Genomic DNA, 72089 nt, shown 5'->3' on the forward strand with positions numbered 1-72089 from the left:
GATTACTTGGGGCACAGCTATGTGTGACATGGCATTGAACAATTCCCATCCGAGGCAACAGACCAGGAATGCTGCTCAGCCCACCGTGCAACAAAAATGTATGAAATCGCATTAGCAGAAAAACAAGATTTCTGGGTCTTATCACAGAAAGGCTTTTTTTCCTCTCCTAGATGAATGTTCACCTCTAATTGAACAACTGTTACCCTCTTTATTTCTACCTGAAAATGGCTTTTACAACTCATAATTAAGGGCAGGATCTTTATAATCCCATCATGATGAAATGTCTTTTTAGCGCCTGAATGCAGTTCATTAACAGGATATTTAGGGCTGTTTTTTCAGTGCATAATTGGACTACAATTCATTTGCATGTCCTGAACACGCATTTTAAGTCTATACGAGAACTCCATTCAGCGATTCTCCAAAACATGTTCTGGAAGGCTGAAGACCATGATCGTTGTGAAACAAACACTACGTCAGACTCAGTTTGTAGTTGAGAGGGAAATTGCAGCAGGGAAAATAGCTAAAATCCAACCAGGCATTCTCTAAATTAATATCATAAAATCATTTTTAAGAGAGAAATAAATTATTTAGCACAATAATTTCCCAGAGGTGATACCACTGCATTAAAATGACAGTGCTATGTAAGTTCTGTAAGAGTTCAAATTTAGACTTTTTCCCCAGGGAACGGTGCATTTCACAGAAGTAGTGATGGACAATACCCTTTAGTATGCACAGTGGACTTCAGGGGATGTGAGGAAGTGTAAGGGTTAATTTGTTTAAAATTCATGGCTGATTTTATGAGGAAACATTATGCATTCTACTCACAAGCTGTTAGATTTGGAAGACTTTAGATAGAAAAATTAATTTAATGGATCCAAATCCTAACTCTTCAGCATACTAAAACAAGCCCAACCAGGAAGTTATTAAACAATAGAAAGTTGAAATATAAACAGATCTTTCCATCTAAACACACATTCAAGTCCTGTATTCCTTGCTTTGTTAGCTTGGTACCAACTTATCCCACCAGGCTCAGGTCAGCCTTCCAGATGGAATTAGCCTTGTTTTTCCCACAAAGATTCTAAAAGTCTCTTTAATCAGTCCTTGTTCATGTAGACACGAACCAGGGAAATTAGTTCTGAGGCTGAGCTAGCACTGTCAATCCTTCCTTCTCTACCTCTCTTCAAAGTAACTCTCAAACATCTGAAAAACCCTGCAAACCATGGACAATTCCAGGGCTCCAAAATCATTTAGTGAAGAGGTTGATAAACAGCAGGTCTTCCCACTGAAAAATCCATCAAGTCCCTCCTAAGAATGAAAGTGCAGGCCCTCAGCTAAGGGCATGCTCATGAATTGGCCATTTATTTCAAAATTCTCAAGAAAAGACCAAATGATTGTTTTAGCTTAATGTTATGTTTTTGTTCAAGGACAATAAAAGGTCAGTAATTCACATGGAAGCAGAGGCTCAGACAAGTTAAGTGACTGGTCCAAAGTCTCTCAGCCCATCCAGAACTCAGATCTCTGTTCCAAAGGGCTGAGCTCTTTCTACAGTACTACTCTGCACTGAGTGTGTTCCATTTAATTTATTAAAAGACATGTGTTGTTATAAATTGATTGGCAAGTAAAGTTCACTACGTTTCTAATAACCCTTTAGAATAAAAACTGCTCACAAATAAATGAATGAAAACACGATGAAAAAGCAGGCAAACAAAACCTTGTCAGATTCTTTTAAATTCAATATACAAAAATGAAATTTTTATTTTTTTTAAACTCAAATATTTTGAAACTCTTGAGTCATAGGTTAAATTAAGAGCAGATTGTTTTTAAAATAATTTACTTTTACAACTCCATGAACATAACTGACTACAAAAACTTTTCTCAGTAATTGAAACATCTTGAAAATAAATCTTAAACATAGTGACATGTGTTTAAATCGATGGTATTGAATTTAAATGTAATGGGAGTTTTGGTTTTGGTTTCCCCCATAGAATGTACCTTAATTAAAATAAGAACTCTGCCTTTTTCTCTACATAATAAAATCAGAGTTTAGATATTTATATTTTAAGATAAATTTTAACTCAGTATATCTCAATATGTTATTATTATATGTGGTATGTTATATGTAAAATATATATGACCTTGTCGTTGCTATCCAAAATGAAAATCACTTAAAATTACCTACTATATGTTGCTAATGATTGCTAAAGCTATTTAGTATAAAATATAACACCAGTATGGTTTTATCTATGAGATGTACAGTTTTGTGAAGTATCTCCAAACTGAAGTCAAATTAATTGGCTCTGTGTCTTTGTGCAAATAAGCTCATAGCTTTGTTGTATTTAGAGGATGGCAAATGCAGTTTTGTTTTTTAAAAGCATTAACCCTGGTGAATTAGTAGTGATATTAGTGACCAAACCCCGATGGTCAAAAGATTGGAAATCCCTTAAGATACTTTACCAGCAATATTAAAAAATATATTTTGCACCAGACAATACACCAACATAAAAATATTTTCTATTTTGTTTTAAGTGAACAACAATGCATTTTACTGAAACTGTTTAAGATGAAAAATATGATGATAATGTGCATAAAAACATTTTTGCTACATAAAGTTTAAAGATGAAGCAATGAGAAGAATAAGAATCAAGCTTTATCATTTTCACATTGTTGAAGGATACAGACATCTTAATTGTTAAATTATATTCATGAATCAATTTCAATTTATTCTAGCATAAATGTATCTAGGAAAAAATTATTTTTATTATGTTATTAGAGATCTCTGTCTCATGTAGTTCTTCAAGAAATGATATAAAATGACTTCCTAATATATATTCTTTTGCATGGATTTATTTAATAATCTCTCTGAATGTTGTTCATTTTGTAAGAGCTTAGCAAATTTATTCTCAGTCAATGAATTTCATTATTTGTCCTTAAGATAAAATTAATTAAATGCAAAACTCAGCATTTTATAATGTTATAATATCAATTTTGCATAATACTACAAATTCTTTCTAATTATGAACATACATTAAAAGAAAAATTGAAATATAGCTAGTAAATGCTCCATGATTAGACATATCAAACTACTGTTTTTAAAGCAAATTTATTACAAGTCAGAAACATATTTCCTTTCAATTAAATTTACTAGCATGTATTTTCCCCATATACTTCTAAAGTAAACATAACTACACTGTAAGCAGAGGTGATTTGTTTTATTTCAGATAGTGCTTTTTAATTAGAATTTTTTAGTTCAAAACGTAATAGTAACGTCTGTACTGGTGCAGGGTTAAGTTCATGTTAACACTATTAAGAACCTTTCTGCCAAAGTAAAGTATGTGGGCTATGTTCCCAAAGATTTCAAATGAAGAAAAATTGTTTCTTAAAAAATTATCTAGTTAGCAAAGATTTTCTTAACTAAATGCGGAACCAATTTGTATTTTATTTATGGAAGATCATGATAATGCAGAATACAACCATGATTTATTTTATGTGTAATTTCAATGTTATTTTGTTAGATATTCCATTTTATTTCTAGTGCTTTGGGTACTACGACATCAAAAACGTATGTAGGTACATTTTACTGTTTAAAAATTTCAGATTTCTTATTTTACTTATGATATTAAAATAAAAATATTTTATATAAGAATAAAATCATTTTATCAACTCTTAGATCTAACAATAAAATGTAAATTCATAAATAAAAAACTAGTGGCTATTCCTTTTTAGTGAGAAATTTAAATCGTGTTTTGAGTATATTATCAAAATCTACCTTCAACAGGCCTTAATAATTTATATCAGCAATTCTCATTATTTGCATATGGTATTATATATCCCAGAACATCCGCCAAAATTAATTAACAATCTTAGAGTTCATTGGAGTGAATGGATACAAAATAAACATACAAAATCCAATAACCACGGGATTACATACACTACCTAGAAACAACCCTATAAGATAGGAAGCAGGTCCTATTTCTAGAAAACTACACACTTTTAGAGAGGAATAATAAAAGGTAAGTTAAAAATTTCCTGTCTAGAACAATGCATGACTGTAATTCCTCCTAAATTAATTCTTATATGTTAATGAAAAACAAATAAAAATAACAAGGCAATGAGATTTTATCTGAGATGAAGACACTTCCCAAAATGATTCTGGAAGAATTAACAAGCAAGAATAGTTTAATAATACTTGAAACCAAACAAGAAAGGAATGATGAGTTTAAAAATGTTAACTATTACAATATAAATTGTATGGTATTGATGAAAAAAATTAAAAGATAGATTGACAGAACAAAACAGTTTGAAAAAAATCCTAAATATAAGAAACTGGTATATTGTAAAAAAAATCATAAACAAATGCAAAAAAGATTATTTACTTATTCAACAAAACTTTAGAAAATTATCGATTTCAAGAACAATTAAGATAAGCAACTCATACTGTACTAAAGGATTTATTAAAGACTTTACTATAAACAATGAAATTCTAAAACTCTGGATGAAAACAGATGTGCATTTTTAACTGATATGAAGGTTAGAAAGAATTTTCTAAGATAAAGACAATGAAAGAGATTACATGATGTAATAAAATCAAAACTTCTGCACAAAATAATAACATTTAAAAATAAATCTTTAATTGATATAAATAATTTTGACAAAAGGTTGCATTCTTAATTTATAATAAAAAGTTCTAAAATTACTAATATTCTAATAAATAAGAACATAAACAGACAATTCTTAATTGGGAGAATGTTAATTGCTCTCTCTATATATATATACTTTTTTTTTTTTTGACATGAAATCTCGCTCTGTTGCCCAGGCTGGTGTGCAGTGGTGCAATCTTGGCTCACTGCAACATCCACCTCCCTGGTTCAAGCAATTCCCCTGCCTCAGCCTCCCAAGTAGCTGGGATTACAGGCATGCACCATCACACCCGACTAATTTTGTATTTTTAGTAGAGAAGGGGTTTCACCATGTTGGCCAGGATGGTCTCAAACTCCTGACTTCAGGCAATCTGTCTACTTCAGCCTCCCAAAGTGCTGGGATTACAGGGTGAGCCACCATGCCAGGCAGCAATAAATATATTTTTAAATGACCAAACTCACTTATAAAGAAAAATGCAATAAAAACACAATAAGGTATGATTTATAATCTGTATAATTGACAAATGCTTTAAATGTTAATTCTCAACTAAAACAGGCACTTATCCATTATTTGTAAGAATGGAAATTGATCTTAATTTTAGGAAAGGAAATTGACAATTATCTCAAAAATTTCATAGATCTTAATTCTGCTTCTATAGAAATACCATAATTAGACATAGGCTGACAGATGTATATGCAAAGATGCTCACTTCAGTATTATTTATAGTGGTGAAGCATCTGCAATAATCAAAATATCCAATGGTAGGTGAATAGTTAAGTAAATTATTTATAATTTGTATATTTGACAGAATATTACACAGTCACTAAAAAGATGCTTCCAAAGCATATTTAATCACTTGGAAATTTGTCATGATATAATGTCAAATGAAAATTCAAGACTCAAACTTATATTTGTATAATTATGAAAATAAACATTAAACATATGCAAATAACCCAAAGTGCTGATGGGCTTAAATTTAATTTTTATTTTCCAAATGTTCTGAAACAAATATATATTCCTTTCATAATTATAAAATTTCATTTGTAAAAAAGATATGACAACTTCTAAATTATTGAGATAACAAGGGGATATAACTAGATAAAGGATAAATTGATACAGACATTGATAAAGATATTTTGCTATTTTATATATATACATAGGTATAAATATAATATCAAGGAAAACAGTCACATCAAATCAGGTTTAAATAGCATTCTCCCATATGTTTACATTAATTCTTTGTTCTAAGGTAATTTGGTAGTTGAGGCTGCCAAATGAATAGCTATTACTTTTCCTCCTTGTATTAAGAGTTTTCATAAAGCTTAATACTGATGTCATATTTCCCTGTCTATTGACTTCCTTCCTACTGTTCGTTTTTCTTCATCTTTTGATACCTCAAATTCTTTTTTTTTTTTTTTTGGTTAATTAATTAATTTATTTATTTATGAGACGGAGGCTCACTCTGTCCCCAGGCTGGAGTGCAATGGCATGATCTCAGCTCACTGTAACCTCCACCTCCCGGGTTCAAGCGATTCTCCTGCCTCAGCCTCCCAAGTAGCTGGGACTACAGGCGCACGCCACCATATCCGGCTAATTTTTGCATTTTTAGTAGAGACGGGGTTTCACCATGTTGCCCCAGATGGTCTCTATCTCTTGACCTCTTGATTTGCCCGCCTCAGTCTCCCAAAGTGCTGGGATTACAGGCGTGAGCCACCACGCCCAGCCTGATACCTCAAATTCTTTGCAGACAAGTAGGGTATAAATACAAACACCACTGTCATTTTGTGTAGAATTAGCACTAATCCGGGGCTTTATTGTAATTTTCGTTTTAAACAAATTTTTATTAGGTTGCCGCTTGGTTCCTGCACGGAGACCCTGGCGACCCACCCTGGAAAGATCTCTACCCAGCTCCGCCACCCTCTCTCCACTTCCACCCTCTGGAAGGCCTGCCGCTAAGGTGGCTTTCTCCTGCAAACCTCGACGTCGATGATGCTGCAAAGTCTTTCCCCACAGAAGGAATTCACTGCAGAAGGAAATCACTGAAGAATATGTATCTTTCTTTCCTGTATTAGTGCTGGAGGTTGTCAGTATCACACCTTTAGCTTGTTCAAAGTGCATCAAAGATAAACTTAAAAGAAAACCATATAGAGATCACATACTTTTAAGAAAAAGCTTACACCTCTGAATCTTTTTGTGACCTCCTAGAAACCCCATACAAGCTAATTGCCAGAAAATGATGCAAAACTCCCAAGAGTGTTGTGTATTATTTCTTCCATGAGGAAAGATAAAGCGTTCTACAACATTATTGCTAGATAAAAGCCATGTCTATGCACTAAAGTTCAAGCAACACTGCAATTCTAGAGTAGAACGTGTCATTTTGTTAAATTGGCGGCTGTTTTAGCAATGATTTCACAAAGAAAAAATGAAAAATATAGACTTCGATTGGTTGAAGCAGATAGAAACTAATCTTACTGAGTATGGATTACTATTCTGACTTTAATGAAAGTAAATAATTCTACATTAAAAACTTTCTTATCAGCAGTGTACGTTTGAGATTACAACATAAACTCAAATAGTTCAGGTAATTAATGCAAGATGAAACTTTTATTTGAATTATCAACAGTTATCTCAATTTATTTGCCTCACCTTCTATTGCAACCCTGATCATTGCTGTTCTAGGGAACTGAGAAATGACTCCCATTATTCCTTTTACTGTTGTGCATTTCCTAGTTTTCACAGTCCCTGGATAGGAAAAATTACAGGTTGAGAGAGAGAAAGAGAGAGAGAGAGAGAAAGAGAAAGAGAAAATGCCCTTGAAATCCAAACATGCTAAACATATTATTTATAATGGTACATAAGTAAAACATAGAATTTTAAAAAAACTAGACAACCTTGCAACACCAGTAATTTCCTCTCCCTGATACATTTAAAGTTTTAATGAAAAATAAAACACTCTTTGCAATGTTATGATTTAAACATACCATCATTCTGTATTAAAATTTATTTCATCCCTTTTTTCAAGGAGGATAATGTCATTTTTATTTGCAGAATAATTCTGAATTTTTCGTGAGGGACTTAAAAACATGTCAAGAAGATTATTAAATTAATAATTTAATAAATAATTTCACACTAAAGAAACAATTTAGATCTAAACATCATACTGTTTTGGCAACCATCACCATTATCTAGGATTATATTGAACAAATTTCGTTCTTTTCTCCTAAATATACCACATCTTACAATGTTACTTAGTGACTAAACGATTTATTTTCAATTCTGTATTCCACTACTCTTATAGGGAATAGTCTATACATGTTGATTTGAAAACTGAATTTTTAAACTTAAGCACTGGAAAAATGATACCTGTGAAAATATTAATTCTATTGGAGTTGTTTATATTCTTTTAGGTAGAACAGGATTATGTGTTGTCTTTTTTAAGAGAGTATTTTACTTTTAACTTTTAACAAAAATAAATAACAGATCGATAAAATTTTCTAATTTTCTCCTGGTTTTAAACCTAGGATATAGAGACTTAAATGCCCAAAATAGGTTGCTATGTTGCATTGACATCTAGTGGATTACGGCAGCTATTACAAGGGTGAAGACAGCTCTCTTAGAACAATGTTAAAGCTGAAAGACAACTTAAAAGGTCACCTCTTGTCCAATCCAACATTTGGAAACCGAGGCACAGAGAAAGTAAATTTGTCTGAAATAATTCAAGCATTATAAAAACATGTAAAGTAAATACAGTATTGGTTATGGTAAATAGAAACTCAATTTTAGGAGCAGAAAACAAATAGAAATATAGATTACAACACATATTCAAATAGTTCAGGTAATTAATGCAAGATGAATCTTTTGTTTGAATTATCAACAGTTACTTCAATTTATTTGCTTCACCTTCTATTGCAACCCTGATCACTGCTGATTTATGGAACTGAGAAATGACTAGCATTATTCATTTTGGGCATAGAAGATACAGTATTTTCCTCTTTTCTTACATGAAAGTTAGCATTATAGCATGCTACAAAACTTACCTTGCTTTTTCCATTTAAGAATATGCACAAGCACGGCCGGGCGCGGTGGCTCACGCCTGTAATCCCAGCACTTTGGGGGGCCGAGGCTTGCGGATGGCGAGGTCAGGAGATGGAGACCATCCTGGCTTATACGGTGAAACCCTGTCTCTACTAAAAATACAAAGATTAGCCGGGCGTGGTGGCGGGTGCCTGTAGTCCTAGCTACTCAGGAGGCTGAGGCAGAAGAATGGCGTGAACCCGGTAGGCGGAGCTTGCAGTGAACCGAGATCGCACCACTGCACTCCAGCCTGGGCAACAGAGCAAGACTCCGTTTAAAAAAAAGAAGAATTTGCTTAAGCACACACACACATGTTTATATTTTCAAAATGAGATACTGGAGAGCTAAATTAAATGTATTTGAAAGTGATTACATACAGGGGAGAGAGAGAATGGGGGAAGGGTTAGTGACGGAAGCAAGACTTTTCTGAAAGGTGTGTTATATAGGACTTCAGAATCATATAAATCTTTTACATTTGGAATCTTATAAATGCTCTGTATTTTCTTTTTTTAACTTATATTTTGAAGCTCAGGTGTACATGTGCAGGTTTGTTATATAGGTAAACTTTTATTATGGAGTTTGTTGGACAGATTATTTCATCATCCAGGTGTTAAGCCTAGTACCCATTACTTTCCTGATTCTCTCCCTCCTCCCTCCTCCCTCCCGATAGGCCCCAGTGTGTGTTGTTCCCTTCTATGTGCCTGTTTTACGTTTTCAAAAAAATAAAATTAATCTAAAAAGAAAACAATCAATCCCCAACATAAAAATAAACTAAAATTAACACATTAATGGGACATCATCAAGTTGGTAACATGACCTTACAGAAAAAAGAATTATATCTGGTTACTTTTATGTTAGCTATAAAGTCTTAGTAGTATAAATTTTTAACGACAAAAAGAACTGTAACATTGTTTTCACTTAACTGAGTAATTTTTATTTGGATTTTACATTTTTAAAACTAGTTTATACACATTATAGGACAAAGCAAGTAGGTAACTGTATTAATGTTGGCGGGAACCAAGATTTTCCGTGTAAGAGAAAAGGAAGACAAGAAAAAAATTAAAGAAGTAGAAACCTTATATTGTTAATCTGAATTTAAAATATTACTATGTCCAACCCCACTAGAAACAAGAAAAAAATTACTACAAATTCCGGGAAAAAAAATACACACATTTATTTATTTATTTATTTATTTATTTATTTATTTATTTATTGAGACGGAGTCTCGCTCTGCCACCCAGGCTGGAGTGCAGTGACGCGATCTCGGCTCACTGCAAGCTCCGCCTCCCTGGTTCACGCTATTCTCCTGCCTCAGCCTCCCGAGTAGCTGGGACTACAGGCGCCCGCCACAACTCCTGGCTAATTTTTTGTATATTTTTAGTAGAGACGGGGTTTCGCCATGTTAGCCAGGATGATCTCGATCTCCCGACCTCGTGATCTGCCCGCCTCAGCCTCCCAAAGTGCTGGGATTACAGGCGTGAGCCACTGCGTCCAGCCAAAAAGATTTTTTTTTTTTTATTTAAAACAACATATATTTCTTAGTTTTGTTGACTGAAATGTTTAGAAGCACTGAAAGCCCAATATCAATGAGCACCCATATCACCTAGGTTATGTCTCTAAAAATCACTTCTTATTGAAAAGAATTAGGGCTCCCCAGAGAAACAGCTGATTTTAAGTCTAGGGCAAAGTGGATTTTAAGCCTGGGACAGCTTGCAATTGGGCCACTTGAGATTTCAGCACCCCAGCATTTTTTGGTATCTGAAATCATGAGAATTCTGATTAGGCCTTTGCTTGCTTGCACATGTTAACCACTTGCTTTTTGCCCAAGATTCCCTGTTCCCACAATGTAATTATAAACTGTAGATGTACTCTTCCTATGCCAAGCAGCAGGAGATAACTTCAGTGTCACAAAAAAAGTTTGCAGAAAGAATGATTGCCTTGAGGGATGTTGTGACCAGCTGCTGATGCCAAGAAGTCTGGTTGTTCAAGGTGTTATCTCCGACTGAAGAAATAGACTTTTTCCCTGGATTCCCTGAAACTCCCCATCCTTTACTTTCCAAACAAATAAAAACTCCCTGCCTCTTCTTTTTGTTAAGGTGGATTTAAGAGATTTTTGCCCTCCCATCTCATTTTGGGCAAATCAAATAAACCCTTCTCTATCTCCAAGCACCTCTGTGTCAGTGTTTGGCCTTAGCTGCACACTGGGAACACAAGCCTAAATTTGGGGTTCTATGACATGCTTATACCAGAAAGCAAGGAAAATACCAGCAGAACACACAGATCCACTTGAGGGTTTTCCATTGTCAACTGATGTGATATCTGAGGATGTGAAAACAATAATGACTACAACTGGTTGAAAAACATCGAATAAAGGCATATTTTATTTTATTGTACTTTATAATGCTTTGCAGATATTACATTTTGTACAAATTGAGATTTTTGTGGCAACTGTGTGTTAAGCAAGTCTATTGGTGCCAATTTTCCAACAAGTGTTCACTTCATGTCTCTGTGTCACATTTTGGCAATTATCACAATATTTCAAACTTTTTCATAATTTGTCTATTATGGTGATCTGTGATGGATCCTTGATGCTATTATTGTAATTTTTGGGGGGTGCCATGAACTGCATTCATACAAGATGATGATAATAAATGTATGTTTTATCATGACTGCTCTACCAACCAGCCATTCCCCATCTCTCTCCTGTTCCTCAGTTCTCCCTATTCCCTGAGATACAATAATACCGAAATTAGGTCAATTAGTAACTCTATAATGGTCTCTATGTGTTCAAGTGAAAATAGAAGCCACACATCTCTCACTTTAAATCAAATTCTAGAAATGATTAAATTTAGCATGGAAAACGCGTTGAAAACCAAGGTAGCAGAGTAGCACTTTCAATTTCCAAGAACTTTTCTTTTGTACCAAACTTAACTTTTGCAGCAAACAGCCAACTGGTGAATGCAAAGGAAAAGCTCTTGAAGGAAAGTAAAAGTGCTACACAGGTGAACACACAAACGATAAGTCAAACAGCCCTATTGCTGGTATGGAAAAAGTTTGAGTGACCTGAATAGAAGACCAAGCGAGGCACAACATTCCCTTAAGCAAAAGCCTAATCCGGAGGAAGGCCCTAACTTTCTTCAATTCTACAAAGGCTGAGAGAGATGAGGAAGCTGCAGAAGAAAAGTTGAAGCTAACAGGTCAGCTCATGAGGCTTAAGGAAGTAAGCCATCTCCACAAAATAAAAGTACAAGGTGAAGCATCTAGTGCTGACGGAGAAGCTGCAGCGTTATCCAGAAAAGCCAGCTCAGATCATTGATGAAGATGGCTACAAGAAGCATACTGTCTGTGCATAAAAAATTGCCTTATATTAGAAGAAGATGCTCTTCAGAACTTTCATAGCTGGAGAAGAAAAGTCAGTGCCTGACTTCAAAGCTTGAAGCAATAGCTGACTCTCTTGATTAGGGCTATTGCAGCTAGTGACCTAACATTGCAGCGAATGCTCACTTGCCATTTTGAAAACTCTGGGAAGAATTATGCTAAATCTGCTCTGCTTGTGCTCTTTAAGTGGAACAACAAAACCTGGATGACAGCACATCTGTGTACAGCATGGATTGCTGAATATTTTAAGTCCACTATTGAGACGTAATGCTCAGAAAAAAAGATTCCTTTCCAAATATTATTGCTCACTGACAGTGCATCTAGTCACTCAAGAACTCTAACAAAGATGTACAATGAGATGAATGTTGTTCAACACAACATCCATTCTGTAGCCCATGAATCAAGGAGTAATTTCAACTTTCAAATCTTATTACTTAAGAAATACATTTCAGCTAGGCATGGTGGCTCATGCCTGTAATCCCAGCACTTTGGGAGGCTGAGGCGAGCGGATCATGAGGTCACGAGATCGAGACCATCTGGCCAACATGATGAAACCCCATCTCTACTAAAAATACAAAACAAAATTAGTTGGGCATGGTGGTGCACGCCTGTAGTCCCAGCTACTCAGGAGGCTGAGGCAGGAGAATGACTTTAACCCGGGAGTCAGAGGTTGCAGTGAGCCGAGATCATGCCACTGCACTCCAGCCTGGCAACAGAGTGAGATGCCATCTCAAAAAAAAATACATTTCATAAGGCTATAGCTGCCATAGATAGTGACTCCTCTGATGGATCTGGGCAAAGTCCATTGAAAACCTGGAAAGGATTCACCATTTCAGATGCCATTAAAAACATTTATGGTATGTAGGAAAACTCAAAATATCACATTAACAGGAGTTTGGAAGAAGTTGATGTCAACTGTCATGGATGACTTTGAGGAGTTCAAGACTTCAGTGGAAGAAGTAACTGGAGATGTGATGGAAAGAGCAAGAGAACTAGAACTAGAAATAGCTTGTAGATGTGACCCAATTGTTGCAATTTCATGATAAAACTTGAATGGATGAGAAGTTGCTTCTTATGGATGAGCACAGCATTTTCTTGAGATGGAACCTACTCTTGGTGAAGACACTGTGCATATTGTTGAAATGTCAACAAAGAATTTAGAGTATTACATATACTTACTTGAAAAAGCAACAACAGGGTTTGAGAGGATTGACTCCAATTTTGAAAGAAGTGTTACTGATGGTAAAATGCTACCAAACAGCATCGCATGCTGCAGAGAAATCTTTCGCAGAAGGAAGAATCTATTGACGATAGAAAACTTTATTCTGTTTTAAGAAATTGCCACAGCCACCCCAAACTTCAGCAACCACCGCCCTGATCAGTTAGCAGCTGTCAACACTGAGGCAAGATCCTCCATAGCAAAAAGATTACAACTTGCTAAAGCCTCAGATGGTGGGTAGCATTTTTTAGAAATAAAGTATTTTTTTAATGAAGATATGTACACTGCTTGTTTAGACATAACACTATTGCACACTTAATAGGCTCTAGAACAGTGTAGACATAACTTTTACATGCATCAGGAAACCAAAACATGTGTGATTCACTTTATCTCTGTATTTGCTTTATTGTAGTGACCTAGAACTGAACTGGCAATATCTCCAAGGTGTGCCTGTGTATAAAAATCCATAGGTTTATAATGACACTTTAAAAAGTGGAAAAAAATATTTTATTGGTCACTACTGGAGGCAGCTATAGTAGAAACTAATTACTCTGAAAACTGGCAACACAAAAGAGTAAGCATTTATCTCAATTTTCCTATATGAACCACATTTCCAGGTAACCCAGTAGCCATAATTTACAAGGGAAAGGATTTTATAAACTATTATTTACAGAAGAATCCCAGATAATAAATCTAAAAAGAATGATATAATTAGAAAATCACCATTTAGCAACTCCTAGTGAAATAATTGATTCTGACAACAAACCACAAATGCTAAAACCATTAAATGGCAGTTTGATGGGGTTCTAGAAGTTTACAGCATGTTAAAGTGAAAACCATGGTTTATTTTATAGCTCTAAGGGTGGGAAACACTTCTTGCTAATGAAGAGATCAGGCTGTCACCTGAATCCAGCGACCAATTTTAGAATCAATCAGAATAGGGCATCAAGTGGTTCCTGATGTCCCACAGTATGAGTTCACAGAACTTACTTTTGCCAAACACTGACCCTAAATTCAATTAAATAAATTAAGCTGATAAGTTAGCTTTTAGCGCTAACTTACAATTTAGGTACAAGATGCGGGGAAGAGGAGCTAGTTGAATGATACCGTCACCATGAGGAAGTAATCAGGCAAACCTAGGATGTGGAACAATGGATATTCTATGTGCATTGTTCTATGGGACAATTACACCAGGTTTTTTCAGTAAGTCAATGGGAAGGGAAAAGAAGAGGGGAGAGGGGCTTGCTACAGATGTAAAAGACAAGGGGGTGTGACAACTGAATATAACGTGTGAGTCTCATTTGTATCTTTATTTGGGAAAAAAATTATCTTACAAAGATGTTTATTGGCCGGGCACGGTAGCTTACATCTGTAATCCCAGCACTTTGGGAGGCTAGGTGGGCTGATCACCTGAGGTCAGGAGTTCGAGACCAGCCTGACCAATATGACGAAACCCTGTCTTTACTAAAAATACAAAAATTAGATGGGTGTGGTGGCAAGGGCCTATAATCCCAGCTACTTGGGAGGCTGAGAAAGGAGAATCACTTCAACCTGGGAGGCAGAGGTTGCAGTGAGCCGAGATCACGCCATTGCACTCCAGCCTGGGCAGCAAGAGCAAAACTCCGTCTAAAAAAAAAAAAAAAAAAAAAAAAAAGATGTTTATTTTAAAAAAAAAAAAAAGATGTTTATTAAACCGTCAATGAACTTTGAATATGGTCTGGGAATTAGATACTAATAAATCATTGTTATAAATTTAGGTGTGATAGCGGTAACTCGTTATATTTCCCTCTTTTAGAGACACGTTGAAATACTAGATGGCAAGTGCCATTTTGCCTGGAATTTGCTTTAAAACTCTTCAGCAAAAATGGGGGGCAAATAGGTGATTCAAGTGGGCCAAATGTTGATTACTTTTAAATCTGGGTGGTTGCTGCTACGGATTGGACATGACTTGTATGTTCCCCACCGAATATTATGTTGAAATGTGATCCCCAGTGTGGTGATGTTGGGATGTGGGGTGTAGTGGGAGGAGTTTAGGTCATGGAGTAGAGCCCTTATGAATGGTTTGGTGCTGTTCTCAGGGTAGTGAGTAAGTTCCCTTGCTGTCCCGAGACAGGGTTGGTTTTGAGGGAATGGATTAGTTCCCAAGGGAGAGGGTTGTTCCAAAGCCAGGAGGACCCCCAGGTTTGATCCCTCTTTGCACCTGCCTGCCTGCCATTTGACCTTCTGCACCACGTTTTGATGCAGCACAAAAGTCCTCACCAGAAGCAGAGCAGATGCCAGCACTATGCTTCTTGCACAGCCTGCAGAACATGAACTAACTCAACCTCTTTCTTTACAAACCACCCACCACAGGTACACCTTTATAGCAACACAAAACAGACTAAGACAGCAGGAATATGGGGTTTTATCACACTCCTCTCTCCATTTGTGTATATTTGAAATAAAGAGTTTTTAAGGAAAATGTAAAAATTTATGTGAGGTTAAAAAAGAAGTGCTTCTCCTATGATGATGAATTTTGGTTTAATTCACCTGATGTGAAGAGATGAAAAACAGTAAAAACGAAGACTTCACTTTGCTTCTCCTCTGTATTTTTAGCAGTCTTTGGAGACTATTCTTACTAGGGAAGAAACTGCACTGAGTCAAAGGCATTTCCTTCTCAAGTGCTAATATATTACCATACGTTACCTCACATTACCTCTTACATAGTTCCCTCCTCAAAGAAACATAAACATAGCATAACAGAAAGAAATAGCCTTTGCGTGGTTTTTCAGACTTTGGCTCTCCTTGACCCCTGAGGTTTTCTTCTTTCTGAGTGCGCATTCCAGATGGCTGTGCTTTGAAATCCCACACCTGCTCCAACCCTGATCCTCTCCTAGAAACTCCTCTGAGGAGGCATCTCTGGTCTCCCGGCCAGGGTGACCAACCTTCTTCTCTGTCCCTTAGTTTCCTTGCACTCTCCCCGTAGCACTTAACATGTGATATGAAATGCATTTGTGTCTCTTCCCTGGACCATAACCTCCCTTAGGGCAGGGACTCAGCCTTTTAAACATTTCTTTCCAGTATTGAATATCTTCTGGCAAATAGCAGACTCTCAGTAGCTGCCAAATACATGCATGCTCTGGTACTATCTCCTGTAAACCTTGGTAACCTTAACAAGGTTTCCACTATGAAAAATCTCTGTTCTTAATTTCCTTTATGAAGTATTAAGCTTTGGATATTTCTGTCTAGCAAAAAGCCTGTACTCTGAACCAATAATTTAATCCTCTACCGGTTTTGTTGATTAAAAGATAATACTTGTCTCTCAGTAAGGCACCACGCCCAGCCAAGGGTTTTTATTTCTTGGCATATGTCCAGGAAATTCCTAGCTAAGAATAGGCTTATGATCATCTGTTCTAGGATCTAGAAGATTTACAAGTCATAGGAGTTTTAATTTATGGGATTCTGGAAAGTGAACTAGTTGCATAATTTGTATATATATATATATCCACTTTCCTGAACTATTTTAAAAAATATCTTTCTTGAGATATGTCACATACCATAAAATTCAATCATTTAACATATACAATTCAATGTTTTTAAATATATTAATATATTTGTGCAAACATCTCTATAGCTTTAGAACATTTTCATCACCACTCCCCCTCCAAACACCCTGCTGCCATCACTGCCCATTCTCTCTCCCTCCTTGGCCCTAGGTGCCCACTAACGTACTTTCTGTCTCTGTAGATTTGCCTACTCTAGACATTTCTTATAAATAAAATCATACGATATGTGATCTTTTATGACTTGCTTTTTTAATTTAGTATTTACAAGGATCATCCATGATGTAGCCTGTATCAGTACTCCACTCTTTCTTCTGTGGCCAAATCCTATTTCACTGTATAGATATACCTCATTTTGTTGATCCATTCATTAGATGATGGACATTTGGATTGTTTCCAATATTTGGCCATTATAAATGACAATGCCATGAAAATGGCAACTTAAATTTTTGTGTGGAATTAAATTTCCATCTCTCTTGGACATATATAGCTAAGAGTAGAATTGCTGGGTCCTGTGGTACTACCATGTTTAACTTTATGAGGAGCTGTCAAACTGCTTTCCATGGTAGTTGCATCATTTTACATACCCACCAACAATATATGAGGGTTCCAATGTCTCCACATCCTCACCACTCACTATTGTTCCTTCTTTTTATTACTATAGCTATCCTAGTGAACGTGGTTTTGATTTGCATTTGCCTAACGATGAAAAGGTGTTGAGCATCTTTCCACGTGCTCATTGGCCATTTATAAACCTTATTTGGAGAAAGGTCTATTCAAATACTTTGCCCTTTTAAAATTGTGTTGTCTTTTCATTGTTAAGTTAGAATAGTTCTTTATATATTCCAGATTAAAGGCTCTTATCTGATATGTGATTCTCATAGTTAAGAAATCATTGATTAGCCCAAGGTCACAAAGATTTAATCTTGTCTTAGGCTGTTTTCTGCTGCTACAACAGAACACCACAGACTGGGTAATTTATACACAAAAGATTTATTTGGCTCACAGTTTTGGAGGCTGGGAAGTCAAAGGGCATGGTGCCAGCATCTACTTAGCCATCTGGTGAGGGCTTTCTTGTTGCATCATACCATGGCAGAAAGCAGAAAGGCAGGTGACAAATGAGACAGGGAGAAAATGGAGGTCAAACTTATCCTGGAGTCCTCTCCCTCAATAACTAATCCACTACGCTGAAAACAGCATTAATCCATTCAGAAGGGCAGAACCCTCATGATCTATACCTCTTAAAGGTCTTATCTCTTTTTTTTTTCTTTTTTTTTTTTTTTTATTATACTTTAAGTTCTAGGGTACATGTGCATAACGTGCAGGTTTGTTACACATGAGATAATCATGTGGTTCTTGTCTTTGGTTCTGTTTATATGCTGGATTACATTTATTGATTTGCGAATGTTGAACCAGCCTTGCATCCCAGGGATGAAGCCCACTTGATGTATACTTATGCCATGTTGGTGTGCTGCACCCATCAACTCGTCAGCACCCATCAATTCATCATTTATATCATGTATAACTCCCCAATGCAATCCCTCCCTCCTCCCCCCTCCCCATGAGAGGCCCCAGTGTGTGATGTTCCCCTTCCCCAGTCCAAGTGATCTCATTGTTCAGTTCCCACCTATGAGTGAGAACATGCGGTGTTTGGTTTTCTCTTCTTGTGATAGTTTGCTAAGAATGATGGTTTCCAGCTGCATTCATGTCCCTACAAAGGACGCAAACTCATCCTTTTTTATGGCTGCATAGTATTCCATGGTGTATATGTGCCACATTTTCTTAATCCAGTCTGTCACAGATGGACATTTGGGTTGATTCCAAGTCTTTGCTATTGTGAATAGTGCCGCAATAAACATACGTGTGCATGTGTCTTTGTAGTAGAATAATTTATAATCCTTTGGGTATATACCCAGTAGTGGGATGGCTGGGTCATATGGTACATCTAGTTCTAGATCCTTGAGGAATTGCCATACTGTTTTCCATAATGGTTGAACTAGTTTACAATCCCACCAACAGTGTAAAAGTGTTCCTATTTCTCCACATCCTCTCCAACACTTGTTGTTTCCTGACTTCTTAATGATTGCCATTCTAACTGGTGTGAGATGGTATCTCATTGTGGTTTTGATTTGCATTTCTCTGATGGCGAGTGATGATGAGCATTTTTTCATGTGTCTGTTGGCTGTATGAATGTCTTCTTTTGAGAAATGTCTGTTCATATCCTTTCCCCACTTTTTGATGGGGTTGTTTGTTTTTTTCTTGTATTATTTGTTTGAGTTCTTTGTAGATTCTGGATATTAGCCCTTTGTCAGATGAGTAGGTTGCAAAAATTTTCTCCCATTCTGTAGGTTGCCTGTTCACTCTGATGGTAGTTTCTTTTGCTGTGCAAAAGCTCTTTAGTTTAATTAGATCCCATTTGTCAATTTTGGCTTTTGCTGCCGTTGCTTTTGGTGTTTTAGACATGAAGTCCTTGCCCATGCCTATGTCCTGAATGGTACCACCTAGATTTTCTTCTAGGGTTTTTATGGTATTAGGTCTAACATTTAAGTCTCTAATCCATCTTGAATTAATCTTCGTATAAGGGGTAAGGAAAGGATCCAGTTTCAGCTTTCTACTTATGGCTAGCCAATTTTCCCAGCACCATTTATTAAATAGGGAATCCTTTCCCCATTTCTTGTTTCTCTCAGGTTTGTCAAAGATCAGATGGCTGTAGATGTGTGGTATTATTTCTGAGGACTCTGTTCTGTTCCATTGGTCTATAGCTCTGTTTTGGTACCAGTACCATGCTGTTTTGGTTACTGTAGCCTTGTAGTATAGTTTGAAGTCAGGTAGCGTGACGCCTCCAGCTTTGTCCTTTTGACATAGGATTGTCTTGGCAATGCGGGCTCTTTTTTGGTTCCATATGAACTTTAAAGCAGTTTTTTTCCAATTCTGTGAAGAAACTCATTGGTAGCTTGATGGGGATGGCATTGAATCTATAAATAACCTTGGGCAGTATGGCCATTTTCACGATATTGATTCTTCCTATCCATGAGCATGGTATGTTCTTCCATTTGTTTGTGTCCTCTTTGATTTCACTGAGCAGTGGTTTGTAGTTCTCCTTGAAGAGGTCCTTTACATCCCTTGTAAGCTGGATTCCTAGGTATTTTATTCTCTTGGAAGCAATTGTGAATGGAAGTTCATTCCTGATTTGGCTCTCTGCTTGTCTGTTACTGGTGTATAAGAATGCTTGTGATTTTTGCACATTAATTTTGTATCCTGAGACTTTGCTGAAGTTGCTTATCAGCTTAAGGAGATTTTGGGCTGAGATGATGGGGTTTTCTAAATATGCAATCATGTCATCTGCAAACAGGGACAATTTGACTTCTTCTTTTCCTAACTGGATACCCTTGATTTCTTTCTCTTGCCTGATTGCCCTAGCCAGAACTTCCAAGACTATGTTGAATAGGAGTGGTGAGAGAGGGCATCCCTGTCTTGTGCCAGTTTTCAAAGGGAATTTTTCCAGTTTTTGCCCATTCAGTATGATATTAGCTGTGGGTTTGTCATAAATAGCTCTTATTATTTTGAGGTACGTTCCATCAATACCGAATTTATTGAGCGTTTTTAACATGAAGGGCTGTTGAATTTTGTCAAAAGCCTTTTCTGCATCTATTGAGATAATCATGTGGTTCTTGTCTTTGGTTCTGTTTATATGCTGGATTATGTTTATTGATTTGTGAATGTTGAACCAGCCTTGCATCCCAGGGATGAAGCCCACTTGATCATGGTGGATAAGCTTTTTGATGTGCTGCTGAATCTGGTTTGCCAGTATTTTATTGAGAATTTTTGCATCGATGTTCATCAGGGATATTGGTCTAAAATTCTCTTTTTTTGTTGTGTCTCTGTCAGGCTTTGGTATCAGGATGATGTTGGCCTCATAAAATGAGTTAGGGAGGATTCCCTCTTTTTCTATTGATTGGAATAGTTTCAGAAGGAATGGTACCAGCTCCTCCTTGTACCTCTGGTAGAATTCAGCTGTGAACCCATCTGGTCCTGGACTTTTTTTGGTGGGTAGGCTATTAATTGTTGCCTCAATTTCAGAGCCTGCTATTGGTCTATTCAGGGATTCCACTTCTTCCTGGTTTAGTCTTGGGAGAGTGTAAGTGTCCAGGAAATTATCCATTTCTTCTAGATTTTCTAGTTGATTTGAGTAGAGGCATTTATAGTATTCTCTGATGGTTGTTTGTATTTCTGTGGGGTCAGTGGTGAAATCCCCTTTATCATTTTTTATTGCGTCTATTTGATTCCTCTCTCTTTTCTTCTTTATTAGCCTTGCTAGCGGTCTGTCAATTTTGTTGATCTTTTCAAAAAACCAACTCCTGGAATTATTGATTTTTTGGAGGGTTTTTTGTGTCTCTATCTCCTTCAGTTCTGCTCCGATCTTAGTTATTTCTTGCCTTCTGCTAGCTTTTGAATGTGTTTGCTCTTGCCTCTCTAGTTCTTTTAATTGTGATGTTAGGGTGTCAATTTTAGATCTTTCCAGCTTTCTCTTGTGGGCATTTAGTGCTATAAATTTCCCTCTACACACTGCTTTAAATGTGTCCCAGAGATTCTGGTATGTTGTATCTTTGTTCTCATTGGTTTCAAAGAACATCTTTATTTCTGCTTTCATTTCGTTATGTACCCAGTAGTCATTCAGGAGCAGGTTGTTCAGTTTCCATGTAGTTGACCGGTTTTGATTGAGTTTCTTAGTCCTGAGTTCTAGTTTGATTGCACTGTGGTCTGAGAGACAGTTTGTTATAATTTCTGTTCTTTTGCATTTGCTGAGGAGTGCTTTACTTCCAATTATGTGGTCAATTTTGGAATAAGCGCGATGTGGTGCTGAGAAGAATGTATATTCTGTTGATTTGGGGTGGAGAGTTCTATAGATGTCTATTAGGTCTGCTTGGTGCAGAGATGAGTTCAATTCCTGGATATCCTTGTTAACTTTCTGTCTCGTTGATCTGTCTAATGTTGACAGTGGAGTGTTGAAGTCTCCCATTATTATTGTATGGGAGTCTAAGTCTCTTTGTAAGTCTCTAAGGACTTGCTTTATGAATCTGGGTGCTCCTGTATTGGGCGCATATATATTTAGGAGAGTTAGCTCTTCCTGTTGAATTGATCCCTTTACCATTATGTAATGGCCTTCTTTGTCTCTTTTGATCTTTGATGGTTTAAAGTCTGTTTTATCAGAGACTAGGATTGCAACTCCTGCTTTTTTATGTTCTCCATTTGCTTGGTAGATCTTCCTCCATCCCTTTATTTTGAGCCTATGTATGTCTCTGCATGTGAGATGGGTCTCCTGAATACAGCAGACTGATGGGTCTTGACTCTTTATCCAGTCTGCCAGTCTGTGTCTTTTAATTGGAGCATTTAGTCCATTTACATTTAAGGTTAATATTGTTATGTGTGAACTTGATCCTGCCATTATGATATTAACTGGTTATTTTGCTCGTTAGTTGATGCAGTTTCTTCCTAGCCTCGATGGTCTTTACATTTTGGCATGTTTTTGCAATGGCTGGTACCGGTTGTTCCTTTCCATGTTTAGGGCTTCCTTCAGGGTCTCTTGTAAGAGAGGCCTGGTGGTGACAAAATCTCTAAGCATTTGCTTATCTGTAAAGGATTTTATTTCTCCTTCACTTATGAAACTTAGTTTGGCTGGATATGAAATTCTGGGTTTAAAATTCTTTTCTTTAAGAACGTTGAATATTGGCCCCCACTCTCTTCTGGCTTGTAGAGTTTCTGCCGAGAGGTCTGCTGTTAGTCTGATGGGCTTCCCTTTGTGGGTAACCCGACCTTTCTCTCTGGCTGCCCTTAAGATTTTTTCCTTCATTTCAACTTTGGTGAATCTGGCAATTATGTGTCTTGGAGTTGCTCTTCTGGAGGAGTATCTTTGTGGCGTTCTCTGTATTTCCTGAATTTGAATGTTGGCCTGCCCTACTAGGTTGGCGAAGTTCTCCTGGATGATATCCTGAAGAGTGTTTTCCAACTTGGTTCCATTTTCCCCCTCACTTTCAGGCACCCCAATCAGACGTAGATTTGGTCTTTTTACGTAATCCCATAGTTCTTGCAGGCTTTGTTCATTTCTTTTTCTTCTTTTTTCTTTTGGTTTCTCTTCTCCCTTCATTTCATTCATTTGATCTTCAATCACTGATACTCTTTCTTCCAGTTGATCGAGTCGGTTACTGAAGCTTGTGCATTTGTCACGTATTTCTCGTGTCATGGTTTTCCTCTCTGTCATTTCGTTTATGATCTTCTCTGCATTAATTAGTCTAGCTGTCAATTCTTCCACTCTTTTTTCAAGATTTTTAGTTTCTTTGCGCTGGGTACGTAATTCCTCCTTTAGCTCTGAGAAGTTTGATGGACTGAAGCCTTCTTCTCTCATCTCATCAAAGTCACTCTCTGACCAGCTTCGATCTGTTGCTGGCGATGGGCTGCACTCCTTTGCAGGGGGAGATGCGCTCTTATTTTTTGAATTTCCAGCTTTTCTGCCCTGCTTCTTCCCCATCTTTGTGGTTTTATCTGTCTCTGGTCTTTGATGATGGGGACGTACTGATGGGGTTTTGGTATAGGTGTCCTTCCTGTTTGATCGTTTTCCTTCTGACAGTCAGAGGACTGTCTGTTGGTCTGTTGGAGATTGCTTGAGGTCCACTCCAGACCCTGTTTGCCTGGGTATCAGCAGCAGAGGTTGCCGAAGATAGAATATTGCTGAACAGCAAGTGTACCTGTCTGATTCTTACTTTGGAAGCTTCCTCTCAGGGGTGTACTCCACCCTGTGAGTTGTGGGGTGTCAGACTGCCCCTAGTTGGGGATGTCTCCCAGCTAGGCTACTCAGGGGTCAGGGACCCACCTGAGCAGGCAGTCTGTCTGTTCTCAGATCTCAACCTCCATGTTGGGAGATCCACGGCTCTCCCCAAAGCTGTCAGACAGAGTCGTTCGCGTCTGCACCGGCCCCCGCTGCTTCCCCTGTTAGTCTTCAGCTGTGCGCTGTCCCCAGAGGTGGAGTCTACAGAGACAGGCAGGCTTCCTTGAGCTGCTGTGAGCTCCACCCAGTTCGAGCTTCCCAGCAGCGGCTTTGTTTACCTACTTAAGCCTCAGCAATGGCGGGCGCCCCTCCCCCAGCCTCGCTGCTGCCTTGCGGATAGATCGCCGCGGACTGCTGTGTTAGCAGTGAGGGAGGCTCCGTGGGCGTGGGACCCTCCCGGCCAGGTTTGGGATATATTCTCCTGGTGTGCCAGTTGGCTTAAAGCGCAGTATTGGGGTGGGAGTTACCCGATTTTCCAGGTGTTGTGTGTCTCAGTTCCCCTGGCTAGGAAAACGGATTCCCTTCCCCCTTGTGCTTCCAGGTGAGGCGATGCCTCGCCCTGCTTCAGCTCTTGCTGGTCAGGCTGCAGCAGCTGACCAGCACCGATTGTCCGGCACTCCCTAGTGAGATGACCCCATTACCTCAGTTGAAAATGCAGAAATCACCGGTCTTCTGTGTCGCTCGCCCTGGGAGTTGGAGACTGGAGCTGTTCCTATTCGGTCATCTTGCTCCGCCCCCAAAGGTCTTATCTCCTAGTACCACTCCATTGGCAATTAAATTTGACCAGGAGTTTTGGTGGGACATTCAAACCATAGCAAATCCCATGTTTTCTTTTAAGAGTTTTGTAATTTTAGTTCTTTCATTTCAGTTGTCAGCGAAGCTAAAGATTACCTGTCCCTGTGTAAGTTCTTAGTTGAGAGGAGCCCCTATAGCAAAAGCAGATCAACAAGAAAAAAACAAACAAGTTTATTAACACGTAAAGTGAACACCATGCAGGAAAAACCTCAATGAAAAGTAACTCAAAGCAGTTGCTTAGAACTCTGGCTTATATTGCATCTTCAACAAAGAACAATAAATTTATAGAGAAATGACAGGACAAAAGAAGGCAATTTCCTTTCAGGGGTAGGAAACAGTGGGTAAATAACCATATGGGGGTAAACTAATGAAGTAACATTTGTTTGCAGATTCCTCTGGTGCCTTCGCTGGGCGAATAGAGTCTAGAATTGTCTCCAGTAAAGGATAATTTATATCCTACCTTGAGGCAGAAAAGGGGAAGACAGGGAGAGCTTTTTCCATTTGCTGCTTCTTGCCTTCAGTCCCAAAATAATTGATAATTGTTTTAATATAGTGTGAAATAGTAGTTCAAGTTCATTCTTTTGCACGTAGAGATCCAGTTGTCCCAGCAGCATGTTTGGAAAGACTTCTTTTCCCCATTGGAATTGTCTTGGCAATCTTATCTAACATAAATTTATATACATATATATATTCATATACATATATACACGTGTATATATGTGTGTGTGTGCAGGATTTTAAAAACTTTCGTTGGGGAATGATGGACATACAAAAAGCTGTACATATTTAATGTATGCAACTTGATGAGTTTGAGGTTAAATATACATCTGTGAAATCATTACCACAATCTAAACATATCCATCACCTCCAAAACAGTTTCCTTCCACCCTCTATATTTATAATTGTGTATGTATGTGTGTGCATGTGTGTGTGTGTAGTATGTGATAAAACATAAGATCTACCCCCTTAGCGAATTTTTAAGTATGTAATACAGTTTTGTTAACTATAGGTATTATGCTGTACAGCAGATCTCTAGGACTTACTCATCTTTTACAACTGAAACTTTGTAACTTTTGGCTAATAGCTCCCTATATCCCCCTCTCCCCAGCTCCTGACAACCACCATTCTACTCTCTGCTTCTAAGAGTTTAACTCTTTTAGATTCCTTATATAAGTGGCATCAAGTAGTACTTGTCTTCCTGTATCTAACTTATTTCACTTAGCATAAAGTCCTCTAGGTTTATGCATGTTGTCACAAATAGCAGGATTTCCTTCTTTCTTAAGGCTAAACAATATTCCACTGTATATATGTAACACATTTTCCTTACCCATTCATCCATGATGAATATTTAGGTTACTTAAGTTCATGCTGCAATGAATGGGAGTGCAAATGCTCTTTGAAATCTCAATTTCGATTCCTTTAAATGTATACCCTGTAGTGGGATTGCTGGATCATATAATAGTTCTATTTTTAATTTTTTTTGAAGACCCTCTATACGCTCTTGCATATGTAGGCTGGCTTCTAGACTCTCACTGTATTCCATTGATCTATGTGTCTATCCTTATGTCAGTACCATGCTGGCTTGACTATTGTAACTTTGTAGTAAGTTCTGAAGTCAATGTGAGTTCTCCAACTTCGTCCTTCTTTTTAAGGATTCTTTTGATTATTCTGGGTCCCTTGCTTTTCCATATTATTTTTAAAATGCTATATCTTGTTCTTCTGAAATTACTTCATTTATGTGTTACTTCTGGTTATATCATCCAAGTTTGTTTGTTTTTTTCACTCATGATTTCCTTATCTTCATTTCTTTCTTTTTAAGATTTTAAAAAATCTTTCAGACAATGAATTTGGGTTCCAAAGTGACTCGCTTGTCTTTTCAAAGTTTAGCTAAAAGTGTTCAAATTTGTGTAATATACGTGTGTATTTTGTGACTGAATCTTCTTACATTCTCTTATTACAGTTTCATTTGATAAGTGCTTTACCAAAATTTAATCAACATAACATTCACCCTATCAAAGTGTAAAATTCAGTGTTTTTTAGTAAATTCACTGAGTTGTTGAACCATCTAATTCTAGACTGTCTAACTTCAGAACATTTCATAACTCTCCAAAGAAAATCTTGCCATCTTAGTTTTTAATAATTTTTTGGCAGGTTTCATTCTTGACAACTTCTTCTTTTTTTTACTTTAGTAAAACCACCACCTTGCCTTGAGCTATTTGCTCATTCAAAACTAAACCTTATTTAGGCCACTTGATATGATTCACCTTATCTCTAGCGAAATCTTAAAACTTTTTCAAGGAAGTGGTCAATTTATTTACATAAACTTGAAAAGGCTTTGCTTCTCATCATTTAAAACACAAGGCTTTGAGAATTACCCATTTGATTTTGTACTTTGCAAACTCACAAGTAACTCTATATTTGAACATTTAAATTGTCTGAAGTATTTGGAGAAACAATTTACTTCCTGGCTCTATATCCTCTTTAGTTATCTCTTCCTTTTATGTAAGAACTGCATTAATAGATGACTTCCAAGAATGTTGTGAGAAAAAAACAGTGAAAATAATTTAAGCAAAGTATATTCTGTACTCAATTCTACATCAACAATGAGTGGACCTCTTGTCCACACTCATTTGAAAATACTATATTGAATTCAGATGTAAAACTTTACTGAGTTGGGTCAGTGGAAACTTTGTCAAGAATGAACAAAACAATGAGGTCATAACTGGAGAATGTTCTGTTCTCTTTCTTTCTTTTTTTTTTTTTTTTAGGCAGAGTTTCACTCTGCCATCTGCCACCCTGCCGCCCAGGCTGGATGGAGTGCAGTGGTACAATCTCGGCTCACTGCAGCCTCTGTTTCCTGGGTTCAAGAGATTCCCCTGCCTCAACCTCCCAAGTAGCTGGGACAACAGGCCCACCCCCACACCCAGCTAATTTTTTGTGTTTTTAATAGAGATGAGTTTTCACTATGTTGACCAGACTAGTCTCAAACTCCTGACCTTGTGATCCATCCACTTCAGGCTCCCAAAGTGCTGGGATTACAGGTGTGAGCCACCGCACCTGGCCTCTCCAGCTATTTTCAAAGTCATCAGAAAAGCCTTGATATCCATCATTCACTATAATGCAGCAAAACCTCACATTTTGAATTTAGGCACACCTGGGTTAGAATTCCATTAAAGAGCTGAGTTACCTTAGATAACATATAACAACTGTAAACTAGAAAGTATCTGAGACAAGTCGCAATCAGTTTAGAAGTTTTTTTTTGCCAAGGTTGAGGACGCACCCAGGAGACAGGTCTGTGCCTTTCTCCAAAGATGATTTTAAGGGCTTCGACAATTTAAAGCAGAAAAACAAGCTAGAGAAGGAATGGGGAGGGTATGGTCACATAATTGAACCCCCATATTGCAAGACAAAAGGATCAGGTAGGGGAACAGTCAGTTATGTATTTGTCTTGCACTCAGTGAATCCACACTTTACACAAGATAAAGTGAACACATTACCAGTGAAAGGTGTCCAGGAACAAAGGATTGGACAAAACACACAATAAAGCAAGGAAAGAACAAAGCAACAAGAGCAGAGATTTCCTGAAAATGAAAGTATACTCCACAGTGTGGGAGCAGATCTGAGCATAGGGGCTCCAGAGCCCCATTACGGAATGTTCTGGGGTTTAAATGCCCTTTAGAGTTTTCCACTGGTTACTTGGTGTACGCCTTATGTGAATGAAGAGGATGAAGTAAAGTTACAAAGCCATTTACTCAGTGTACACACTATGTAAATGGAGAGAATATTTCCTGTCATAGCTGAAGCATTTCTATTTGATTTAGGTCTAGGAAGTCATTGGGTTCCCTGCCTCCAGACCCTATTCTCCTGCCTCAAACACAGAGTGAAGATATTTAATCTTTTATCTGTAGCTATCTGCTTAAGAACAAAAGGAACAGCAGGTGCTTGCATGAGTCAGCTTTCAGGTCAATTTCTCCTCTTGGCATACTGAATTGGGGTCCCAAGTTTTTATTTTCCTTTCATACAACAGACCTCTAGTCTCTGACCCTGAGCTTTCTCATCTATATGTGTAACCTCACTTCTTCCAGACCTCACCAGCTGGAGATGTAGATGAATTCAGCTATAGTTTGAATGTTTGTGTCCCTCCAAATTTACTGTTGCAATTTAATCTCCAATGCAACCATATTAGAAGGTGGGGCATTTAGGTGGTGGTTAAGTCATGAGGGTTCCACCTCAGCAAGAAAGTACGAGCCTCACCAGACACCAAACCTGCTGGCACTTTGATCTTGGACTTCCCAGTCTCCAGAACTGTGAGAAATACATTTCTATTGATTATAAGTTACCCAGTCTGAGGTTTCTTTTTGTTTCTGTTTTTGGTTTTGTTTGAGACAGAGTCTCACTCTGTTGTCCAGGCTGGAGTGCAGTGGAGCAATCTCGGCTCATTGCAGCCACCACCTCCTGGGTTCAAGCAATTCTCCTGCCTCAGCCTCCCAAGTAGCTGGGATTACAGGTGTACATCACCAAGCCCAGCTAAAATTTTTTTAAAAATTTTTCACTAGAGACGAGGTTTCACCATGTTGGCCAGGCTGGTCTCAAACTCCTGATCTCAGGTGTTCCATCTGCCTCAGCCTCCCAATGTGCTGGGATTACAGGCATGAGCCACTGTACCCAGCCTAAGGTATTTTATTATAGCAGCAGGAATGGACTAAGATAAAGTCACATTAACAATCATGACACATTCTTCCTTGTCAACTTTCCACCCCAGCCTTTGTAGGATTTCTGCTTCCCTGTCAAGTTCATCACCCCTGAGTGCTTCCAGGGCTGTCTCTCATGTGCTTACCTGCAAACAAGTTGGTTTCACTCCCACCATCAAGGATTGAGTTTCTCATGGTGAAAGTCCGCAGGCCACCTGAAAGCTAATCCCTGGTGTACTGATGATTTGGATAGCCAATGGTCTGTCGTTGGGATGATTAAGACAGACTCTCACTTCTTTTCTCTGTCTCTCCAGTCTCTTCCTTACAGTCTTGAGCTGACCTCTAGCCAGAGTGACCTATCAGAAATGCAAATCTCTATCATTCTATTTCTCACCATCCTGCAACACAGTCATTTTCTCTCAATAATACAATACAACAAAAGCCCAATATATTAAACTGATGTCATGGGAGTTGCTCAGCTGAAGGGAACTCATCAGATGGGTTGATAGGGAGCAGCCATTCAGTCTTCCCGATCCCTTCCCACCCCCTGCCAGCCCCAGCAGCAGCCCTGGACAACCTGTACAGAACCAATGACCATGGGACACAGCCTGAAAATCGCATCTCCAGGGGACAAATGCAAAACTCCCTGCATAACAAACAAACACACAAAAGCCTGGGGTAATCCAACCCCCACTCACCTCTCCAGCTTCATCTCTCCCATCACCCACTCAGAGGTACTCTATGTCCTACAGCTGTGATGACAATACAGTAGTCACTAGCCACATGTGGCTATTTAGATTTAAATTAATTACAGTAAAATAAAAGAAAACATTCAGCCCCGTTGTCAACTAACCACATCTCAAGTGCTCAGTAGCCACATGTGGTCAGTGGTGACGGTGATAGACAGCACAGACACAGAACAGTCGCATCATCACTGTAAGTGTGACAGGACAGCAGCGCTCTGACGACACCAAGTTAACCACATCTCCCAAAGCCCACGTACTTTCTCACAGTCTAGAGCCTTCGCATATGCTGTTCTCTCTATCTAGCCCCTTCTCTTCTCTGTTGTCTATTTGGAAAATTCTCAGACATTTTTCAAGATTGTCTCCAAGCTCCCCCTGCCAGGAGCCTTCCAGTCAATTTCCAATCTCCAGTCTCATTCAGAGATGACTTGAGCACTGTTTCCTCTCTGATCTCTTTATACCCTGAAATTCTTTTCAGATGACACTTTTCAAATGGTTTTACAACTGTTTGCTTGGCTGTGTATATTTTATATTGGATGTAAACGTAGATATTTTAACTCATCTTTAAGCCAAAGTAATCAATAAATATCTATTAAATTAATGACTTTATTGGAGAATAATCAAATTGCTGTATATAGCTGAGTGAAAATGGCAATAATCATGGAAATGGTGGATGTGGTAGGCAGAATAATGCCCATCTTCCCCATAAAGATGTCCATATCTTAAACACCAGACTCTGTGAAATATGTTACCTAAGCAAAATGGACTTCACAGATGTTAAGTAAAGGACATTGAGATGAGGAGATTATTATGAATTATTTAGGTGGGCCACATGTAATCACATTGTGATCCTTAAAAGTGGAAGAGAGAGTCAGAAAAGGAGGGCAGAGTAAAGCACTGTGAGAAGAATTCAACCTGTAGTTGCTGGCTTTGAAGATGAAGGAAGAGTCCATGAGCAAAAATGAATGTGGGCAGCCCCTAGAACCCGGAAAGGTAGGGAAACTGATTGTCCCGTATGGCCTTCAGAAGGGAACACAGCCCTGCCTCCCCTTGGATGTTAGCCCAGTGAGACTCATTTCAGACTTCTAACCTCCAGAAATGTAAGATAATAAACTTGTGCTCTTTTAAGTCCCTATGTTTATAGTAATTTGATAAAACACCAAAAGGAAACTGATATGGTGGAGTTAGAAAGGGAAGGGTGTTAGTACAGAAAGAATGTGTTTCACTGGGGAACTGCTCAGCCTTGAGGTCTCAGGGTCCAGTGGAGGAGGAGGCCACACTGCAGCAGGGCAGGAACATTATTGCTGGCCCCAAGGCACAGAGGATGTGCCCTGGGCTCTTGCTTTAGTTTGAGGAGTTCTGTCAGGTGTGAGGAGGGCTTTCCTGTGCCCCTGGAGCTTGTGATTTTCGTACAAGTAGGAAGATAAGTTTTCTGTATAAATCTAATAGTGCTAACACCTAGTTTAGACTTTATCCTCTTTGAGAGCACAGAAAATTACCAAATATCTCTTAAAAGTCCACAAGTGTATAGCCCATTGCATGACTTAAGTAAATATTTACAGTGTGACATATAAAAGACACTGTATAGCTTCACAAACACACTGGAAATTTTGTTTTGTACAGTGTAAACAGAGTAACTTGCATTGTAACTATAAAATATCTACATATGCAATGAAGAACTTCCTATTGCGATAAACTGTAATTATTTACTATCTAGTTCCCAATCAGCGTTTCAGTATGAATTGAATAATTTTCAGTGATCTAATTTTTTTGAAAAAGCATTTCTTTAACAAATATCTTTTATTCCCAGAACCGTTCAAACCCCTGTGGATGCAGCGATAAAAAACCTGGTCACATTCTAGCAGTGGGGACAGAGCTATAAGGCAGAGAACTCAACAAAGTGTTAGCAGCTTTGTGATAAGAGCTCTAAGGCCATGGTAGTCATCATGGCCACCCCCACCCTTAAGGAAAGGTAATGATTAAACTATGTTTTAAGGATAAGTTGCTGTCTGCCAGGTGAAAAAGGTGGAGTAAGGGTGGCTCCAGAAATATAAATGACGAAGGTGGCATTGCCAGCAGATGTCAGCTCGAGCCATGATCCTGGGTCCTGGTTGACTCAGGAAACTGCAGTCATTCCACACTGCAGGCCCAGAGTGTAAGTGGAGCCAGTGAATTCTAGGAAGACCTCCCTGAGGAAGTGATGCTCTGAGCTGAGATCTGAAGGAAGAATGATGGTTAACCAAGTGAGAGGTAGGGAATCATAGCAGGCAGATGGAACAGCACATGCCATGGTCCTGGTGCAGGATGAAAAAAGAAAGAAGAGATGATTGGTTTCCTCTCCTGGGGCAGGTCAGCCTCCAGGAAAGAAGGTCAGGCCTTCATCTTCTTCACACTCCATCACCACTTCACCACTCTTCACAATATCAGTATTGATATTAGGTGGCAAATATTCCTACATTAAGACTGTATCCAAAGTTGGGATGTTTTTCAATTTCCATTTAAACATTTTTCATTCATAGTTCTCAAATTTTAAATTTCAGATTTGCATGCAGAAACAATCAGTGGCCCAGGATCATAAGATCTAAGTTCTAATTACTGTGTGATCTTGGTTAATCACTTAACTTCTCTGGGTTTCAGTTTCTTCGTTCATAAAATTAGTAGGTTAGACCACACAGCTTCTACAGAAGCCCTGAGAGTTCTATATTTATGAGGTTTTAGGGATTTAAGGCTTGAAGGCGCCTTGGCATGGTATAATTTAGAGCAAATTATGACATGGCTAATATCCCAGCTCTGCCACTTTATAGCTGTGTGACCTTGGGCAAGTACTTAATTTTTTTTCTGATCCACAATTTCTGAATATAATAATATCTACCCTGAAGAGTTAGGAGAAACCCATATATATTTATACATATGAGAAACCCATATATACAGAAGCTATTTTTATTATAACAGAAATGCACTATTTTAATACTTTGATAAGTTTTATAACTTTTTTTTTAAATTGTGAAACAATATATAACAGTCTCAAGAAAACTTAGTCTTTGTCAGAGTTTTTCCAAGGAGAGTAATAATTTATCTTCCGCAGATGTGGGCTGTTACTATCACCAACTCAGACACACAGATAGAAAATTATATTTACTAGCATGTGCCCTTCTGCTGAAAAGACCATTGAACTTGAGAACTTGAGAGGGCTTTTTCTCACCAAATAAGAGATTGAAGAAGAGAAAAGAATTAGTATCAACAGGGAACTAACATCTACAACCTAACAATTTTTGTTTGTTTCAGCTTCCATTCTAAGAGGCATTGTCATTAAGATTTAAGGAACAAAATGTAGGAAGTGAGCCCATGAAAATGACAGGCTGTGAGAATGTTCACTGGATAATTTAGTTTAGTTCAGTGCAGTTTTAGAAAAACTAAATTATCGGTGAACCCACCTCCAATATTTCAACATAGATTCTTTTTATTTTCCCTAAGTGTTGGCCAGTCTGAGAAATAAAGAGAAAGAGTACAAAGAGAGGAATTTTACAGCTGGACCCCTGGGGGTGACATCACATGTTAGTAGGTCCATGATGCCCACCTGAGCCACAAAACCAGCAGGTTTTCATTAAGGACTTTAAAAGGGGAGGGGTGTACAAACAGGGAGTAGGTCACAAAGATCACATGCTTCAAAGGGCAAAAGGGAGAACAAAGATTACATGCTTCTGAGGCCAATAAGGATCACAAGGCAAAGGGCAAAGCAAAGATCACAAGGCAAAGGGCGAAATCAAAAACTCCTGATGAGGGTCTACGTTCAGCTATGCACATATTGTCATGATAAACATCTTAACAGAAAACAGGATTCAAGAGCAAAGAACTAGTCTGACCTCAAATTTACCAGGGCTGGGGTTTCCCTATCCTAATAAGCCTGAGGGTACTGCAGGAGACTCAGTTCTTATCTGAGCTGCATGGTACAGACACTCCCAGAGCAGCCATTTATAGACCTCCCCCCAGGAATGCAATTCTTTTCCTAGGTTCTTAATATTATATTCCTTGATGGGAAAAGAATTTAGCGATATCTCTCCTACTTGCACATCCATTTATGGGCTCTCTGCAAGAAGAAAAATATGGCTCTATTCTGCCTGACCCTGCAGGCAGTCAGACCTTATGGTTGTCTTCCCTTGTTCCCTAAAATCTGTTCTTTTTCAAGGTGCACTGATTTCATATTGTTCAAACACACATGTTTTACAATCAGTTTGTACAATAGTGGTCCTGAGGTGACGTACATTCTCAGTTTACGAAGATAACAGGATTAAGAGATTAAAGTAAGACAGGCCTAAGAAATTATAAGAATATTAATTTGGGGAACTGATAAATGTCCATGAAATCTTCACAGTTTATGTTTTTCTGCCACAGCACCAGCCGGTCCCGCTGTTCAGGGTCCTTGACTTCCTGCAACACTGAATAAGAGAAATCATTTTCACCTATATTTTACCTACATAGGCTATAGTCCTGAGATCCCATTCATGTGCAGATCCTTTTCTTTCTTTTCTTTCTTCTTTTTTTTTTTTTCTTTTTGAGATGGAGTCTCACTCTGTCACCCAGGCTGGAATGCAGTGGCATGATCTCAGCTCACTGCAACCTCCATCTGCTGGGTTCAAGGAATTTTTGCACCTCAGCCTCCCGAGTAGTTGGGACTACAGGTGCACACTACCACACTTAGCTAATTTTTGTATCTTAGTAGAGATGGGGTTTTGCCATGCTGGCCAGGCAGGTTTCAAACTACTGACCTCAAGCGATCCGCCCACCTAGGCCTCTTAACGTGCCAGGATTACAGGTGTGAGCCACTGCACCTGGCTTTATCTTCTCTTTTCTAAATAACTATGACAGAAACAGGGCTATGTGCTTCTAATAGTGATAGATAAAATTAGATTTTTGAGGCTACATTCTTCATTATATACAAAAAATGATTTAAATGATTCAAGTTTTGAAGTCTACAAAATTTGCATTGCTTTACTAAACCTTTAAAACAATTACATTATTTATTCCATTTTTTCCATTTCTTCCATTTTTGGCCAAATGACATATTGCCTATGTAGAAAAAAACTCCCAGTGCAGAACACCAATATTAAAATTACATTTCAAAAACATTTTTAAATGCAGGGCTGAAGTTACGGAGCAGTAAGGCAAGTCTTTAGAGGTCCCAAAGAACAGCATTGGAGTGGTATTTATGCTGAGGGCATCGTCTTCATCCTGGTGGCCTGGGCATGTAGTCTAGGAGTCAAATCAGTCAGGTTAAAGCCCACTGCACAAAACATAAAGAGAGAATAACTGGGGACATGGAAACCCATTCTGCAGAGACAGATGCTAGCACTGCTTGCCAATTATAACCTCAAATCAGGAAGAAAAGGAAGGAAAGAGGAGGCTGGGTGCGGTGGCTCACACCTGTAATCCCAGAACTTTGGGAGGCTGAGGTGGTCAGATCACCTGAGGTCAGGAGTTCGAGACCAGCCTGATCAACATGGAGAAACCCCGTCTCTACTAAAGAATACAAAATTAGCTGGGCGTGATGGTGCATGCCTGTAATCCCAGCTATTTGGGAGGCTGAGAGAGGAGAATCTCTTGAACCCGGGAGGCGGAGGTTGTGGTGAGCTGAGATCATGCCATTGCACTCTAGCCTGGGCAACAAGAGCAAAACTCCATTTCAAAAGGAAAAAAAAAAAAAGGAAAGAGGAAAAGAAAAAGGTAAGAAAAGAAGGAATGAAGGGAGGGAGGGATGGAGGGAGGGAGAGCCAAAGAATACAATCATTTGTGACACTTGTTCAAGATGGTAAGGCAGACTTTATTCAAGGGGAGCCATGGTCATAGGGATAGGGAGCATTGTAACAGGGTCTTCCAGTTGCAAGAGATATTTGGCTCAACTCGTACTCCAACAAGAATAAGTGGAGATTTTTAACCAAGGAGCAGAGTGGGGATCAGTGAACAGAAAATTACTCAGGGGAAACATCAAGGACAAGAGTCTCTGCCTAGACTGATCTAACAGGATAATTGCTGAAGGCAGGCCAGGGGGATCAGATATGGAGGGGGCTCAGATAGCAAAGGTAGGGGATTTTCTAGAGCTAAGCTGACTTAGCAAGATCCTTGCTCACACTGGATTGTACGTGGACAGGGAAGGAAGCCCAAGGTTGGGCCTAGTCAGAAAGTGCTCAGGAGCCTGACTAAAGTTTTGGTCAAAAGAGTGAGTCTTTGTCAGAAGGAAGGAAGGTAAGAGAGAAAGAGAGGAAAGGAGGAAGGTAAGGATTTAGGGAAAGAATGAGAGAGAGAAAAAGAAGAAAAGAAGACAGGGAGAGGAAAGAGAAGGGAAGGAGGAAGAGTCACTTCAAAGAATTCCTTCCATAAACTGATCCTTACGTTGGCTTGCAACAAAATTCACATCATCTGTGTTCCCAAATTGAAGCCCCAAGCTGAAAATTTAGTGTTAAATCTCCAGGTTGATAGTATACCAACGTGTTTAGCAGAAGTAAGTGCAGTCAGTCCTCCACATCCATAGGTTCCACACCGGTGGATTCAACCAACTGCACATGGAAATTATTTAGAAAAAAGAATAGATGGTAGTGTCTGTAATGAATATGTGCAGACTTTTTTCTTGTCACTGTTGCTTAAGCAATACGGTATAATAATTATTTACATTGCATTTACATTGTATTAGGCATTATAAGTAATCTAGGGAGATGATTTAAAGTATACAGGGGGATATATGTGTAGGTTATATGCAAATATTACATCATTTTATGTCAGGGACTTGAGTATCTCTGTGAATTTTGGTATCTGTAGGATATCCTGGAACCAATCCCCCATGAATATTGAGGGACAACTGTGTGTGTGTGTGTATATATATATATGCATACACATATATATACACATATATATGTGTTTAATATGTTTAAAGAAATAATAGAAGAAATTAAAAATGACATAGAGAAATAAGAGGCCATTAAAATAGTCCAGTAGATTTGAAATACTGAAATAGAAAATGTAAAATTAATATTTGAAGTTAGAAACTCATTGGATGTATTGAACAGCAGATTAGACATATATATATATATATATATATATATATGTATACACACACGCACACACATATATATATGCCCTGGGAGAATATACTTTAAATCCAAACATCGAGGATTTCCCACAAAAAATTTTCCAAAAGGATGAATTGAAAGTTATGACCTCAGGCCATCAAGGAATCAAGCTACCATAACTACGACTCAACAGGAGTGAAAAACAGCAGAATGAAACCCATGATGCCCACTGATAATGAACTTAACAAATACAGGATGTTTCATAAGTGTGTTTAATATGTTTAAAGAAATAATAGAAGGAATTGAAAATGACATAGAGAAATAAGTGGCTATTAAAATGGTCAAGCAGATTTGAAATACCAAAATAGAAAATGTAAAATTAATATTTGAAGTTAGAAATTCACTGGATGTATTGAACAGCAGATTAGCCACAACCAAAGAGATGATTACCCAAACATAGCCAGAAAGGTGATAAGATGAAAACTGGGAAAGAGAGATTGGAAGGCTTGGGCACAGAATGAGAAACCACAAAATATATCTAATCAGTTTTTCAGAGTGAGCTAACAGAATGAAGGAGAAATGTTTTTGAAGAGAGAAATTCGATGAGAAATTTTTGCAACTTATGAAAGATAATTCTCAGATTCACTGAGTCCAAGGAAATTTAACAAGATTTTTAAAAAAATACCTATATCTCTAGACAATACATTAAAACAAACAAGCCAAAGAGACGCACTGAAAAGAGAAAATCCAAAAGTAGTTAAAAGTAAAAGATATTCACCTCAAAGAATCAATGATTAACAGCTGCCTTCTCAAAAGCAAGAGTGGAAGTCAAAAGATTGTGATATATTGTCTTCAAAATACTAAGAAAAACTCAGTACAACTGTCTTTCAAGGACAAGAATAAAATACATTTGCAGACAAAGACAGATTTTGCTAGCAACAGACTTCACTAAAGAACCTCTGAAGAGGCCGGGCGCGGTGGCTCAAGCCTGTAATCCCAGCACTTTGGGAGGCCGAGACGGGTGGATCACGAGGTCAGGAGTTCGAGACCATCCTGGCTAACACGGTGAAACCCCGTCTCTACTAAAAATACAAAAAACTAGCCAGGCGAGGTGGCGGGCGCCTGTAGTCCCAGCTACTCAGGAGGCTGAGGCAGGAGAATGGCGTAAACCCGGGAGGCGGAGCTTGCAGTGAACTGAGATCCGGCCACTGCACTCCAGCCTGGGCGACAGAGCGAGACTTCGTCTCAAAAAAAAAAAAGAACCTCTGAAGAAAAAGGGAAATGATCCCAAAGAAATATCTCAGATGCAAAATGGAATGATGAGTGAAGAAAACTATAACACCCGGCTCCATCTAAGGAATCACTGATGGCATGAAATAATAATATCAACAGTGACCACTTTTTGCAAGTTTAAAAATTAGGCAGAGCCAAAATACTGAATAAAAATAGCATTGCAGTTGGGTGAGAGGTAATCAGGGTTGAAGCATTCTAAGACCCTAATGTTTAAAGGGAAGGTAAAAGTTTAAGTTGAGACTTATTAAATTAAATGTAAACATTAAAGTTTCTAAAATAACTATTAAATACCTAGACATAGAATGTATAATTTCTTTTTTTTTGTTTGTTTTTTTTCTTTTTTTGAGACAGAGTCTCACTCTGTCACCCAGGCCGGAGCGCAGTAGCGTGATCTGGACTCACTGCAAGCTTTGCTTCCCGGGTTCACGCCGTTCTCCTGCCTCAGCCTCCTGAGTAGCCAGGACTACAAGCGCCCGTCACCGTGCCCGGCTAATTTTTTGTATTTTTAGTAGAGACGGGGTTTCACCGTTTTAGCCAGGATGCTCTCGATCTCCTGACATTGTGATCCACACACCTTGGCATCCAAAAGTGCTAGGATTACAGGTGTGAGCCACCGAGCCCAGCCAGAATGTGTAATTTCCAAATTAGCAAAGGGGAAAAAATGGAACACAAATGAGGGAGACTTTAAATCAATCCATTTACATAAGTCAAAAAAGACAAAACTAAACAATATACATTTTGACATACTTCTATGATGACATTAGTTCTTTTTAAGCAAAGGAATGATTAACATAAAGTTTAAACTGGTATATACCTCTCCCAGAAGCCAAGAAACACTGGGAAATAGCATGGTTTAGATAAGGATTTCTTAACCTATGGCTCATTGAAGGCCCTGAAGTCAAAGGTAAGCTCTTGTTCATGTGGTTACCTAAGTGTCATAGACATCCTTGCCTGTGGAACTAAGTTTCCCTTTAATGTCCAATCAGGAATAATCTGAGTCTCCAGCAGGGTTGGGTGACCATAGTCCAGTCTTTATCCAGCTTCTGATAAATGGAATCTGGGAATTTCTAGGCAAGCCCACATGCGTCAAAGTTTGTTCTGATTGTAGCTTGCTACCCCAGTCAGACTTCTGGCTCTACAATGCAGTTCCTCCCTTTTGCAGGTAATTTCTTACCATTTTATATGAGAAATTCTACACATATAGCATAATTACAATATAAAACATTGGTTAAGGCCACAAACTTAGAGATCTAACAGACCTGAGTTTGAATCTTGTGTCAAGCACTTATTAGGTGTGAGCAAGTTGTTTAACATAGCTTCAGTTTCTTCATATGTAAAGTAAGGATTATAATATACACCTAGAAGACTATAGTGAGAATTACATTTAGTAAACATGTGCCTGGGACATCCGATGTACTCTCTGAATGGTAGCTCTTGCAGAATTACTAATTTTTGCAACAGAGACTTCTAAAAAGATGCAGAAACCTTAATTCCATAGGACCATTTCTCATATCAACATTCAAGAATGCCAAAGACATTCAAATAAGGCAGATTAAGTTACATTAGTAAAGGCAACTTTACAAAGAGTTACACTAAATAATTCTGGTGATCGAATTTGATACATACGGTGATTTAGTTTGAAACAAGCTAGAACCTGAAATCGTACTGGGGTGAATGGTTAATATTTTACTTAAACCGTCATCAATATCAGTTACCTTTATTACACTTTTCTCATGAATTAAGTCAACTCAAAACTGAGCTTTCTGGTGAATTCGTAGAATACAAACATTATTTGTGGTAAACTGAGACTAGATGCACAGGTTCCAGATGTGTACATGGCAAACTTTACTCCTTATTTGGAAATCATAAAGTATGCTTCGCTTGCTAAATACATGAGAATTTGTTCCGATCTTGTAAGGAGGGGGAAAACAAGGGTAGTGAAATTCATCTCCCAGAGAGCACTTCTCCTTTTGCTTCCTAGAATATCACCAAGAAGGGCATGTAAATCTTCTTTAAAACAGGATGAGAGAGTTTTTGCCTCATAATCAGAACTTCTGCATTCAGTTTTACAAAGCTCACTCACAAACAATTAATAGTGTTTGGGTCAAAATTGAGAAGCTAAAATAGTTTTGAAATAACAAATCCAAAACAACAAGCAAATGTATTAAAGGATTTGTTCAAATCAACCTTTCGTAATCTGTTCTTCTCTTTAGGCTGCGCTTAACTGCTGCAGCACCGAGAAATAATGCTGTCACAGTGGCATGCAGCCTACTCCAACTGCTTGTCCAAAGTCTTATTTATTTAGTGGTCATTTACTTCGCAGTTATTATGCATTAAATTATACTAACTTAAGTATAGCATATTATATTTTTATATTTATATTTTTCTAACATAGTTTTTCCTCACAAACAGACTTGTCCTTCATACTACACTTGGTGAGACAGTCCAGGTCAGTGTTCTAGGACAGACGCCCCCAGCCCCCAGGCCATGGACCAGTGCTAGTCCATGGCTTGTTAGAAATCAGGCTGCACAGCAGGAGATGAGTGGCAGCGAACATTACCACTGAGTTCCACCTCCTGTTAGATCAGCGGGTAGCATTCAGTTCCCACAGGATCACGAACCCTATTGTGAACTGCTCATGTGAGGGATCTAGGTTGCATGCTCCTTAGGAAAATCTCGAGCCTGATGATCTGAGGTGGAACAGTTTCATTCTGAAGCCATCCCCTGCCCTCATCTATGGAAAAACTGTCTTCCACAAAACTTGTCCCAGGTGCCAAAAAGGTTGGGGACTGCTGTTCTAAGACATATCTTAAGCATCTTAAGGAGGGGAATATAAAGATGCACAAAGGATTCTAGTTCCTCACCAGTTGGTGAACTAAAGCTCAATGCCGTCATTCCTCCCCAAACTGAGCCCAGAAATGTCATGGTGAAAAGAAAGTGGATGATGGATCAGGACATAAAGACTCTGAGAAACCCCAGACAAGATGAAAAAAAAAGCGTGTATGCCAGGGTTGGAGCAAAAGAGACCACAGGTGCAGCAGGCGGGGACGAGCTGTGGAGAGCTTTCTGGTGGTGGCCATTTCTCTACCGCGTGTGCCCTGCTGGATCATCACCAGCCAGGGTCTATAGCACTTGTCAGAAGTTGTGGCATCACATCAGGACAACCCTGAAACCAGGTCACTGAGAACAGTAATAGCAGGCAAGGCAGACTGACTGCTTCCTGATCATTCTTCCCCCAGTCCCACCCAGGCCATCCCTTGGGACCAGGAGATGACAGCCCAGGAGGTAGCTTTGGGGAAGGCCTGTGCAAGGTGAGATTCAGAAAGGTCCCCTGAGCAACAGGATAAGGAGTGTTGGGGGCATAATAAACGAACCTCACCTCACATCAGAACCCTCCAAGCAGAGAAAGTACACACACACTCACTCTTAAAGCATACTTGGAAAAGCAAAAGCTAGGACGTAAGCCTCTACCCCTTCTCCCAGGCACACACAACAGCCAACAGCAATGTGTTAGCTTCTTGGGCAAATAACAGGATGTTTGATGAGCCATGTGCAATTCTCTTGAACTTATCAGTTGTTTTACATAGCTTGACTCTAGATTGATTGGTGAATAAAATGGGTAGGGAAAAATAAAAACCCCAATAGGTAATTGAAACACACCCCTACTACAAAACACAGATTAACAAGAGAAAAACAAACAGACATTTATTAACATGTATATTTCATATATACATGGAAGACACCCAGAGAATGGGTAACTCTCAAAGAGGTGTTTGGAATTTCTGCTTCTACGGTGAAGAAGTGAAGGAAACATCATCCCCAAATATAACAAATTGGTATATTTTGAGCTAAAAAACATTGGAAAAATTACAGTTTCAGAAAAAGTCTAGTCTCCCAGTCTTTTCCTGCATGTAGCAAGCCAAAAAGATTCTTTTGGGAGGGCTGCCTTCTCCTTACCTGGGTAAAAGAATATTCCTTCTCACTGGAGACTGAGATTTGGTGCTGCAACAGGCCTAGGTAAATAAACTTCTGGAAGTAACCCTTATCTTCCACTAGTTTTACATACTCCAAATATCTCCTAGTGACTCCCCTAGAATTTACTGTCCCTAGCCAGATCCCCTTTCTCCTGTCATTTCTTCACAAATTTATTGTTGTTTATCTAAAAAGCATAAAAGCATCTTACTTTGGCCGCTTATTGAGACTTCCCTCTCTTGTGAACATCACCATGTGAATGTAAAATTAATAAAATTCGCATGCTTTTCTCTCTCTTTTTTTTTTTTTTTTTTTTTTTGAGACGGAGTCTCGCTCTGTCGCCCAGGCTGCAGTGCAGTGGCCGGATCTCAGCTCACTGCAAGCTCCGCCTCCCGGGTTTACGCCATTCTCTCGCCTCAGCCTCCCGAGTAGCTGGGACTACAGGTGCCCGCCATCTCGCCCGGCTAATTTTTTGTATTTTTTTAGTAGAGACGGGGTTTCACCATGTTAGCCAGGATGGTCTCGATCTCCTGACCTCGTGATCCGCCCGTCTCGGCCTCCCAAAGTGCTGGGATTACAGGCTTGAGCCACCGCGCCCGGCCGCTTTTCTCTTTTTATTCTTCCTGTCTCAATCTGTTTGGGGGCAGGGAATGTATGTCAAGACTTTTGTATTGAGTGATACATTTTGTAGAACAGAACAACACAACCGAAGCAGTCCCACCAAGGGCTCAGACACTTCAGGAATGAAGGTCTGAAAACAATCAAGGGCCGGGCGTGGTGGCTCATGCCTGTAATCCTAGCACTTTAGGAGGCCGAGGTAGGTGGATCACTTGAGGTCAGGAGTTCGAGACCAGCTTGGCCAACATGGCAAAATGTCATTTCTACTAAAAATACAAAAATTAGTAGGCATGGTGGTGCGCACCTGTAATCCCAGTTACTCGGGAGGCTGAGGCAAGAGAATCGCTTGAACCCACGAGGTAGAGGTTGCCATAAGCCAAGATTGTGCCAATGCCCTCCAGCCTGGGTGACGGAGCAAGACTTTGTCTCAAAAAAAAAAAAAGAAAAAGAAAAAGAAAAAGAAAAAAAAACAAGAAAAACAATCAAGTAAAAAAAGCATTCAATCATATAAAGAATCACAAGTAGCTAAGGTGCTGGCTAAAGGTAAAGGGAACATGAATGGGTAGGAGGTGAAAGAAAGCATAAATATCAATTAGCTTTGAGATAATTTGCAACAAGAAGTACCAGACTACCCCACAGGTATTGTTGTATGGCTGGGGAGGAGATTACTTGTCATCTTTGTGCATCAGTTACCTGGCCTATAGGATGTAAGCTGAGAATCATCATGTCTACTGTGTGAGGTTATTTTCAGGATTATAATCAATATATAAATATTTGGCACTTAGTAAGTGTTCAGGACATGATGATCATCCTGTAGATAAGAAGTAGAATGCAGTGTAGAGGGCTAAGCGCAGAGACTTTGGGGTTAGAGTAGAGATTGGAATCTCATAAGTTTACAGACCTGGTGCATGTTGTTTAAGTTCTCAAAGTCTTAAATTTTCACTTCTTCAAAATTGACTTAGATATACTTATTTAATGGTGTTCTAAGTAACATACAATAGGTAGAATATAGCACTTGATAGTACTCAAAAACAGTAACCATTATTTTTTAATGAGGCAGAGTCCAAGTTTCTCAAATCAAATAGGGAAACACACATAGGCAGATGTGTTCAATATAATGCCACAAGTGGGGAGAAATCGATAGGTAACCAGGGTGCAGTGGGAATAGCAAGACTGAAGATAGTGGGGAGCGTCTAGCCCAACCTGATGATGCTGTTAACAGGACTGTATCCAGAAAGGTAAAAATAAATGTGCTTATGGACCCAGACATAATCAAGGAGAGAGCTGGGACTGGGATCCAGAACTTCCAACCCTTGTATCAATTCATTTTTTGTAACAAAATGTTATATTTGTATGAAATATAAAATAAATACAGATTATTTATTTTTCCTACTCAGAATTCTTTTTTTTTTTTTTTTTTTTTTTTTTTTGAGACGGAGTCTTGCTCTGCCACCCAGGCTGGAGTGCAGTGGCGGGATCTCAGCTCACTGCAAGCTCCGCCTCCCGGGTTTACGCCATTCTCCTGCCTCAGCCTCCCGAGTAGCTGGGACTACAGGCGCCCGCCTCGTCGCCCGACTAGTTTTTTGTATTTTTAAGTAGAGACAGGGTTTCACCGTATTAGCCAGGATGGTCTCGATCTCCTCACCTCGTGATCCGCCCGTCTCAGCCTCCCAAAGTGCTGGGATTACAGGCTTGAGCCACCACGCCCGGCCTCCTACTCAGAATTCTTATACAGAAGATAAGACATAACCATCATATAATTATACCTTTCAGGGAATAATAGCTAAAATATACGATTTTCTTGTTTGGAACCTCCTATCTCTCATTCAAACCCATCTTTTAAACACAATACCCACTTAGTAAGACCTTTAATAGTTACATGAGCTACAGTGGAAGAAAAAGACACTAATTAACTCATTAAACAAAGATTTCAGTGTCTTTTATATACCAAGTACTATTCTAGGTGCTAAGCATACAGAAATTAATAAAAACACACAAAATTATAGGGAGAGACAGTAATAAATAAATAAGTAAAATATATAGTACTGTCTCTGCTTTTATGGTATTTATGGTAAAATGGGCCAGTATAGTGATAGTACATATTTCTCTATTTCCAAATCTTACTGCTTAAATCATAATTGCTTAAATATATATTTTAAAGTTAGAGTTTGTCACAACTGTGTTTTCTTTAGATCCACCCTCTGAGAGAGGCAACTGTGAAGGGACTCTTTAGTATACATCAGGGAAATAATAAAGCTGGAGCTATGGTTGAACAAAGAGAGAGGATTTTCTAATTAGTTAAACTGCATATATATTAGCTTTAACAGGGAAACTGTAAAGCCTTTCATAGGCGGATACAATTGGCTCTTTCACTTCCCTGTGGAAGGAATAATAAAGAAATTCCAATTTTCAAATTTCAAAGGGAACGAGATCCTCCGGGAATTACCTTAGAACTAAGACTTGAGGAAGGCTTAGAAAAAGTGGCAAGAATTTTAATATTCAAGAATCTGAAAGTGGCAAGCAAAATATTAGGAATATTGGGTAGAATACTCATGAATTGGGTAGAATCCTCAAAGCCCTGAATCTGTGCATAACATGGGAGATTTTGGGGCAAGAAGTATTGAGATTTAGAGTAAAGCTAAACAAATATTTTTCTTTTCTTTTTTTTTTTTTTTTTTGATGCTCAATATGTTTAATTAGCAGAAACAAGCAAATAAAAACAATAATATACAATTATACACCCACTTATATGCCTAAAATTTTAAAAAGTAGCAAATCAAGTGTTGGTTACAATGTGGAAGAATTGGAACTCTCATATGTTGCTTGTAGGAATGTAAAATAGTTCAGCCTCTTTGGAAAATGATTTTTGCAGTTTCTATATAATAAAAATTACTTGTATAACCTACCAATTGCATTTCAAGTCATTTATCAAAAGACAGGAAAGTATATATTCAAAATATTTACTCATTCATTCTTATTTACAAAAAGACTTGTATACAGATTTTCACACCATTTTGTTAAGATATCATCAAATTCAAAGTAACCCAAATATATGTCAACAAAAAATAGATATCTTAATAAAATTATAGTCAGTTCACACAATGGAGGGTTACTCAGCAATAAAAAGAACTTATTGATACATGCTATAATATGGAAAAAATCTTAAAAAATTGACACAATAGTACATATTTTGTGATTTCATGACACTAATCTATAATGATAATAATCATAATATCAGAAGTTTCCTAGAACTTAAAGTATAATAAAAAAAAGAAAAAATAAAAATAATATAGTGAAAGAATAAACTTACATTTTTGACTTAGTATTTGTATTATCCTGAAATATCAAATTCCTTATGGAATGACATTTTTTTTAATTTATCAAATTACGTTTTTTCTGTGTGCTGTTGTTATTGTTTCTTAATTCATTTTATTAAAGTGTAGTTTATATATAATAACATATATTTAAAATATACAGTTTGATAGGTTTTGACAAATATAAATATCCCTATAACTATCATTTGAATCACATATAACATTACCTTCACGCCAAAATATTCTCTCACACTCCTTTGCAGTCTATTCCTCTTGCTGCCTCCAGGTATAGGAAACAAATATTTTTCTAAGGAAGAAATGAAGAATGAATGAAGCACCAGTATCTGTGAAATAGGGATGAGAATGTTAATTATATTTAAATTTTTGTATTTCTTTGATTCTTGTTCTAATTATATTTTTTGATCACAATCCCTGTGCTTAAAGCTTTATGATTTCCTTAGAAGCACACGACAAAAAAAAAAAAAAAAAAAAAGCAAAGCTGTCATCTGAATCTTAGCTCTACTATGGCCAGTGGTGACTCCTCATCTGGACCATGAACCAAGGCAAAGTTGATTCTGGTACGCCCTCATTTCAACACACAAGTATTCCCAGACAGAGCTGGTACATTCAATTCTGCTTTAATCTTTTTTTTTTTTTTTTTTTTTTCTGTTTTGCTCCCTTGTGGGATCCAACGAGCTGGTAAATTCTAGCAAACACAGAGCAATAGCAATTGTCACAGCCAGTTAGGATAATCTACAAGCAAAAAGAACTTCCAGGAAGCCAACCTAATTCTCTGTATAAACCCTCATATATTTGACTAATGTACCACAGACACTGTACAAATAAGCACAATCACGCATTGCCATCTCTGGCTAGATACAGAGCTCTTTCATTACCAGTTAGCAAAGAAAACTAAAAGCTAATATAACGCAATGTGTGTCCCATATCCTGATCAGCTATTTCTAATAGGCAGTACAGGAGTACTAAGAGAAAGACTAGGTTAATGAACATTCTTTTCTGGTTTTGATAAATCATAACCAGAAAAGTGACTCATGTCCTAGAGATAATGAGTCAATAGTGAAGACTTTTTCAGTGGCAGTTAGAACATTTATTTGGAGCATCTTTCCAAAATCTAAAGTTCATATCTTCTGGAATGTCAAAGTTAATGGAATTTGAATAAGAACCTTTGTTGCCTCTCTTTCTTGATAACTATGGCTGATGTTTTTGAAAAGTTATCCCTAAATATATCCTTGTATAAAATAATAGAGAATAAAGCCATTATCTAGCTTTTGATAAAGAAACATCCAGTATAAGAATTAAAGGGTTCACTTTAGAGACAAAGTGAAGGAAATAAGTCATGTTGCATATTCTAGTCTCTATAAATAGAACAGGCTGTCAATCTGAAGCATTTCTTGTTCTATTTGAAACAAAAAGTACAGTTGAACAATAATTCAGAAACATGCTAGTTTTTCTCAATACCCAGAAATTTCCATTTTAAACCATACTTTAGGTTATTCAAAAATGTTGTGCTGGCCAGGGTAGTGGCTCACATCTGTAGTCCCAGCATTTTGGGAGGCCAAGGCAAGTGGATCACCTGAGGTCAGGAGTTAGAGACTGGCCTGGTCAACATGGTGAAACCCCACCTCTACTCAAAATACGAAAATTAGCCAGGTGTTGGGGAACATGGCTGTAATCCCAGCTACTCGGGAGGCTGAAGCAGGAGAATGGCTTGAACCTGGGAGGCAGACGTAGCAGTGAGCGAAGATCGCGCCCTCGCACTCCAGCCTGGGCGATACAGCAAGACTCTGTCTCAATTAAAAAAAAAAAAAAAAAAAAAAAAAAAGTTGTGCTCCAGCTGGGCTCGGTGGCTCATCCCTGTAAACCCAACATTTTGGGAGGCCAAGGTGAGGGGATCATTTGAGGCTAGGGGTTCAAGACCAGCCTGGGCAACAAAGTGAGATCCACTCTTTACCCAAAAAAAATTTTTTTAATTGTTAGCCAGGCATGGTGACACATGCCTGTAGAAGCAGTTACTCAAGAGGCTGAGGCAGGGGGATTGCTAGCCAGGCATGGTCATGCATGCCTGTAGTTACTCAAGAGGCTAAAGCAGGAGGACTGCTTGAGCCCAGAAACTTGAGCCTTCAGCAAGCTATGATTGCACCACTGCACTCCAGCCTGGGCAACAGAAGGCAACTCTGTCTCAAAAAAGAAAAAAAAAAGTGCTCCTTGGAATGACAGAGAAAATTTCTTGTAAGGTCAGCATAAAATAAAGCACATAGTGTAACTTCCCCTCAACCAAACCACAAACAGTTATAGCATAAACAACCATGTCTTTAGAAAGCAACAACTAAAAATGTTACATTCAAAGTTAGGACTATGGAAAAAGGGACTTTTTTTTAATGCAGCTTGAGGTATTTTCTGGTATGGAATATCTCTTCCTGTAAGTTACCAAAATATGAAATGCCACTGATTTATGTGCAAGCTGCTAACTGCATTACAGGGGTTAGCCCATTCATTCTTCCCAAAATCCTATGGAAAAGTTATTATTATTATCCACCTTTTACAGGTGAGGAAAATAAGGCATAGAGAATCAGTTTCATGGCTGATAAATGAATAAGCCAAAATTCAAAACCGTATCTGTCTGATTCCAGAATTAAAGCTCTATTTTTTTTTTTTTTTTTTTTTAGCAAATTATCTTTCCCTATAGCTATGGATATTTTGGAAAGAAGAGGCTTGAAGCCTTCGCTCTTTTCTCTATATATTCTTTCATTTATTTTAACTATTGCTTTTAAAAACACTTCCCCAAAATGAGTATGTTAGAATTAGAACATTGCCTACCTGTAAGACTTTACAACTGGTGCTGTTTGACACATCCTACACTACTCCTCCATGTATGCATCATGTATCCTTAATTTCTTCCTCTCTTCTTTTTTTTTTTTCCTTTTGAGGTCTCACGCTGTCACCCAGGCTAGAGTACAGTGGCACGATCTCAGCTCACTGCTGCAGCCTCTGCCTCCTGAGCTCAAGTGATCCTCTCACCTCAGCCTCCCAAATAACTGGAACTACAGGCCCATGCCCAGCTATTTTTTGTAGAGATGGGGTTTCACCATGTTGCCCAGGCTGGTCTCGAACTCCTGAACTCAAGTGATATGCCTGCCTCAGCCTCCTAAAGTGCTGTGATTACAGGCGTGAGCCATATATCCTTAACTTCTGAGAATTTCTATTTTGGATACCATGCTCTCAATTCATAACAGGTAGTATGTAAGTTTAGGCAGGCATTTAATTTATTTTGTCCGCAGATTTTTAATCCTAGAAATAAGTACATTTAAATGCTCTCTGGTCTACCCTGTACCATTCCATGAGTCTATAAGTATGCCTAAACGCCATTATATTATCGATTATGCCCCAAACAGCTCCTTCCCAATGTCCCTGTTTATCAATGGATATTTAAGCAGACTCCTGATGGAAACGAGGAAATTAATTACACACATATCTAGGTAAAAGCAATTCAAGAACAGGAAACAGAATGTGAGGTTGGAGCCTGACTGGTATGTTCAAGAAATCTACAAAAGGCCTTACAACTGGAGCAGAGAAAGCAAAAGAAAAAATGGCATAAGACGAGGTGTGAGCAGGACTAGCTGTGCAGATGTGCAGTCACAGAAGGCCATGGGCGTAGAAGGGCACTGCATTTTGTTTAATGCTCTGTCATCAGCACCTTGAAATGTTTCATAATATTTTCAATAAGAAGCTCCTCATTTCCTCTGGTACTGGGAAATGCAAATTATGTAGCCAGTCTTGGGTTAGAGCAGTAGCAAGAAGTCAATTGCTGTAGAATCTTTTAGCCATTAACTACTGTAAGGACTTTAACTCTGTATAAGATAAGAAACCATTGAAGGATTCTGAACAGCAAAATGACAAGCTCAGACTGTTTTTTCTTTTAAATTACTCTGGCTCCTGCCATTAGAATGGATCTAAGAGGACAAGAACAAAAACAGAGAGTTGCAGCAAGAATCCATTAGTAGATAATGATGCTTTGACCCACAATGGTGCAGTAGAATCGGAAAGAAATGGTCAGATTCCAGGCAAATTTTGGAGGTGAAGCCAGATGCTGATGGAGATAATATGGGGTATAAAAGAAAGAGGAACATCAAAGGTGATCTCAAGGTTTTGCGCCTGAGCATTTGGAAGAAGAGAAGAAGACTGAAAGAAGCAGGCTTGGGGTTATGGAGATCTAGAGTTTGGTGGTGGATATGTTAAATTTGAGATGTTTATTAGACACCCAAGGGGAAGTGTTGAGTAGCTAGGTAGATATGCAAGTCTGGGGTCTGAGAAAAAGGTTTGGGCTAGAGATGTAAATATCTGGAGGTGGGGAAGATGAGGAGGAACCACCAAAGGAGAATGAGAAGGAGCAGCCAGTGAAACAAAGGAATCAAGAGGAAGTATAACAGTACCCTAAGATTCAGAGGGGAAAGAAGAAGGGAACTTCTTGTGCGTCAGTTAGCCTATGTCAATATGCTGGTAGGTCAAGTAAAATGCTGCTGGGGAAGTGCCTGACCATTGGATTTAGCAAGACAGGGACTTGTAAAATGTTGTTTCACTGTACTATTGGGATCCTTCTCCTTATTGTTTAAATGTGAAACTTCAAGCACGTCAACTCCTTATTTACCCTCATGTCAATATTCAGCTATTAATTCTGATAATCCTTTTATCATTTCCACCCTCTTTATACTTTTTTTTTTAATTTTATCATGGCCAGCCTTTACCAATATTACAACATAGTTCAGGCCCCTGTTATTTCAGGACTGGATTCCTGAGTACCGCCCCAAGGTGTCTCCTAGTTTATGATCACCAGCAACCCATCTTGCTTAGTCATCTGGGAACAAAACTTTCCTTGGGAATTTCCCAGGTTCTTTGGCTCTTAAAAGAAACATAGTAATGAAGGCCTTCCTCTCCCACTTCCCCACCCCAGTGCACAAACATACCCTCCTGATATACAGCACCCTCCTAATACTTGTCAACCCCGAAGGTCTGCCTTAACTTCAAGGAATCCACAGTTAGAACTGCCACTCACAGGAATTCCAAGAGGCCCCTTCTAATCATCAAAATTTAAGGGACTGATCCAGTCTCTGTTAATCTATAAGAAAGTGTGAGAGACTGAAACATATCAACACTGATTAAGTTGGGCAAAGGACAGATGCTTTCCAATAAAATATAAGCTCATACACCTATTAGAAAAAAGTAAAACTTTTAAAAACCTGATAATATTTTACTGCAAGGGCACAGAGCAAGTGGAACTCTCATTTACTGCTGGCAGGAATTCAAAATGGTTCAGCCGCTTTGGACAATAGTTTGGCAGTTTCTTATAAAGTAAAACAAATTCTTGGCGCATGACCCAGCAGTCCCACTCTAGGTATCTGGCCCAAATAAACTATAATGTGTGTCCACACACAGAAGAGTCTAAAACTGAATGTTTACAGCAGCTTTATTCATAATCACCAACCCAAATGACCACCAACTGGTGAACAGATCAATCTTTTAAAAATGTTGTACATCCATAAAATGGAAGCCTGCTCCAGAATAAAAAAGAACTAAGTGTTGATGCATGCAACAACACGGATGCATCTCAAAAGCAGTATCCCAAGGGAAGGGGACGGAGACAAAAGGCTAAGTCTTGAATGATTCCATTTCTATGGCATTCAGGAAAAGGCTAACCTGTACAGATGGAAAATAGATCAGCGTTTACTAGGGGCTGGTGGTGGGAGGAGGTAGGTGACTGCAAAGGGACCTAAGGGAACTTCTTGTGAAATAACTTGATTGTGGTTGTAGTTAGATGACTGCATAGGTTGTCAATGTCATAAAATGTATGTTGAAAGTGATGCTTTTTACTGCATGCAAATATAAATAATACCTCAATAAATCTGATTTTAGAAAGAAGTGGCTGGGCGCGGTGGCTCACGCCTGTAATCCCAGCACTTTTGGAGGCCGAGGTGGGTGGATCACAAGATCAGGAGATCGAGATCATCCTGGCTAACATGGTGAAACCCTGTCTCTACTAAAAATACAAAAAAAATTAGCCGGGCATGGTGGCGGGCACCTGCAGTCCCAACTACTTGGGAGGCTGAGGCAGGAGAATGGCATGAACCCGGGAGGTGGAGCTTGCAGTGAGCTGAGATTGCGCCACTGCACTCCAGCCTGGGCGACTGAGCAAGACTCCATCTCAAAAAAAAAAAAGAAAAAAGAAAAGAAGAAGAAAGAAGTAAGTTAGAATCATGAAAGCAAACAAGGGCAAGTACTTTGGTTTACTCACTGCTTTCTCCCTAGTACCTACAACACTAACTGGCACATGATAATTATTTACAGTAAGGAAGGAAGACAGAAAATAGAGAAAGAAAAAAGAAAAAGTGAAGGAAGGAAGTGGGGAGGTAAAAAGGGAAGCAAACAAAATATTTATGTATTAAAATGTCAACCACTGCATTACTTGTTTGGCAACAATTTGGAAACCGTCTAAATATTCACCCTAAAGGGAATAGGTAAGTACATGATGGTTTATTTATAAAATGACAATATTCAGCCTTTTAAAATGTTTGTGAAGTCTTTGATGAAAAATAAAATGCTGAGTTAAAAGCATGTGGCTCATGTCTGTAATCCCAACTACTCAGGAGGCTGAGGCAGGAGGATCATTTGAGCGCAGGAGTTCAAGACCAGCCTGTACAAAGTAGGGAGACTTCATCTCTAAAAAGATTTCTAAAAATTAGCTGGGCCTGGGGGTACGTGTCTGTAGTCCCAGGTACTTGGGAGGTTGAGGCAGAGGATTGGTTGAGCACAGGAGTTCGAGGCTGCAGCGAGCCATGATTGTGCCACTGTACTCCAGTCTGGGTGACAGAGGCAGATCTGTCACTAAAAATAATAACAATAACAATAATTTTTTTAATGCTAAAATATAATATTAAGCCAAAATAAGACAGAATTCAAAGTTAAATACACAGCACACTTAGCTATGTAAATTTTTTAAACATTTCATATAAAAAGTATTCGAAAGAAATAGCCAAAAATTATAATATTAGGTCTCTATAGGTGATGAGATTATGCTTACTGGTTTTCAGGTTTTTCTCACACTTCCCTGTATGTTCTAGACTTTCCACATGAGAATAAATTGAAAACAGTATTAAAAAATACTTTTAAAAAAAATCAATGTTCAGCAAAAGAATCTAAACACCAGATTACATAAAGTAAGATTCCAGATTCCACTTATATAAGGTACAAAAACAGGAAAAACCAAGCTCTGCTATTAGAAGTGAGGACAAGAGTTCCCTGTAGGCTAAAGAGAAAAGAAAAGCAGGGAGTATAAGGAGGACTGGGGGCTGCTGGTTACTTAGATATACTCAGTTTTTGAAAATGAATAATTATATTCACGTATGTGTACTTTTCTGTATGTATATTACAATTCACTCAAAGTGATTTTAAGAAAAAGTATTATAGTTCTCGTCCCAGAAAGAGGCAGAAGTGGATATTTTAAAGATCCTCGAAGTTTCCTAAAATTATGCCCACAACTAACATTGCCCAATTAATTAATCTATTTTCTTGCTTGAGGACTTAATTCATTCCAACAGAGCAAGAAACCAAGTTTCTTTTTAAAAGTTCAGGACTTAACATACTAAGCAGTCCTCCAGATTCGCACAGATCATACTAAATACCCATAAAAGCATTGAAAGGTTGGCAACGAAATGCCTACTAAACAAGTGTACACATTGAAGAATTAGGCTATAGAGAGTGTGCCACTGCACTCCAGCCTGGGCCAAAAAAAAAAAAAAAAAAAAAAAAGCTATAAATATGACTCATCTACATGTTTCTACTGGTGAAAAAAACTCAAAAAACTCACTGCCACTTCCTTCCTGTCAAGGAAGTAAGGACACCTTTTATAGCCCGTTCTTGCAGGTGGATGGATGGCTGGAGGAGAAAGAGGACCGTCAAGCAGAAAAGGAAAGGAAGAGTGATGAACCTCGGTGGGGTTTGTCCAGTTGAAGCCACATCTGAATATAAGTAAGAAAGGATTCCTAAAAAAATACATGCGTACCAGCTACTTACACAGAGGTAGTCAATTGAGGACATGATATAGAAAGCAAACTGCCATGTTAAGAAATAAAAAGTAATTTTTAACCAATAGGTATTTTTAACAAAAAGTTGTTAAAATGAGTAAGAGATGTGGCAAATGGAAAATGTAATAGGAAGAATGTGCATTCAAAGAGAGAAGGGAAAATAAATACTTGTGTGTGCTTTCTTCCCTTCCTCCACTTCCTTGTTTTTACCATCAAGAAGCACTGATCCCCCTCCTGAAAAGTCCCCAAGATATAAATCCTCGCTTCCTCAATCTTGAAGCAATGACTCATCTTTTTAGCACAGCTCTCCCCTTTCCTCTTCCCACGATTCAAAGTACCTTCAACTGAAAGCAGACCAGATTATTTGGCAACTTTAGAAGACAAGCTTTCTTTCAGGAGTCAGAGCCAAAAGGATTTCCCTGAGGAAAATACTACCAGGAAATGTGCACCAGTAGAAGGAGACTCAGTGACCCGGCTGAGTCCTGACTGCAGGACAGACCAACTCAGTCACCTGGCTTGGGACTGTGGGAAGATCAGTTAGTTGGTCTGCCCCTCTGTGACCACATCTACAAAATGATAATAAACAACACTGGTGTGCTGCCTACTGCTTACAGTTGTGGGAATCCAATAATGCAATGGCTGTTTAAAAGCACTCCCTACATTGTACAGCACACAATGATGAGTTCCTGTTACTATTGTTACATCAGAAGTCAGCATTGAGAGGTAGCCCATAGGCTCAGGTCAGCTGCAGTGTGAAAGATTAACAGAAAAATTAGATACAGTTCCTAGACCAGGGCCCCCCAGCTGGACACCTCTGATTTAAAACCAGGCTGTCTCCAAACCTTTTGCCGGGCACGGTGGCTCACGCCTGTAATCCCAGCACTTTGGGAGGCTGAGGCAGGCAGATGGCTTGATCTCAGGGTTTGAGACCAGCCTAGGCAGCATGATGAAACCCCAGCTCTACAAAAATTTGAAAAATTAGCTGGGTGTGGTGGCGCATGCCTGTCGTTCCAGCTACTAGGGAAGCAGTGTGGAAGATTGCTTGAAGTCAGGAAGTGGAGGTTGAAGTGACCTGAGATTGCACCACTGCACGCCAGTCTGAGCAAGAGTGAGATCACAAAAAATAAAATAAAATAAAATAAAATAAAATAAAACAAAACCAGGCTGTGACAAGTGTCACTCTCTACATGTAGCAGAAACTGATTCATGGGTAAAAATCAGAAGCTGTACAGTGGCTTCTTTAACCATGGACATGGCAACAGAAAAACAATAAAACAATCACTCCGTAGCCCATAGTGCTCTAGTTCCTGCTTCCTTTCCCAAGGCCCAACCTTTGGAGTCCCTGATATAAATTGAAATGCAAATGAATTAAAAACAATATCAAAAATACTTTCTAAAAGCATGGATGCTTAGCAAAAGAATCTAGACACAAAAAAGTGCATACAGTAAGATTTCGCTTATTTCTGCCCCCACAGCCTTCCAACAAATTTCAATTTTGGACTAAAACAATTTATAATTTCAAAGCCTCATAGTGGTGCAAAGGAGGGCCAGACAGAGGATCCGGAACCTAACACTTCCCGCTGCAGTCACTCTCAGTGTGAGGCACTGCAATGACCTGCCTACTGAGGAAGACTAGGCCAAAAAGAACAGACAATGGAGCTGAGCTGAGAATGAATGAGGATCAGACGGCAGGCTGTTGCAGTGACCAAGCAGAAGAGCCCAAAGCCAACACAGTGACCACAGGTATGAGGACAAAATGACAAACATGAAGGACATCATGTGCTAGTCCAGCAGATTTTAATGCAAGTCACATATACCATTTTACACCTTCTATTAGCCACATTAAATAAGTATAAAAGGTATAAAGAGGTAGGTGAAAATAATTTTGGTCATATATTTTATTTAACTCAATATATTCAAATTATGATCATTCAATGTATAATTGATATTTTTAAAACATTAATGAAATGTTTTACTTTCATCTTTTGTACTAAGTCTTCCAGATCCAGTATGTATTTAACATTTACAGTTCAACATCATGAAGGCTAGCCATATCTCAAGTGCTCAGAAGACACATGTAACTAGTGGTCATCATTGTGGACAAGGAAAGCCTAGACTCTTAAAACACCTTTAAAAGTTTTAGTCTATCTCATTTCATAACCTATAAACTGGACCAGATTTACTGATTTTTAAATCAAAATCTTTGACTCTTGAAAATGGTTTGTATGTCCAGTCCATTTCAGTTCCAAAATCTTCCACTTAGAGAAGAGTCCGCTCACATGGATTTGAACCTAAAAGCAATGTTTACCGTGAGTGTTCTGGCTGAAAAAAAAACACAAAATTCCTAACTCATCTTCACTGCTGAGACATTAACACACTTCTAACCACAGAGCTGAAAAAGCAAATCTTTTGAAGTTCTAATGAAGCAATGATTAGAACTTAACGCTTTCTAAAAAAGAAGCCCATTGCTACAACTTTTAAACCTCTAAGTTCTAGTTCAAAACCTCTCAATTTTATTTTTGACAGGGAAAATGAGATCAATTTCTACTATGTTCCCTTTTCCTAAAGGAAACATAAAAATAACTGAAATTTAATACAATCATCATCGCAATAACCATTTAATAATAAAGCTACTCAGTAGCTGATAATTTTAAGACAACGATGAAAGATAAAGAATCTGTTTCTCGGCCGGGCGCGGTGGCTCAAGCCTGTAATCCCAGCACTTTGGGAGGCCGAGACGGGTGGATCGCGAGGTCAGGAGATCGAGACCAACCTAGCTAACACGGCGAAACCCCGTCTCTACTAAAAAATACAAAAAACTAGCCGGGCGAGTTGGCGGGCGCCTGTAGTCCCAGCTACTTGGGAGGCTGAGGCAGGAGAATGGCGTAAACCCGGGAGGCGGAGCTTGCAGTGAGCTGAGATCCAGCCACTGCACTCCAGCCTGGGCAACAGAGCGAGACTCCGTCTCAAAACAAAAAACAAAAAAAAAAAAGAATCTGTTTCTCATGAGGTTGGGCATAGCTGACGATGGCTTCAGGAATGGGGAGGTTTTCTCTTTGCCCTCACTGAGTCAGAAACAGAGCTCGTGTCCTGTTAGGAAAGTTCAGGGCTCAATTCACCTCCCTAACTTCTCTTCTATATCAGATGCCCTATCATCCTAAGGCACCAAGCCTGGAGTATATATGAAAACTGTACTGGACACCATTTGTTTTCTTCCTAAAGCAGATTCCAACTAATGTGCCTTTTGCTGAAAGTTTTGCCACTCAGAGGCAGTTGGGAGCAAGTTCAACCATGTGGTTAGGTAGTCAGACCCTCTCTTGCACTACCAGGCCTGTCTCTTGGAACTTGGTACTATAAGAGTCCTTACCTCCTTCTCAGAGACAGGTGCCCCCTCAGAAACAAGTGCCCTAAAACTGCAATACGACAGAAGAAATTCTACCAGCAGGCAGCCTTGAGACTCGAACTGCAACATCAGCTGCTCTCTGGTGTCTGCCTGGTGGCCCACCCTACAGCTTTTGGACTTACCAGCCTCCATAATCATGTAGGCCAGTTCCTTAAAATAAATCTTTCTCACTGCGGATACACATCCTGTGGCTCTGTTTCTCTGGAGAATCCCGACTTATACCATCATGCACAATGCTTCAAAAGTTTAGTTGGTGATTTAATGGACTATGCTGCTAGTGATTTCTGACCAAGCCTAGGAGAGTTTGAAGATTCCTCTTGAACATAGGAGTGTCTCTTAAAACGTGCATCCCAGCCCTCCCCAACTGCATAGCAGTCATGGGGTTTGGGTGGAGCAGACCTCACCCCTCACTCCAGCTGGGACCACACTGGTAATCCCGACCTAAGCCATTACTGCCCCTAATTCCCTGCCCAAGGAAACTGGTCAGAGGTAGTCCATGTGAAATTTGTAGCAAATGTCCTGTCTCCGTCTGCGTGAGGAGGAGCATCTGGGCTCTGTGGCTTCTGCAGCTTACCTTGTGACCATGAGGGAAGTTAGCCTTAAGATGAGGAAGGGACAAAACAAAGCACAGAAAGGTGGAGCCATGCGAATCAGGCCTAAAGCCATTCCTGCTTCTAATATGTTTACCCATTTGAACCAGTCTTACACCTGACCCAATGGCAGTCTCATCTATGGTTTCAAGACCCGTTCCCGCTGGATGGTGGCTCAGAATATAGACACGATGTCCTACGTGTGGTCTCTCCTTTGCCCCACTCTAGCATTGCTGTGTTTGTAGAGCCCCAGCCTCTCTGGAATTTCCATGGTAAGGGTCCCTGATCCTTAGAACTTTAGCCTGCTCGGCTTTATTAGCACTCGCATTTCTCACCAGAACTGGAGCACTGCCCAGCAAAGCAGCCACCTGGCAGGGGTTCTGAAACCCTGCCTTATCTTTATCTCTCTCTCTCTCTCTCTCTCTCCCTCCCTCCATATATATATGACCACAGCCCCTGACTTCTTCTGAACAACTGTATCAAACAAGAGAGCAGAATCCCTCCACTCACCACCACCCCCAGCCCATGCCATGGCACTACCACCCACCTGACAGTATGTCAGATGAGGACCCTGGGATAGAGATGCTGCTTGATCAGAGATTGTTTTCCCACCTTCTGGAAAATTTCCTACCTGCCTCAAAGGCCAACTTTAGAGCCCAGTTCTCCCCAGCCCCACCTCTAGTATTTCGACTTTCCCAGCTAAAGATCCAGCACATTCCGTTAACCCATCTTTTTAGTCTGCAAATTGTAAGAGCATGAGGAGCCATGTGTGGCTGTCTCCCTTGAAAATGGGGTGAAAGTGGCCTAAGTGGAGGAGGATGAATACAATGTGGATGTGGTGATCTCGGCCACTAGCCCCCCTCCACCACCACCACCAGAATGCAGCTGCACCAACCCCCTTCCAACTGAAGTCTTGCCATGTGTGTTTAAAGAAATGTAGGCACTTGTCCATACCCAAGATATAAGGGGGGTCTGGGAAATATAGTGTTTGTTTGTTTGTTTGCTTGTTTTAATTCTCCCTTGAGCAAGCAAAACTTAAGGAATCATCACAATGAGTGAAAGTGTCAAAATGCATTGAAAGGTTTTAGACCACAAATGGGACGTGTTATCTACACTTGTCCTTACTAAATGCACAGACACTTGGGATGGGAATAAAAGCACAACTGATGGAAAGCCAAGCTCCAGCTCACACTTTACCGGAATCACTGGCCCTCACTAATGCCTGGTGCTGCTGCCCAGAATGGGTCACCCTGCCACACTTCACTCACACAGTGGCTTTCTTCCAAAGGCCAACTGTCCTCTCTGTCATCCTTCACTTCTGTGTTTATGTCCCTGAGTCTCAATTGCAGGCAGGACTCAAGGTCATCTCAAGAGATTGCCAGTCCAGTTTAAATCAGGAGATGTGACTCAGCACCTGTGTAGGGCTCCTGTCCATTTCATGGCAGTTAGGAAGTCCCCCAATATTTTGTTACCATTATCTGATTTGCTCGTCCTATGCACTCTGAGGAGCTCTAGCGGGTGATTCTGCTGAACACCAGCTGTCTGAGTCTCAGCTTTAGCCCCATGAAATAACCAAAGTTAAAGTCAGGAATGTCAAAGTGGAGTGGGCTTGTGTGTGAAGTGTGCTGGGATTCAGGGCCAGATGAAAGAGAATGAAGATGTGAGCAGACAATGCTGAGCAAAGAGAAATACTAGCCATGATTTATCCAGCACATTCTCTGTCGCAGGCACTGAACAACTCATATGCCTTCACTGAACCCTCACATCTACTCTATTGAGGTGAGTATTACTGTGAATCCCAATTTACAGACGAGGAAAGTGCGGCAAACAGAGATATAATAACTTACCCAATGTTCTAAAGCTATTAAATGATGGGGCTGGGATTTGAACCCAGTGAGTCTGGTTTCCCATACTTTTTTTTTTCTTTTTAGAGATAGGGTCTCACTTTGTTGCCCAGGCTGGAGTGCAGTGGTGCTGTCATGGCTCACTGTAACCAGGAACTCCTGGCCTCAAAAAATCACCCCACCTCAACCTCCACAGTAGCTAGGACTGCAGGTGCATGCCACCATACCTGGCTATTTTTTATTTTTTGTAGAGACATAGTCTCTCTATGTTGCTCAGGCTGGTCTTAAACTCCTAGCCTGAAGTAAGCCTCCTGCCTTGGCCTCCCAAAGTGCTGGGAGCCACTGCACCCAGCCAGGCTTCTCATACTCTTAATTAACCCCTGCATTCCCTGACAAACGGACTAGACATGTGCATTATCAGGAAAAGATATCCTTTCTCTTGGATGCTGCTGGGAACACACTAAAAAATTTTGCTTCCCTGAACTCCACATTTTTGTCATGTTTCCATCCTAACCCTTTTTGGTGTAGTTTTCTAAAACATACGCTTATGTCCTCAGATAGGTCCCAGTTAAATTGTTCCTCCCTGCTTTGGCCTAAGGAATAGTGTTGCCCTCATTCTATGTTGATCTTAATAAGTAAGCTCTTACAGTCTTCTATCAGACTGCTGATACACTTAACCACAAATGACTAAGGAATAGGATGGAGGTACAATAACTATGGCTGGCCAGTGCAGGAGCTATTAAAAGGCAAAGCCAGGAGAAGCACAAGCTGACCATGCTTAGATTTGTCACATGCAATTACTGGAATCGAAAGCTGTAAACACGCTTTTCAAAAATACAGTCATTGCTTATTAGTCGATAGGAAAATACACACTTTCTAAAAATGTCTGTTTTATTTTCTCTACCACTATTTGGTGGTTTCTAGGAGCCCAAAGTGAGAGTAGAAAGTGGTTTCAAGATTCAGTTCAAAGGTCTCCTCCTACTCTAAAAAATTTTCTAACCACTCCCCACCACTTTGAGTAGAACTCTCTGCTCCCTGTGGCATTCTTGCCAGAGCTGGTCCCAACTTCCATTACAAGTCAAAGAAATAAAACTGTGATGCCCTTTCTAGTTTACAAATCTCTCCCTCTCTCTTTCTATCATTTGCTATTAGAGAATAAGCTCTCTTTAAATCACAGAGGAGAGGGAGGTGATGTAGCAAATAATAACACAGCTAACACTTATCTAATAACACAGCTAACATTCATCTAATAACACAGCTAATGTTACTTGTCAGGCGGAGGACTACAGATTTTTCATAATTATCTCATTTCACCTTCACGAAGATCCTATGCTCTATACATTATTCTATCTCCACTTTACAAGTATGGAAACTGAGGCACAGAGAAGACAAGTTCCTTGTCCTAGATCACATGATGAAGCATTGGTGGTGGGAGCCCTGAACGCAGGCAGTCCAGCCTCGGGGGCTTCAGGCTTGATCACGGTGCTGCACAGTCTCACTCACAAAATGCCTGACTGACCAAAGACTATCTTGCTCACTCCTAACCAGCAACCAGGATTTCTGTGACAAAATGAACCCATTTCTCAGATGACACATTCCCATGCAGATACAATTATCCTCTACGTAATTTGGAGTAGTAAGAAATTACATTTTCATTTTTGGATGATTTCTTGTCCGAAAAGACATATTATAAATTTTTCATTCACACAAACGGAGTGTATTTCAATTCTCTTTTTAAAGGTCTAGATGTTAGCAAGTATATGTTCTTTGACCAAAGTATTGGTTGTTATAACTTGATGATGTAGGGGAGAAGAGATTCTTTTCTCACCCATTGTTAGGTTCATGGCCAAGGCACCTAAAACAAAAGACAGATTAACAAGAGAAGTGCATATAAATGTATTTAATGTAAGTGTTTTTTTATACTGAGTTTTGATGAAGAGTGGGCAGCCATGCAGAAGTGTGCTTGGAGGACAAAAGGCTGTGATCTAATGGTCATAAAATGAAGGGAATTTAGCAAGCATGCTTCTGAGCTACTTCTCTGTGTCCCTGTGTCATCAGAGATAAAAAAAAAAAAAAAATCCTTCCTTCCTGATATAGAAGGCGCACTCTGTAATGTTGCCTTGTGACCTCCTTCAGACAAAGGCCCATGAATTTCTTTTTTTTTTTTTTGAGATGGAGTCTAGCTCCCATCAAACAGGCTGAAGTGTGGTGGCAGGATCTCGTCTCACTGCAATCTCTGCCTCCCAGGTTCAAGCGATTCTCCTTCCTCAGCCTCCTGAGTAGCTGGGATTACAGGTGTGCACCACTACACTTGGCTAATTTTTGTATTTTTAGTAGAGATGGGGTTTCACCATGTTGGCCAGGCTGGTCTTGAGCTCCTGACCTCGGGTGATCCACCCACCTCAGCCTCCCAAAGTGCTAGGATTACAGGCATGAGCCACTGCACCCGGCCCCGAGATTTCTTTTATAACCTGCTTCAGGGGAGAAGCGTGGGAAAAAGTCAGAGAGTCACCTTCTCAGTTCTGCTGTTTCTCCAAACGCCCGAGTACCGCATTTTCAGGTAGCATGTTCTAAATCCCATCATGGACAAATGCCTACATGTAAGAACCAAAAAGGTAACAAAAATCAAGCTGCAGAGTGTAAGACAGTTGAGATGGTAAGCATGTGGTTCAACTGTGGAACTGTGGGCCATAGAGATAATATTTTTACATTTCTGAACAGTTAGGGTTTTCTGAGCCCATTTTACTGAATCTTGGAATCTGAGCTAAAAGGACAAGCCTGGCATTAACTTCGAAGTGATTAGTGAGAATGCCAGAGAAATTTACCTCCCCAAAGATACATGTGTTTTCATTTCAAGGAAGAATTAAACCCCCAGGACCATGGAGACATCTCCTGGGATGTAAAGCCAGAGACCCTAGTCTCATCTTTCCAGTGGGGAAATTTATTTACATTCCAAAAGCTAAGCGCCCAGAATCTTTCTTTCTGTTCCCGAGGAGAATGTGTTTATACCAGGGAACAAAGGATTTCTCGTCATTTCTCAGAGAGGGAGGGGAAAGTTGGCCCTTTCTCCTATATAAATGCCAAGATTCATTTTGTAGGGTATCCTCACTTACGGTAGACACCATTACATATAGGATGACATGTGCAGCCTACATGTACAACTGGGTCTCATTGCAAAGCTCCAGAGATAAGAGCTGGCTAAATAATTTGCTGTAAGTAAAAAAACAAAAACAAACAACAAAAAAAAAGTGTTCCGCTCTAGAAATCTAGTATTGGCATTCAAGATAATCACATTAAATATAGATACTTAAAACTTAACAAGACTACATGCCCTGCCTAGAACCAATAAAAATGGAATTCTCTCTGCTGGCTGAACAAAACATATCTGTTGGCTGACTTCAGGCGCTGAGCTGCTAGTTTGTGGTAACTATGTAAGGTATGCCCTGCCTTTTGAAAAATGAGCCATCATACCATGATTTGAAAGGCACCCAAAAGACCTTTTTGCCCAGGGCAAAGTATCTTATTGTATCCTTTCTTGTCAAGACCTCCAGTGTCACCACTGGACACATTGGTTCTGCTAGTTAAGAACTGTTTGAATGCCAAAATATCTAGGAGTGTCCACCCCAAAATGGTTATCAAATACTGATGTCAATAAATTAATTTGTTCAATTTGTTCATCTACCATTACCCAGAGTCATCTAAGAGCATCTGCTACGGAATACAGAACCATTGACCTAGATGTTGATGAAAGATAAGGATGGAGAGATGCCTTCAGCTGAAGCCTTGTGAGCTAGGGAAGTTTTTGGTATTCTCCAAGTAGGAGGACTCTGGGCTTCTGAGAAGCAGCAAGAAGTCACTGGGCTTTGGTGTGTGGTGAAGGAAGTACGGAGACTGGAGGGGAAGATGCACTGAAAGAGGAAGTGTGAGGCTCTGAGGACAAACTGCATGCTTCTTTAGATTACTCAGTTCTTTTTGGCAACAGTTTTTTCAGCCTGGTGTTTAGTGTGATATTGTGAAATGTTTTCTAAAAGAATAGGGTAACTGCCCTTTATGATACTGAAATGGCTAAAAATTTCATGGCTAGAAATGAAATACATTGTGCTTTTTTTTTTTTTTTTTTTTTTTTTAAGATAGAGTCTTGCTCTGTCACCCAGGCTGGAGTGCAATGGCACAATCTCAGCTCACTGTAACCTCTGCCTCCCAAGTTCAAACCATTCTCCTGCCTCAGTCTCCCAAGTAGCTGGGACCACAGGCATGCACCACCACACCAAGCTATCTCCTGCCTCAGTCTCCCAAGTAGCTGAGACCACAGGCGTGCACCACCACACCAAGCTAATTTTTGTATTTTTGGTAGCGACGGGGTTTCACCATGTTGGCCAGGCTGGTCTCGAACTCCTGACCTCGTGATCCACCCACTTCAGCCTCCCAAAGTGCTGGGATTACAGGCGTGAGCCACTATACCTGTCCCATTGCGCTCTTTTAGTTGCAAGGAACAGAGACATTTAGGTTACCTTTAGTGACAAGGGATGTTTGTAAAGATGTGTGGGAATGTCAGAAGAGGAAAGCCTCACCAATGAGCTAGTGCCCAGGCAGCACAGTGAGGGAGCACTATTCGGGGCACATGGCGGTTCTGCTAAGCCTCTGGCTGCTGGGCCTCTTGTTCTCCCCTCGACAAGTGATCTTCTTTGCTTACTATTCTAGTCTTCTACATCCTGTACTTGAGTTTGTTGTTTCTTCTTTTCTCCTTTCTCCCTTCCACTCAGTCATCCTCTTCTCCATCATCGTTTACATTCCAACTCTCTGAAAGCGAATCTATTTAGGTTGGCCTGACACTGAGTTAAAAACAAACAAACAAACAAACAAAAAAAAAAAACTGCACGATTAACAGAAAATCGAACTGATGGTGACTTAAAGCAATAGGGGTTTACTTTTTTCTCCCATAATAAGCCAAAGGCAGGTGGTCACAGACATTAGTTCAGAAGCTCAATGCTGACGATGATTCAGGCTTTCTATCTTCCTGTTCTTCACTGGTAGCTGTTGACTTTTCATCTTCAATCTTGTTGCCTCATGGTTGCAAAATGTCAAGATCCAGCATCACTGGATCTACATTCAAGTCAAGAAGATCGGAAAAGGGTCAAGGCCAGCAAACTCTCCCATTGCATCTGCCCCTTCTATGAGAAAGGAAAAGTTCTCACAGAATGCTTTGCAATCCTCTCCCCCATTATACCCCCAGTGCCCACCACACATACACATACCTCACAGACTTCTGTTTGTGTTTTGCTGACCAAAACTATGTCATATCCCTACACTTAGCTGCCACAAAGGTTGGGAAAGGGAGTAATAAGCCTGTCTAGCCTCTACAGTAGGGAGGCAGCAAGGTAGAAGGGGACTGAGAAGAGCTGTTAGCAGTCAGCTAATGAGTAGTATCTGCCAGTCACCACACAGCATGTGGCATCTACCCTAGGCAGTGTTCTAAGACAAGCCATCTACTAGAATTCTTGATTGTCTATGGATAACCATCTTCAAGCCAGGGGTTGGTCTGATACAATCGAATGTCAGCATGAGAGCTAAGAAGAGGGTTGAGCGCAAGGCAAGAGGATAGTGCTTTGTTGAGTACCAATATGATATCCAAATATCTCTCTAAATTCTTATCAGTGACCCAGTTATATAGCTTAGCCAGCCATAAATTCAACTATCCCTGCTTCAGTCCTACACCTCTTTACAAGCTTGTTTTGTTCATCATCTATTTATTTAATAAGTGGCCACAGACATTGGTTCAGCTGTTCAATGCTGACATTGATGATTCAGGATTATAATCATAATCATACTACTGATGATTCAGGATCATAATTCCATATGATCAATTATCAATTGGAATTCCATAATTCCAATTATCAATATTCCATAAATATTAATGGAGTAATAGGCACTTGGCTAGGTGCTCAGGATCTGACAGTGAAGAAAACAAATTTATTTTTTAGAGAAAGAGAGAGACTACTGAAACAAAATTTTCTATGTGTGTATATACATATATTTATGTATGCACACACACATGCACACGGATGCATTTCCTTAAATCTCAGATTAAGTCCCTGTTTATGCACCTATAATCCTGTTACTGTCCTTGGTAACAATTACTACAATTTCAGTAATTATTTGTGAAATATATATATGCATACATTTAACATATACAATGTATTCATATTTAATTCAAATTTAATAGATGTATTAAATTTCCAGTAAAATCTCCAGATAATAATAAGTATTATGGAATAAACAAAGTTAAATAAGGGACAGTGTAAAGGCATGGCTAGAATGTGAGAGGGCAAAAGTATTGTCTATAATTTACAGACGAATCAGGGGAATTTAGAACTACATGCTACACAGCTACAAACCTTCATGCTGTCTCCTTTAAAGGGAAGCTGGCAGACATTTCTGCTTTGGAGAAAAGAGGAAGGAAATGCACTGTGCTCAGAGCCAAAATGCACAGTTTGTGCTGCATACACAGGCTCTGTTCTCATTGGATCATATTTCTAGCTTCTTAAATTGTTTTATTTGGCCTATTAACTGGAAAGGCATGTGAGTGTGGTCTTCAAAATGTAGCCTTGCTCCTGAGTAGCACTTCAGTATACACTTGGCTTTAGAATGATCTAAGCTCCTCCCCAGTTTGTTTTCTTCATTTTAAAAACTAATTTGAGGCTCTAGCGGGGACCAATGTATAGTTGGATATTCCCCAGCCATTAGGCACTGGAAATTTATCAAGGAAAGCTGGCGCCGCTCATTTGTTTCTGTGTTAGCTGTATGAGATTTTTATATCGGATTCAAAAATACAGTTTATTGCTCTTCTTCCTACCTCTCTTATTAGTCTGTGGTCATCTCCATCTTTTAAATTTATTCAGGCTAATTTTACCTTATCCTTCATGTCACAACAAAATGAAAACTTCCTTAAAAAAGAATTTCCCTAAATCCAGACACAGTGGCTCACACCTGTAATCCCAGCATTTTGGGAGCTTGAGGCAGGAGAATCATTTGAGCCCAGGAGTTTGAGACCAGCCTGAGCAACACAGCAAGACAACAGCTCTATAAAAAATTTAAAAACTAGCCAGGCATAAGGCCAGGCAAAGTGGCTCATGCCTGTAATCCCAGCACTTTGGGAGGTCAAGGTGGGTGGATTGCTTGAGCTCAGGAGTTTGAGATCAGCCTGGGCAACATGGTGAAACCCCATCTCTACAAAACACCCCAAAAAACCCCTGTGGTCCCAGCTATTTGGGAGGCCGAGGTGGAAGGATGGCTTGAGCCAGAGAGGTGGAGGTTGCAGTCAGCTTAGACTGTGCCACTGTATCCCAGCCTAGGTGATACAGCCAGACTCTGTCTCAAAAAAAAAAAAAAAATTAGCCAGGTATGGTGGTGTACACCTGTAGTCCCAGCTATTTGGGAGGCTGAGGCAAGAGGGTCATCTGAGCCCAGGAGTTTGAGGCTGCAGTAAGCTATGATCATGCCTCTGCACTGCAGCCTAGGTGACCGAGTGAGACCCTGTCTCAAAAGAAAGAAAAAGAATTTCCTTAAAACGTAGACTAAGTTACATTCTTGGTTATGCTCCTTTAATCTCTTCCCATTGCTCTCCTTGGGAATGATGATCACGATTTCAGTACTTGTGTAATTCCTTGTTTAACAGCTATCTCCCTCAGTAGGCAGTAAGCTCCATGAGGGCAGGGGCCATGTCTGTCTTGCTCAGGTCTTTATCTCAATGTCTCACCATGTCGGTCACACACAGTATCACTTGATAATATTCACCCAATTAATAAATATATTTAGTCTCCAAATGACTAACTAGCACAGTCTTCAGAAGGATAGGTAGGGTGGTGGGTGCTGTGATTGTGAAACTTGCCCAGATTCCTCTCAGGAACACACGACTGGGTTCTGTCCCCTTCCTGATGCTAGGAGTGCTGCTAGTAGACACACTCAGCCGTCAGTCTTCCTCTGGGGAATGCCTCCATGAAAGAAATGGACAGACCCCAAATCATGTGCCATTTCAGGGACAGTTGGTATTCAATGGCTAATCAGTGTTGGGCTTTAAGGCCCAGCCCCTCATACCAACTCAACAGACCTTTACAAGGCCATCCCAACTCCAGAGCGCCCCTGGGGAGTCTTTATTGGGATGGCATCACAGATCAACTTCTTCCTAGGCTCTGCTTCCTCCACCTCCCCTTCACAGAGGTTTATTCCAAGAGCACTCCCTAATCAATGTCTTATACCTTAATCTCAACCTCAGAGTTTACTGCCAGGGTAACCCAGTGTGTGACGAGTACTACAAAAATGTTTACAAGCTGGATACCATATTTTGTCCTACTCCATAAACGCCTAAACAGTAAAGATCAGTTATTTTTCCTTGCATCCTTACAACGACTAGAAGGCGTCTTTCGTATAGTGGACATCAGAAACGCATCAAAGAAAATATTCTCCCTAAACTTAGTCTAGATTGAGCTAAATTCTTCTGATTCAAAATGTGGCCCTATTGAAAGGGGCACTGGCATCCCCGGTGTATTTTGTCCGAAATACAAAATCTCAAGACCCAACCTGAATTGGAACTACTGAATCAAAATCTGCATTTTATCAAGATCCGCAGAAGGTTCACATGTACGTTGAAGTTTGAGAAGTACTGAGCTAAGGGATTTATTAATACAAGTAAAACGATCAGGCTGATAATCCCTTAAGGATTTTCCGTCTTTAAAAATTTTCCTTAACACTAGTAATCATGCACTCTTTCACTCAACAAATATTAATTGAGTGCCAAGTAAAGATGTCAGCTCTACGGAGCTTACATTTCAGGAGAAAACAAATATCAAGGTGTACATTATAGTGTACAGCAAGGTGAAAAGTGCCACGAAGAAACAGTAGAGGGAAAGTAAGGAGGAGGAGAGGGTGTGTCACAATTTAAAATTCTTACAAAAGGTCATGATACTCAGAATTGAAGCAGGTGAGATCATTAGACATATGCACGTTTGAGCACAAGCGCTGAATGATTTAGCAACGTGACTGCAGTGGAATGGCAGAGACGCAAAATAAGACAAATCCAGAGAGGCAAGAGAGCAGACCTCTTCATGACAGGCTGCCTAATAAACTGATTTGACACTGAATTGCTGAGAAGGTAATGCAAATAGTTTTTTTGTCCAAGAACAAAGTAGTTCTTGGCCAAGCCGATTTGATTTGGGCTGTAGGAACCTGCACGAACCACTTCACTAGCTAAGTCTTAGGTTCCCCAAATGAAAAAGCAGGGACTGGAAATGAATTTTGAAGTCTCTTTCTTTTCTACAAATGTCAGGCTCCAAGACACCCAGGTGAAGTCTAAGAGTTAGTAAAATAAGGATTGTGGCTCGGCTGTGGCCTAATGCAAACTTTCGCAACCCCAGGATACTGAAAAAAACTGGAAGAATTGCGGAATGGGGTGCCAGGCTGAAAGACCTTAACCTTTGCACTCAAGTTCCTCCCACACCGAGAAACCCAGGTCCCGACCGCAGGGCGCCCTGCTCACGGCGGGGTGTGGCGCCTGAGTCCGCCTCCTGAGTGCCCCTCCTGAGTCAGCCTCCTGCGGCTTCCCGGACTTGGCCCCGCCCACGCCCTGGTCCCGCCTCCTGCCGCCGCCGACACAGACCCCGGTGACGGAAGTGACGCAAGGCGGAGGCTGGAGGGCCGCGCGGGGCCCGGCCCGCAGTAGCTCTGGGTTGGAGCCGGCGTCCGTCGGTAGCAGCATGGCTCTCCTCTTTCTTCTGATCCTTGTCATGCAGAGTGTGAGCAGGGCTGAGATGGTCACCGCGGATCTGGGGCAGTCCTCAGGTACCGTCGCTCGCGGCAGGGCTGCGGCCGGGTGGGACCAGAGGGAGGGCGGGATCCGCCCCAGCCGAGAAGCCCCGCCCCGCTTCTCCGCGGTCGCCCTTTCTCGGGACCCCTGCGTCGGGCCCTGAGCGGGGCGACGGGGACGCGAAGTTGGGTCGCGAGACTGGGGCCCACTGGTTTGCACTCGTCAGTTCCCTGGTTGCCGCCACAACAAATCACGCCGCTTGTTTTTCTGACTCTTGTAATCCACTTTTAAATATGATTGTGCGCTGCAGAAGGACGTTGCCGGTCAATGTGGGACAGCGTGGTCTCATAAGATTATAATATCGTTTTCTTATTGTACTTTTTTTATGGTTAGATACGCAGATACTCACTAGTATGCTGCGGTTGCCTGCAGTGTTCAGTGCAGTAACAGGCTGTACAGGTTCATGCCCTAGAGCAGTAGGCTGTGTCATCTGGGTTTGTGTCAGTGCGCTACTGCCCGAAGAAATTGCCTAAGGAGACATTTCTCCATTTCTCAGAACGGATCTCCGTCGTTAAGTGGCGCATGACTGTGAATGTCCTGATCAGCATGTGACATCGTGGTCTCAGTTCGTGGCTTAAATACTTCTTACCGGGGGGAGACTCAAAGTGCTTAGGGTAGGAGAGTATGCATTCTGTCGCCAGCTGAGAAGTAAGTGGCAGCTGAGAAGTGGCCAGTCTCAGTCTGGAAGTGGTGGATTGCCGGCACTCACTTGCAGATTTGGCAATAGGTCTCTTCGTCTGGGTTTGTTCTTCGGAGCATTTTATTTCCACCTGCTTATTGACATTTCCTAGGAAACAAATGTTGAGGATGGCTTTTCTGAAGTGCAGAGTAATTGTGATTACGAGCTCAAGAGAAATCAGTAAACCTTTTCAATTCAGTTTTCTTTTTTATTATATTATGATTTATGATTCATACGGACTTTGAAAGGTCCACGTTTTGGTTCTGTGTTCACAACAATCTTCTAGAGTAGGCGTTGTCTGTCTCTCTATGGATGAGAAATTGAGTTGCAGAGAGGCTTGCCCAACTGACAGAGAGGTCATAGCCACTCAGTGGGGAGCTGCTCAGTTTGGCTCCAGAGTCCAAGTTCTTAACTGCTCTGCCAGGCTTAAGTCAGTCATCCACATGGGCAGTTGCAGTACTTTGCCTTAAGAGCTTGCACTTAGGCACAGACTAAAGGAAAGCAAGGTGGGGTGCTTGTCTCTTTTAGGGAAGTCAGCAAAGACTTAACAAAGGTGACCCCAGTGTTGGAACCAGAGGTGCAGAGACTGAGGTGCAGAGGTGTGATAGCATGTTGAATTCGTGGAATGTTAAGCGTTTTATTGTAAACTGTGTGTGAAAGCTTACAAGGGGAGGTAGGTTAGGTGGAGAAGTACAAACCAAATAATCAATTGCCATATTATGTGTACCAGCAATAAACCTAGCTTTATTAACTTAAGCAAAAAGAGGAATTTATTGTCTCAGAAAAACCAGAGTTAAACAGAAAATTAGAGATGCCAGCTAGGTCTCAAGAAGCTAGAACCAGGAACCCAAATTGCTAGGACTCTCCATTTCTTATTTCTGACTGTTGGCATTGACAGCTTTCCACACTTGGCAGGAATCATGGATTCTGACAGCTTCTGGGTTTTGACGTCTTGCAGCCTCCTCCATCCTAACAAAATCCCAGGGAAAGGCTCTGATTTGCCCAGCTAGGTTCAGGTGCCAGCTTGCATGGGAAGGACATTCTCGTCAAGGGTGGGGTTGGGTTACCAGAAGAAGCGGGCCTGAAAGAAGTACAGGTGTTGAGCCAACAAGATAATACACCCACTATGCCTTGCTGAAGTCAGTCATTATTTACTAATGCTGACATCATTGGATTATCAATTACAAAGGGAAATGATTTTATGCAGAATCAGACATGCCATTTAGAAAGACCAGTCATCTTATAAAGTAGTTTGAGGGTGAACACAAGGCCCATTAGGAGGCTGCTGCTTAAGTTGGAGTCAATGAGAAGTAGTTTTAAGTGGAGAACAGGACAGTTAGAAGAACATTTAGAAGGAAGAGTTAGTAGCCCTCTGACTGGATGTCAGCAGAGAAAGAGGATAATGCTAGCTCAGGCATAGCATAAAAGCAAGTGCCAGGCCCTTCCTTCTGAGTACG

The 72089-nt window shown here is 39.7% G+C and overlaps 1 protein-coding gene and 1 long non-coding RNA gene across 2 annotated transcripts in view; one reads left to right on the top strand and one right to left on the bottom strand.

Moving 5' to 3' along the window:
* Window positions 1–14882: 14882 nt before the first annotated feature.
* Window positions 14883–55118, bottom strand: LOC115897001. Its single transcript, XR_004056963.1, has 4 exons — window positions 55100–55118; window positions 46389–46468; window positions 29307–29516; window positions 14883–14935 (listed from the first exon to the last, which is right to left on the bottom strand). It is a non-coding gene; the product is annotated as an uncharacterized LOC115897001 (long non-coding RNA).
* Window positions 55119–69745: 14627 nt separating this feature from the next.
* The window catches only part of IFNGR1 (interferon gamma receptor 1), a 20651-nt gene continuing 18307 nt past the window's right edge, over window positions 69746–72089 (top strand). Inside the window, exon 1 of the mRNA XM_010379490.2 lies at window positions 69746–69928. Within this exon, the coding sequence (XP_010377792.2) occupies window positions 69844–69928 (85 nt within the window). The 5' untranslated portion in view covers window positions 69746–69843. The remainder of the gene's footprint in view (window positions 69929–72089) is intronic.

The sequence above is a fragment of the Rhinopithecus roxellana genome, chromosome 4 (assembly GCF_007565055.1).
Source record: "Rhinopithecus roxellana isolate Shanxi Qingling chromosome 4, ASM756505v1, whole genome shotgun sequence".
Classification (NCBI taxonomy): domain Eukaryota; kingdom Metazoa; phylum Chordata; class Mammalia; order Primates; family Cercopithecidae; genus Rhinopithecus; species Rhinopithecus roxellana.